This window comes from Festucalex cinctus, chromosome 18 (assembly GCF_051991245.1).
Source record: "Festucalex cinctus isolate MCC-2025b chromosome 18, RoL_Fcin_1.0, whole genome shotgun sequence".
In the NCBI taxonomy this organism is placed as follows: domain Eukaryota; kingdom Metazoa; phylum Chordata; class Actinopteri; order Syngnathiformes; family Syngnathidae; genus Festucalex; species Festucalex cinctus.
Window position 1 is genome coordinate 775041 of NC_135428.1, and position 68637 is coordinate 843677.

General features: G+C 39.7%; 7 protein-coding genes and 1 long non-coding RNA gene across 14 annotated transcripts in view; 2 read left to right on the forward strand and 6 right to left on the reverse strand.

Moving 5' to 3' along the window:
- Positions 1–448: 448 nt before the first annotated feature.
- On the reverse strand, positions 449–2322 carry LOC144006541 (uncharacterized). The gene is made up of 3 exons (XR_013279871.1): positions 2216–2322; positions 1781–1845; positions 449–1634 (listed from the first exon to the last, which is right to left on the reverse strand). It is a non-coding gene; the product is annotated as an uncharacterized LOC144006541 (long non-coding RNA).
- A 3203-nt stretch (positions 2323–5525) lies between these two features.
- On the reverse strand, positions 5526–9689 carry grxcr2 (glutaredoxin and cysteine rich domain containing 2). The gene is made up of 5 exons (XM_077505528.1): positions 9633–9689; positions 8618–8807; positions 7745–7878; positions 6834–7028; positions 5526–6227 (listed from the first exon to the last, which is right to left on the reverse strand). The coding sequence occupies exons 1-5, from the start codon at positions 9687–9689 to the stop codon at positions 6087–6089; spliced, it is 717 nt and encodes a 238-aa protein (XP_077361654.1). The 3' UTR covers positions 5526–6086.
- A 5337-nt stretch (positions 9690–15026) lies between these two features.
- Positions 15027–19585, reverse strand: plac8l1 (PLAC8 like 1). 2 transcript variants are annotated; one of them, XR_013279765.1, is made up of 5 exons: positions 18713–19585; positions 17369–17571; positions 17156–17292; positions 16276–16473; positions 15027–15260 (listed from the first exon to the last, which is right to left on the reverse strand). XR_013279765.1 is itself a non-coding variant. In XM_077504967.1 (4 exons), exons 1-4 carry the CDS (start codon positions 18736–18738, stop codon positions 16336–16338), a joined length of 504 nt encoding a protein of 167 aa, XP_077361093.1. In that variant the 5' UTR covers positions 18739–19584; the 3' UTR covers positions 15741–16335. The 2 variants fall into 2 exon arrangements, 1 of the variants encoding a protein (XP_077361093.1); XM_077504967.1 differs by lacking the exon at positions 15027–15260 and having other exon boundaries at positions 15741–16473; positions 18713–19584.
- A 784-nt stretch (positions 19586–20369) lies between these two features.
- lars1b (leucyl-tRNA synthetase 1b) lies at positions 20370–38676 on the reverse strand. The gene is made up of 32 exons (XM_077504732.1): positions 38508–38676; positions 37336–37457; positions 37140–37227; positions 36976–37056; positions 36748–36888; positions 36102–36263; positions 35919–36031; positions 35773–35836; positions 35396–35484; positions 35091–35316; positions 34116–34203; positions 32806–32882; positions 32670–32723; positions 32069–32209; positions 31209–31286; positions 31015–31100; positions 30868–30933; positions 30705–30787; positions 29653–29791; positions 28377–28589; positions 28155–28212; positions 27949–28012; positions 25822–26005; positions 25105–25195; positions 24839–24979; positions 23877–24017; positions 22821–22931; positions 22607–22717; positions 21819–21923; positions 21630–21725; positions 21408–21540; positions 20370–20809 (listed from the first exon to the last, which is right to left on the reverse strand). The coding sequence occupies exons 1-32, from the start codon at positions 38511–38513 to the stop codon at positions 20604–20606; spliced, it is 3558 nt and encodes a 1185-aa protein (XP_077360858.1). The 5' UTR covers positions 38514–38676; the 3' UTR covers positions 20370–20603.
- A 189-nt stretch (positions 38677–38865) lies between these two features.
- On the forward strand, positions 38866–52668 carry rbm27 (RNA binding motif protein 27). 2 transcript variants are annotated; one of them, XM_077504733.1, is made up of 21 exons: positions 38866–39083; positions 39949–40067; positions 40204–40331; positions 40420–40499; positions 41369–41553; positions 41740–42054; positions 43105–43341; positions 44578–44763; positions 45398–45544; positions 45605–45743; positions 46623–46776; positions 46854–47039; positions 47295–47411; positions 47811–47945; positions 48019–48093; positions 48840–49010; positions 49094–49198; positions 50168–50365; positions 50445–50528; positions 50607–50741; positions 52152–52668. In XM_077504733.1, the coding sequence occupies exons 1-21, from the start codon at positions 39025–39027 to the stop codon at positions 52248–52250; spliced, it is 3054 nt and encodes a 1017-aa protein (XP_077360859.1). In that variant the 5' UTR covers positions 38866–39024; the 3' UTR covers positions 52251–52668. The 2 variants fall into 2 exon arrangements, with proteins under 2 accessions (XP_077360859.1, XP_077360860.1); XM_077504734.1 differs by lacking the exon at positions 44578–44763.
- Positions 52669–55255: 2587 nt separating this feature from the next.
- On the forward strand, positions 55256–57725 carry pou4f3 (POU class 4 homeobox 3). Its single transcript, XM_077505832.1, has one exon. It carries the CDS (start codon positions 55256–55258, stop codon positions 56042–56044), a length of 789 nt encoding a protein of 262 aa, XP_077361958.1. The 3' UTR covers positions 56045–57725.
- Positions 57726–62867: 5142 nt separating this feature from the next.
- Positions 62868–65612, reverse strand: LOC144006683 (uncharacterized). 2 transcript variants are annotated; one of them, XM_077505669.1, is made up of 4 exons: positions 64941–65612; positions 64800–64850; positions 64037–64132; positions 62868–63539 (listed from the first exon to the last, which is right to left on the reverse strand). In XM_077505669.1, the coding sequence occupies exons 1-4, from the start codon at positions 65088–65090 to the stop codon at positions 63360–63362; spliced, it is 477 nt and encodes a 158-aa protein (XP_077361795.1). In that variant the 5' UTR covers positions 65091–65612; the 3' UTR covers positions 62868–63359. The 2 variants fall into 2 exon arrangements, with proteins under 2 accessions (XP_077361795.1, XP_077361794.1); XM_077505668.1 differs by having other exon boundaries at positions 64800–65612.
- Positions 65613–66108: 496 nt separating this feature from the next.
- Positions 66109–68637, reverse strand: part of rad50 (RAD50 homolog, double strand break repair protein) — a 13955-nt gene continuing 11426 nt past the window's right edge. For all 4 annotated transcript variants that reach the window (XM_077504786.1, XM_077504788.1, XM_077504790.1 and 1 more), the window contains exons 25-28: positions 68035–68120; positions 67565–67707; positions 67349–67482; positions 66109–66412 (exon numbers count right to left, since the gene is read on the reverse strand). In XM_077504786.1, coding sequence (XP_077360912.1) covers positions 66226–66412; positions 67349–67482; positions 67565–67707; positions 68035–68120 — 550 coding nt within the window. In that variant the 3' untranslated portion in view covers positions 66109–66225. The remainder of the gene's footprint in view (positions 66413–67348; positions 67483–67564; positions 67708–68034; positions 68121–68637) is intronic.

Genomic DNA, 68637 nt, shown 5'->3' on the forward strand with positions numbered 1-68637 from the left:
TATGAAATTATACTATTTAATTGTATGGAATGCTCATGAAATTATACTATTTAATTAGATGAAATAATTATGAAATTATACTATTTAATTGTATGGAATGCTCATGAATTGATAATATTTAATTGTATGGAATGCTCATGAAATTATACTATTAAATTGTATGAAATACTTATGAAATTATACTATTTAATTGTATGGAATGCTCATGAAATTATACTATTTAATTATATGAAATAATTATGAAATTATACTATTTAATTGTATGGAATGCTCATGAAATTATACTATTTAATTAGATTAAATAATTATGAAATTATACTATTTAATAATATGGAATGCTCATGAAATTATACCATTTAATTATATGAAATAATTATGAAATTATACTCTTTAATTGTATGAAATGCTTATGAAATTATACTATTTAATTGTATGGAATGCTCATGAAATTATACTATTTAATTATATGAAATAATTATGAAATTATACTATTTAATAATATGGAATGCTCATGAAATTATACAATAATTGTATGGAATGCTCATGAAATACGATAAAAACAATAAATGAAGCAAAATTGCTGGAGCTCAAAATGAGTTTTGAGGACCAAAATAAAAATCAATTTATCATTATCCGCCACTTTGGTTGTTTACTTTCACCTCAAACGCTTTCAGGTCAGAACTGGGGGAAAAAACAACTCGGATATGTCCGACTTCTGACCATCCTCCAATGCAGCAGAAGACAATGATGAATTTTCAAAAATATATAAACTCGCAAAAATCGCTCTAAAACTGAATTAAAACTAACATAATTGATTAATTCGTAAAGTGAAAAATGAAATAAAAACAAACTATATTGAGAAATCCCAAAACGATTGCAACCCCGCAATGAACTTTGAACGAGTGAAAGAAAGCAGGCAGAAGAAGCGCCACCTGCTGGACAAGACAGAAGTGGCAAGTGGCCGGAGCGAGCTGATTGGTTGACAGGAGGAACAGGGCAAACGAGAACGAAAACAAAACCAAAGATGGAAACAAGACAAATGATGACGTTCACATTCCAAAACAAAATTGCCACCTAAAACTGACAAAAAATGACATCATGATGACCTCATCTCAACCTAATTATTGTGTGAAATGTGCGCCTGTTTAGTCATACACAAACTTATTATTCTGCTGTCACGCAGGTTAATTGCACCTTCTGGCATCCGCTGGAAAATCATTTCAACTACATTTCACTGCGCACACAAAAAATTGGATGCTAACGCTAACGCAGGTGTAGCCAGCCTTGTGACTAATGAGATTACAATTGTGCTCCATCTCTCAACATTTACAAAAAGAAATGATGCAGCCCTGCACATCGGATGCTGTACCCGAGGAAAACAAAAAAAGACAAAAAAAAAAACAGTGCACCAAATGAGTTTTGCTCAACAAGCTCCCTAATTAGGCTAATTGATTTCACACACCTGGCTGAGCCTCCGTGATGGATGGACTCGGCATCGTAATTCCTAACTTGGACTCAGAAAATAAACGATCGTGATCACGGCCACGCGCACCCAAACATGGCGACTTGCTCCATTTCTTACCGAGAAAAAAAACAAAACACTTTTCTTGAGAGGATCTCCCTGATGTCTCATGCTGGAAAAAAAAAAAAAAAACAGCCTTGTTGCTAGGCTAATGCTAATGCTAATGCTAAAATGGTCATCATTTTGACTTATTCCATATGAACACAATATAGTCTATCACAACAAAATAGAACCACAGAACTGAAATTTCATACGTACTTGTGGCTCGGACGCAAAGCTTGTCGATTCCGTCACGTGAATCGAGTTGTCATCGAGTTGAAAACCTTCAATGAAAAGAATATCGCCATTGGTCAAACACAAACAAGCACATGGCAGAAGCAGATGCTAAGCTAAGCTAGGCTAAGCATGGCTTCAAGTCATCACATTTGCAGACATGTGGTAGTTAGCATTGATAGCATTTAGCATGACAAGCTAATTGCTGCTATAATTTCTAATAGCTCAAGTTGAATTCAACTCAAATGTGACAAATTGGGTGTTTAGTTTGTTAGCATCAGAAAGATGGTTAAGCTAACAGCTCAGGTACCATTTGGCTAAACATTTCTAAGTATTAAACATTGCACATCACTATCAGCATTACTATGCTATGCTAAGGTTACATTAGCATGTTGACAATGAAGCTCAAGTGACTCGCACCAGTGGAAGCCGTTCAAAGAGGCCCATCTTGGGGAATCATTCCGGTTGTGGGGTTTATTTCGACCTGTGTCAGCAATTTGGATTTGATTTCATTTCCTGGTTTGCCACTTCCTCTTCCTTTTGTCTCCTTCCTGCCATTTTCAAAGTAAGAGCGCAGACCTGTCACGGCAGCGACCACTTGACAAATTGACAACAGTCTGTCGCCAAAAGTCTGTCAATCATCGGCTCGAAAAATATCCACGCTCATCTGTTACTGTGTCTTGAAGGCTTATGCATTCAATTCATGACAAAGACGAAAATAAATGCGATCATTTTGCTATAATTCAAGTTCATTTTAATTGTAGTTTCAGTTAGTTTTTGTTTTTTAAAAAGCTGTTTTGTTTTTATATTATTCCATTCACAAAATTGTTTTTTGAATTTTAGTTTTAGTTAGTTTCGTGAACATCAAATGTAGTTTCAGTTTTCATTTTTTTTAAAAAGCATTTTCTATTTTGTTAACGAATTTTTGTGAATTTTTGTTTTAGTTTTGTAAACATCAAATGTAGTTTCAGTTAGTTTCCATTTGAAAACTATTTTATAACTTCATTATTTTTCCATGTACAATCAATACCTTTCAAAAGTCATTTTTCGACTCGCTGTCGACTGATGATGACATCATCACCTGTGCTGAGGAAGTAGGTAAACGACCAATCACGGCTCACCTGTTTTCTGGATTTGGTCAGTAAACGGAGACATGATTGGTTGTTGGCACATGTGATGTCATCATCAATCGACAGCAAGTCGAAAAATGACTTTTGAAAGGTATTAAGCACAAATTTTCCAAACAGGAAGTGCAGTTGCCGGTGGGGCGTTTATCAATAATGGAACGTGATGACTCGGCAAAGTTGCGGCGAGGTCAACAAATGAGGACGTGAAGCTGCTTAATTAAGGAAGACCTGAATTGAAAATCTCCGATTGCCTGAGCGGCCTCAGCGAGAGCTCGTTTGTGCACCGTGTCGACAAGCCAGCGAATTGTTGTTTGCTTTCGCTTCTCTTTCGCCCGCCAGCCAGCCGGCCGCCGGCGGGGCGTCGTCGCTGATGATTAGGAGGGGGGCGGGGCCTCGGCAAACAGAGAGACGGAAAAGGATTGCCAGCAAGGTGGCGCGATCGTCATTGTCGACACTAATGAGAAATTAATTGCGCCACAGCTGGCTGGGATGATTGTAGTACCGGAGGGCCATCACAGGGGGCGACGTGTGTTGTTGGCCTGCCGGGGGTTGGAATGACACCTTCAATTGCAAAAACTTAAAAAAAAAAAAAAAGGGCTGCACAATATGCATATCGCATTCAATAAGTTTCATATGGAACTTTATGCTTTGATCTGAATCTGACCAATCGGCTGCTAGCTAAAATGTGCATCGCCATCCAATAGTTGAACATTATCGATATGTAATTACAATTAATTAACTAAGAATATAGTGAGTTTGCGTATTTTGCTGCATGAAAAATGTAATTCTTGTAATTCTTAGTTGCTAGAATATAACGATGTCGGTATTTTTGTGACATTTTTACCATCTAATGAAAGAAATTACATTTTTCATGCAGCAAAATAAGCAAACTCACTATATTGAATTCATATAGGCTGATTAGATACACAAAATAAGAAATTAAACATTTTAAACAAAGTAAAACAAACGTAATTAAATCAATGTAGTATTATAATTTGAATAAAAAAAAATAAAAAAAACAAGGAGCATTTTTCATTGCTCACAAAATAATGGCCAAGATTCAAGTGAGGCTCCCTGCTTTCAATTTGTCATTTTTATTCTGTCCAGCAGATGGCGATATATTTTCCCATTCAAAGAATGCAGCAAAATTATGTGCACATTTTTATTTTATTTTTTTATGTTTTCTATGATTGTTAAAGTGTGTGTTTATGTTTTAATATCGAGATCCCTCTCGCGGCACACAAGAATTGCTGAGTTGGATTTCAATTTTTAAAACAATATATTTGCATTTAATCTTCAAAAACTGTTGAGAAACTTTTTTTTAGGTACATTTTATTTAATATTCATGTACAATGCATCTTAATTGAATTATTATTTCTATAATTTTCTTAATAACACAGCGTTAACAGTATTAAATACACTTTTTAGGAATAAAACTTTTTGATGAACAGTTTTGGTACAAATCGCTGACCCAAGACAGACTCTTTCAAATATGAAAAAGTATAAATCCATATTTGACAGTATTTTTTTTTTGTGATGGAAAAATGAACTTTTGTGTCAACTGAAATGACTTTTAACGTATGTGGAAGACGACGGGGCGCTCTCTTCCCCATCCCAGCTGGGCGCAAAGGGCAGCCGAGCGTGGCCATGAAATATGGATGGCATACATGATATTCCGCATATCTTCTGGAGATTTTCTGCATGCCCCCTGGTGACCTCCAGCAAGTGAACCGTCAAGTGACGAGACGCCAACGCCGCTTTCCTGTTTTCCTTCCGTCTGATGAAGACGAAAGAAGCAACAAAAAACATCCGACCATCATTTTCCAGCTTTCGTCGTCGTCTAACTTGGTCTTCGTTTTATTGGCATTTCATCAGCGCCATTTTTGATGCAGCCTCTTTTGGCGTCCTACTCGGCGGCGGCCATGTTGTGTGTGAAGCCCACCGGGCCGAGCGGTATGGACGACTAAAACGGACAAAATTCTAAATACACAAATGACTAAATAAATAAATAAATGACTAAATACATTAATAAATAAATGACTAAATAAATAAATGACAAAAAGTGAAAATAAAAAAGGATGTATTTCCATTTATATTTAAATTTTTGGATATAATTTTCGAATTCTATTTTATATATTGATTTTTATCTTCATTTATTGTGAATTTTGGCAGTCGAATCGCCACCCACCTCCCAAATTGCGGGTCGCCGCGTGAGCGCGTGGGGTCAACTTGAGGATGTTCAATTTTTTTTATTTATTTTTTGCTCGATGAGGGTGTGAGAAGTGTTGCGGCCTCTGAAGGCGCGTGTCATCCTTCATTTGTGTTTCACGGGAAGATGGCCGCAGGGGGCGGGACGGTGTGTGCGTGTGTGTGTGTTTATTGTCGCCAGCGCATTTGTGAAGAGCAGAAGCGAGGTGACAAAAATTTCAGGAATTTTCAAAGCTGGCAAGTGTTGACGGGAACGAATGAGATTTGTTTTGCGCCAATAAACCAAAATTTGACATCACTTTAATAAAGAATCGATTGCACGTACAGCATTTCGCTTTATTTTTGTTTTCTTTCATAGATTTGGCCGGACTTTGGGAGGAAATATACAAAAGAATAATCAACTCATTGAAGCCATTTTTATGCATTTTGGATGAGCATGCTGTATCACCAGTGAGGGAAAGAATCCCCTTTGCAACAATCTTTGTTCATATTTAATGCAGCAATCTCAAAAAAATAAAATAAATATGTTCGTTAGGAACAGTTGACAATAACCTGAGAATGTCAAAAAGTTCATGAAGATGTCACTCCAGTCCAGAACAAACAAACATCTAACGTTATAATTATATCCATTTTTTTAGAGTTATTTTGAAAAATGATTTGACATCTCTGTAATTCGTCATAAACATGTCAATAAACAACATTTGATTCTGATGCAGTGTTGGGATAAAAACATTCCTAGCAGGTCAAATGCAAGCGTTAACGTTTTCCTCAAAATCATGTGACCAGCAAAAAAAAAAAAAAAAGTGGGGGCGGGGCGGATTATGTTGACAGCAAAGAGTCAAATGTATTTTGCCGTAACTCATCCGCGGCTTACGTTTGAAAAGCCGGCGTGAACATTTTTGGGATGAAGCAACGGTGTCGCTTGAGCGTCAGTCCAACGCAAAACTTGCCGCAAGTCACTGGCACGTCTGACGGCCGCGCGGGTCGCCGACGGACTCGTTGAAGCGGTTGGCCGGCGTGGGCAGCTTGCTGCCGTGACACAGCGAGCACGGCGCCCGGCCCGAGCCGCCGCAGAGCTGGCAGTCGCCGGTCGGCTCCTGCGGGGGGCACAAGCGGCAGGTTGGGTGGCAAAAAGACAAGTTCGAGCAAGAAGCTAACTGATTTGGGAGGAAATTGGAGAGCAGACGGAACACGACGATGGCCGACCGCTCGGAACGTTGGGGCTCAAATCTCAGCCAATGCTGTAAACTACAGGAGCTAGCTTAGCTAGCTAGCTACATACTTATACAGTATATCTAACTACATAGCTGGCTAGCTAGCTACATACTATAATGCATTTTGGGGATGATTTTAAATGTGATTTTTAAGTATATTTATTGTGATATTAACCGGAATAAGGACGTTTGAAAGTGTGTCACACGGAAATGACATCATCGAGCAGCAGCCAATAGAAATGGACCTTCAGATGATGTCACTCATCATTGAACTCCGCCCAAACGTAACGCTACATTATTTATTAAATACCGTATTGCTCACAAGTTGTACACAATTAAAAAAATAAAAATAAATAAAAAAAGAAAGAAAATTAACGCTGAAACTAAACTACATTTAAAAAAAATCTAATAAAAAAAATAAATAATAATAATAATAATTTTGAGAGTGCACAAAGAAACCAAAATAAGAAATACAAACTGATGATTTACCCGCTCGCCATCGTGCGTCGCGAAAGCCTCGGCTCGCCTCCGGCCGCCGCGCTCGCGGACCTGCGGGTAGTCCTCCGGGGAGACAGGGGGCGCCCCGACGCGGCGCGAGGCGTCGGCCTTCCTCGCCGGCGATCGGACGATGCGCAGGTTGCTGGTGTAGATGATGATCTTGCCAAAGTCCAACGTCGACGACGACTGCAAAAACATGCAGTATTTGCAATCAATCAATCAAGCATGACTGATCGCTTTCACTTCCTTTTTTTCTATGTTAGTGTGCATCCATTTGCATTTTCAAACCCGATGAAATGACAATCAGCCCAGACTGTCTTTTGAGAAACGAGGGAGCTTCGCAGTCAAGTCTGTGAACCCTCAATGCCCCCCCGACTGTTGCGCTGATAACGGTGAGTGATAAGATTGCAGATCAGACGGCGTGTGGCGGATGACGCTAATAAGCTAACAGGCTAACATGTCGTCTTCCACTCTTTTAATTCATTCATTATTTTTTTAAATCTATTTTTATCTTTTTCTATTCAAGGTCTTTTTTTTAATTTTTATTATCTAAGCGTCTTTCTGAAAGATGGCAACTGTTTATTGTTGCTGCGGTGTGCGATACTGCAAATTTTGGTATCAATCCGACACCAAGTAAATAAAGGGCCAGTATTGTCGATACCGATAGATACCTTTTGAAAATTATAGTATATAATTAAAAAAAATACTAATAAGGCAGCTGTATCATTGAATTGCTTATTCACAATGAAATTTCAACCTTTAAGTGCGTTCTTGCTAACCCAAACAGCAGCACAAATTCAGGCGCGGTTGTATCGAAGTTCCCCGTTTCATCGAGGAGCAACTTGATGCCGATCGCTCCACAAAGTTGCAGAGTAGTGAAAACGTTTTCGCAGTGCTCTTACTTTGGCGTCTCCCGCATGGTTTTGTTTGGCGTGGGCACCCGCAGCAGCAGCAGCAGCAGCAGCAGCAGCAGCAGCAGCCGCCTTGTAGCTCGTCATTCCTCGGTACACGTTGATTCTCTGGGCAATCAGATCGCCTGGACAACAACAACAACAACAACAACAACAACATGATGTTACATGTGGATTAGCCTAATAGCCCAGTCAATAAACATACAAATAAATAAATAAATAAATCTCACATCACTATTTCCTGATTTTTATTTATTTTATTTTTATTTTTTTGGTTGGGGTGATTAAAAAAAAAACTCCTAAATTCCTTTTAATTGATGTCAGCTACATGTGGATTTTGGCTATTAGCCTGCTAGCCCAGTCCCTGAACATAAAAATAAATACATAAATAAATAAATATACATACATAAAATAAAAAAGCTAATTTGACTATTTTCCGAGTTATTTTATTTTATTTTTTGGAGGGGTGTATTAAAAGCATTTTTTTTTTTAATGCCTTTTAATTGATGTCAGCTACATGTGGATTTTGGCTATTAGCCTGCTAGCCCAGTCCCTAAACATAAGTAAATAAATTGAAAAAAAAGCTCACTTCACTAATTTTATTTTTTTTTTTGCCTTGACTCTCCTTGAATCCTGAAGCTAATAGTTAGCTAGTGAAGCTAGTAGCTAGCTAATAGCTAGTATATGCCCATTTGCATGACTATTGCCTGGTTTGATTCATGCCAACCTCCAACAGATGAGGACAAAAAGTGCACTTTTTGTCATCTTCCTTTGCGGAGGCCCTCCCAAGTCAAGCCAAGCCGAGCCAAGCCGAGCCAAGCCGAGCCGAGCCGAGCCGAGCGGACGAGCCATCGTGGAACCCACCGTGCGGCTGCGCCGACGGAGGCTCCCGGAAGCCGCTCAGCTGCTCCACCTGCAGGTGACTGGGCGAAACGGCGCCGTGCGGGAGGAAGCTGCGCGGGTACGTCTCCTCGGGGCTGTCCAGCTGCTGGCCGTCCTCGTAGACGTGCTTCAGGACTCGGCCGCTGTACGACGACGCCAGTTTGAAGCGCACCTGGCGGAATGGAACGCAAGTTTTGCCGCTTTGATGGGGATGCGCCGTTTCGGGGTTCGCGCACTTTTTCTGGACCCCGAGCGCAAAATATTTCTCGATTCAAGTTAACACCAGCCTGAACACTTGTACAGTCAATTCAGAGCATGAAATAAAATGTCATTTGATGATACTAAGCAATGTATAACAAAGGAACTTCATGAGATAAAACTTTATTTAAGTGCGACGTTAATTGACAGATGCAAAGCTAACGCTAATGCTAACTGTTTTTGACAGGTTTAGAAAGTGCTCTGAGGTCAACGTCAATAAATGTAAACATCCCCTCACAGAATGCAATCAATAATTATATTGAAGGTGAGTTTTTTTCCCTCGAAAAATAATGAACTAAAACTGAAATTGGAAAAACATTTTTATGAACAAAATAGAATTTTAAAAAAGAGATGGCATAATTGCATTTTTCTTTTTCTTTTTTTTATCTCAATGTTAATATGAAGTAACTGATGAAATTCTGCTATTTTTTAAAAAATTTTTTTTCAAATTGTACAATACAACTTGTCTCCACAAATATGCATTATTTATTATTGCAAATTTTTTTGACATGGATGTATCTGCTGCATTGCGATTGGAATTTCCCCAGTACCGACTTTCCAAGTAAGGGGGCGCTCATTAATCGCACGTTAAAAAAATAAATAAAGTGTCATAGAAAAGTATTCTAACTGTGAACTCTGAACTCTTCTCATCGCTTTAGCGTTAGCGAATCCAAGCCAGTGTTTTGTTTTAGGGTTTGTTTGTTTGTTTTCCTCTCTCACCTGCGCAAGTTGAACTCACCTTCCGAGGTTTGGTGCCTTCATGCCGCTGAGCGCTTTTTCTCGCCGCTTCCTCCATGACGGCTGGCGAGACGCGGAAAAGTTGACGACTGAATCCAATCAAGTAATGAATTCAAATTTCAATGAAATATAACCGCTCGTATTTTTCACGCTTATTAAAACAACGAGCCACCGTCGGCTCAGCTTTTATTGCGACGCATGTTGAATTATTCACACCTGGATCGTGTGGACCAAAACAAGAAACCAGAAGCTCCGTCATCAAATAATTATGACTGCGTGGTGCAAATATGTCAGCGGGCGCAACCGTGCTATAATGAGATTTTTTTTTAAATGGAAAATAGCATTGTACTAATATTATACATGATAATATGCAGCAATAGAATTTAAAAAAATTAAATAATTCTGGTCACGATGCATCATTTGAATGGGCTCCTTCTGTTGTGCCTGCCAAGGCCACTGGGGGCAGCATAAGACAAACAAATCTGCTGTTGTCGACATCGCTACTCCTCTATCAAGTCATCAGTGCGGCACTAATATTAGTTGTTCTATGCAGAGGATAAAAACTACACGACTGAAGCCTCTTATATTCAATAATTAGCTAAAGCAGGGGCCTCAAAATTGGGGCCCAGGGGCCATTTGTGGCATCAGTACAGCACTAATATTAGTTGCTCTATGCAGAGGATAAAGACTATGTGACTGAAGCCCTTGTATACCATCCGTTGCTAAAGCAGGGGTCTCAAAATTAGGGTCATTTGTGGGCCCCCCCCAATGAAAGTGGCCTTTGTGCACGCAAACATTTCACACATCCATGTCGCTTCCGTCATCAACATTCATTCATTCATCCAACTGTCATGTTACGTTCAGTGTGCCTGGCATCGTGTTGTTTACGCCTCCATACAAAAAGTCGCCGGCGTTATTTTCTCTTCTCTGAGGCGTTTTGAGATGTCAAACGTGCGTCCGGACAGTTGTCACAAGTCAAACGTGACGAGAATCGGTGAAAACGTCACAAATTAAGGTGGAAACGTTCAAGAAGTTAACATCAAAACTGGAATCGAACGTCCCCTTCTGGTGTCAAATCCCTTCAACTGGTTTTGGTTGCCATGACAACTTCTTTCTCCTTTTTCAGCTTCTTGGCGACTCCTTGAGCAGATTTTTTGTCTGTAGAACACTTTTCATTGTGGAAAGGAAAAAAAAAAAAAAAAAAAAGGAACCCGCTCGCTCTGCTATTTTTGGGCGCGTTCTCAAGAGGAACGCGAGAGCAACCAAACAAACTGACTTGTCAAATGAATATTCAGCATTCTTGTCTTGAGGAAAGAAGAAATGTTCCGTACCTGCCCGCCTATCACCTGTGAACGGAAACAATCTATTCATTCTTTTAGGATTTGCTACACGACACTTACAAATCTTCTCAATTTTGACAAAAAAATAAATAAATTGACCCAAGTGGTTGTTTGGTAAAAAATACAATTAATACATTTAAAATGACTAAATAAATAAATAAATAGTAAATTTGTATAAAACAACCCAGAAAGCTGGCTCAAATTAACCCAAGTGGTTGTTTTGCAAAAAAATATAAAAATTAAATAAAAATACATAAAAATACTTGGGCCAATTTGACCCAACTATGGGAACAAAAAAAAAAAATTGTTTCACTTTATATAAAACTTTCTGGGTTGTTTTATACAAAGTGAAAGCATTTTTTTTTTTGTACCCAAATTGGGTCAAATTGACCCAAGTGGTTGTTGTGCTAATTTTGCTTATAAATAAATAAATAAATATTAAAAAAATGTAATTTTGCAAAAACCAACCCATAAAGTTGTGTCAGATCTTCGATTCTTGGGTCAATTTGACCCAACATTCGACTTTTCTTGCTGGCTGTCGTCATGCGCGTGTTGTGAGTCACTCGTTTGCTTGACTGGTGTCAGCCAATCAGCTTTGTGCCAATTAGCAGACGAAAGCAAGGACGGCCTCAACGGGGGGGACGCAAGAAAATAAATAAATACATAAAAATCAGGACTTTCATCATCACTTCTTGCACTCACTTGCCATCACACTCCTACACACATTTATTTTATTTTTTTGACATGCACTGCAAGTCAAAACGCACGCGCGGGTCCAAATGAGACGCGTCCGTGGAATGAAAGTCGAACCTTCATCACCCGACCGGACGAGCGGAGGACATGAAAACATTACGCAACACTTGCCAACATTTGATTGAGCGGCAAACGTATACACGCGGGTCAAAAGGTCGTTTATTTTGCTTTTTGCTTTTCTTCACACTAAACGATGACGACAAAATGAAAACGATTCCATTTATAGTTTGTTTTTTTTATGCTAGAGCATACAGAAAAGTTTTTGATGAAGCCTCAACTGCAAAGAACGGTTGAAGAACTGGTAGTTATTACACAAACGGCCAGCAGGTGGCAGCAGAGTATAAGAGATCAGCCAGGGACATGTTGGGGAAAAAAAAGCTCAATTACAATTCAAAATAGATTTGTGAATCATGATGAAACTTTGCTATGTTCTAATGCTAATAGCTGGTAAAAATGGTAGTAATTCCAAACGTGGCCAGCAGGCGGCAGCAGAGTATAAAAGATCAACCAGATTTGTGAATAATGATGAAACTTAGCTATATCTAATTGCTGCAAAACAAAAACAGATAGAAATATACTTTTTTTTTCTGATGAAAGAAGAGACTTGAATCTTTCTTTTGATAGCAATATGAGACAAAATTGTGTGGGCCTTGCAAAATCAGTCAAAATCAATCCAAACAGCAAACGGGGTTGCTTCAATGAAAATGGCTGCCAGTCAACGAGTTAAACAAGAAAGAAAATGTGAGAAAAGTCTCCATGAGAAAAGTGCAAAGTGCCGGTGAGCGGTTTTACAGCCATAAAACATTTAGAATAAATATAAAGCATAAAGCTCACTACTTTGCGGATTTCATTTCTTACGGGTATTTTTTGGAACCGAGTCCCAGCGGAAAAACGGAATTCTCACATCTCGACATAACGGACCTCAATAAATGAATATTTGACTCATTTTGAAACATTTGAGAACGACATTTGTATTTGAATGATCAAATTGAAGCAAAAAGTTCCGCCAGCAAATTGATTTGCGTGGCAGAAATGAGCCACCAAAAGTGTTTGTTTTTTTTGCCTTGACAAAACATTGCCTTCAAGTGTATCTTTTTTGCAACGTGACAGCCGAGAAAAGGAAATGAAGAAAAAAGAAAGCGCTTGTGTTTGCTTTTGCCTGCAGGGCCTTCTGTCACTGACTCAACAACACATTTTACATTTAAGCTGCTGGGATCGTTTGCTTTTTCGCAGTTTCGGTCCTGCAGGCTCGCTGGTGGAAAGAAAGAAAAAAAAAAAACGAACTTTGCAACATTAAAAAAAAGAACAAACTTTCCATTTGAATTTGGACCTGCAACCGTCATCGGGGACACACCGCTCGAATTGCCCGCAATTTATTGTTAGCCGATCGCAGCTTTTGGTACCACGTAAAAAAACACATTTCATCATCATGATGATGTCATTATATTAACATCAGGTGATTTTTTTTATTTTTTTTATCACTATTAATTGCATGACTTCAATAGTTATAACTCATTTCCTCCCAATAACTTATACTTTTTTTTTCATGTTTTAAGTGTCCCAAAGACGTATTTATACATTTTTAAAAAAATGTTTTAAGTGTCTTTGATGCAGCCTCTCAACTGCACTTACATGGCAACAAAAGGCGCTAGCGAGCTGCGCCGCAAGCTAACACACTCGCAGGGCTCAGTTGGTCCGCAGCATCACTTCCTTGATTGGAAATTGAAATCAAAACGCCAAAATCTTCAGAAAATTCTGCCATCTAGTGAAGTTGCATTCTGGTTAGCGAAAATGCGAAGCCATTTTTGGCAGTCAAACATGAATTTTTTGCCTATAATACATTTGATATTTCCATTATTTTTCATGTACAATTAGTACCTTCAAAAACACAATTTGCAACTTGCCGGCGACTGAAAATGACATCACAATGTGCTCAGGTAACCAATCACAGCTCAGCTTATAAATGTCACATGACCAAACCTAGAAAACAGGTGAGCTGTGATTGGTTACCTGAGCACATTGTGATGTCATTTTTAGTCGACAGCAAGTTGCTTTTTAAAGGTACTAAATTTGTACATGAAAAATAATTAATTACAGACAAAATAGAAACTTTTTATTGCTATAATGGGCGAAATAAGTGAAGTGAGAAGCGTGTGTGTATTTTGAAAAGCGCTATGCAAAAGAAATGTATTATTATCATTATTATTATTATTATTATTACAAGACAAAAGTGCTGAAGAAAATGGAGGGATGATGGATTGATGACAAATTGTGGGTGGGTGTACATAAGGCTTGTTTGTGGCGTCATCATGTTTTCCTTAAAAGTGCAAGTGGAGACTCTTGATGTGCTCCCCCTTGAGGCGCGTTTTCATTTCATTTTGTTTGCAAGATTGCGCGACGGAGCCTATAAATGACTCGCGTCCATTTCCCCAGAGGCCACTTTGCTACAAGATGCATTTGCGCCTTTTTGATGCTGAAAGTGCAGAAAGTCATAATATGAGCGCGTGCGTTTTTTTTTCTTTTTTATGGGCCGCCTGCTGACTTGAGATGCGCCTTCAAATGTTGACCTGTTTTCCCGCTGGGGGAAGATCCGAATCGGACCTGAGATCAGCACACTGGACTGACTTACTTCTCCCTGCGGGCAGCTTCACTCACACTCTCATTATTATTATTATTATTATTATTATTATTATTATTGGAAAACAGCAAAGTCAACTGGCATCTGCGGCAAGACTGCCCCCTGGTGACCGAGGAGGGATGAGCGAAGGCATTTTTTTTTTCTTCTTCTTTTCCCAGCCGCAAGGCTTTTTTTGTCAGTCAGAGAGCTGGGAAAAAAATAAAAAAATCCCAAAGCACAGTTGGCAGCTGGCAGGAAGCAGAAGTGGGAGAAAAACGACAACAAAAACAAGCACACTGTAATAAATCCGCGAACGACGAACCCGCGCTAAACGAGGGAACTCTTCCAACATTTCCTCTTTCACGTGATGCAGAATGTAACTTTTCCCCAAATGGCTGCCAGGTCGTCCACGAGATGCTAATTAATGGCAGGTTTGCCTTTTGAGCAGCCATCTGCTTTTTTGCCTAACGATGTTTTCGCACGCTTGCTGGCTGGCATTTCAAAAAGGACGGAAAAGAAGCGCGCCAATCAGGATTTCACGACATGATTGAACATCAACGCGGGCAGGGATGCGTTAACTGCAAATATGGAAATGCAATTTATGAGCAGCACGCTTGCGGCATCTCTCGTCAGGGGTCCCACAGGGCACTTTATTAGGTACCTAATAAAGCATAGATGGATGAAATTTTGCGCACCACCATTACCATTCATGCAAATATTACGTTGCACAAGCTGTGGGTCCATCATGGTGGAAATTTTTTTTGTCTTGGTCTCGTTTTTCATATTTCATGCATTTGAACAGGGGTGTGAAGACTTTTTCTATCCACTGCATTGGCTCCGCAGATCTTTGCTCACTTCCACGCTTATATCTGGCCGACGTGTAGCAGAGAGGGGATTTCCATTTAATGTGTCAGCTGACCTTTGGCGTGCGAGACAAAAATCAAAAAAGCTCAGACGTGCAAAAATCCATAAAGCATCGCAACGCGGCGGCTGCAAAGATTATGAGGCTCATATCTCTGGACGTGCAGTCAAATAATATAGATCACTTTTTTTTTTCCTTCTTCTCTACAAGGCTTTTTGATGATAAGCTGATTATGGTAGTAAAAGGTTTCACATTAATCGCACAAAAATACATTTGTTGAACAATATTCCGGCCACCTTGTGCTCTTAAAAAAAAAAATTAGCCAAAAATTGTCCACCACATATTTTGCTATTCGTGAAAGTAGGACACAATTTTCATCTAATTAAAAACTCATTTGCTCCCAAAAACGTATAAATATGTTCTATTGTAAATGTTTTAAGTTTTATGCTCGATCATACAGAAGGCTTTGATGCAGCCTATCAATTGCACAGGAAAAAAGGTAGTAATTCCCAAAACAGCCAGCAGGTGGTAGCAGAGTTTAAGAGATCAACCAGGGTTCATGTTGAAAATCAGCTAATTGCTACAAAACAGAAACAGATTCAAATGTACTTTTTTTTTTCCTGATGAAAGAAGAAACTCTAATCTTTCTTTTAGCAGCTTTCATGTTTTTATAGAAATAAAACAGAATATTTTGTGGGCCTTGCAAAAATCTGTCAAAATCCAGTCAAAGAGCCAAGAGTGAAGGGGGATTGTTTCAGTCAAAATGGCTGCCAGTCAATGAGTTCAATGAATAAAACAAAATATGAAAGACTCAAAGGCACCTTATGGTCATAATTGATGCATCTTATAAACAATAATCATTGACATTGAACCGCATCCAACTAAAAGGCTGTTCCTAATATTTTGTCCCTGGCATGTTGACAAGAAGGTAACGAAAATGAGAATAAATCAACAATTGTCATCACGTTGCTTATTTATGATGCCAGAGTTCATGAAGTGTGCGTTAAGTTTCTTTTCATGACCACACAATTGCTGCAATAGATTTGCATCCCATTTGATTGCGCAAGTGTACCTAATCAAGTGGCCAGGAAAGGAATCGCCATTTGGAGATGACTTGTGAGACGTTGGCAGTTTACGTTGAAGAGCAGTGCAGCGCGGTGGCCACGTGGTACGTGCGGGTCAGCGTGCGCCGCTTCATCTCGCGCGCCATCTGACACACCGACAGCGGGTAACAGCAGCACGCCGCGCTCCAGTCCTCGCACATGTTGCCCTGCGGGACACCACCCGCAACGTTATTCATCGCTTCCGAGTTCCATTGCGACCAATCATCAATCGTTACTGTGGGAATGCTGGACAGACATTCAACTTTTTTTTCCTAAGTGTCACTTTCCACGCCCACTTCCATACATCATTACCGGATGTCTTCCACTGCTCGGTGGCACAGTTGGGAAACTGCATTGTCCCGTAACCAGGAGGTTATCATTTCACAATTTATCTCTCCATTCACTTCATAAGCATTCCACATTCATTCAAATCTTAGCATTCAGCATTCCCACGCAATTTCTACACAAATTGCACTTAGTCTAGTTTATGCAGCAGTTTTTCATACAAAAAAAATGCAACTAAAACGGCTTTACATAGTTTCATCATAAATAAATAAATACAAATAAAAAAAAAAAAAAGCAGACCGAACCCCAGCTTCTGTCGCAGAAACTGGGGATCATTTTTTAAGAACATAAGACCGAGCCAAAACTATAGAATGAAAATACTAAAAGAATAAAGAGAGGAATAATAATAATATAAAAGGCTGAATGTTCATAGTTGTATTTCGTGAAGCGCATTGTCGTCTCGTCTTCATTAGTCGACGAAAATGCAGAATGATTTCGTCCCACTTATTTATTAATGCGGGTTTTGTTGTGGTGAAAAATGCGCGTTGTCGAAATTGGACTCACTCGGATCTTGTATCGCTCCCTGAGCGCGACCCTCATGGCGAAGGTGGATCCCGGCAGGAGAGGCAAACACCAACACTCGCCGTACTGGTTGGCCAGACTCAGGTCCAAGCAGCACGGCGCCGCCGCGCCCACCGCACCTGCGCGGGGGAGGACGCCATCTCATGCATGTGGGACGTAAACGAGGACAAGAAGACTTTGCCCGAATACGCTTACACGTCCACTTGTCCCGGCAGACGTCAAACAGGCCGCTGGTCCAGTCGCCGCCCGTCTGCGTGATGGTGGTGACGGTGGTGGTGGTGACGCCCAGGCCGGGCTGGGTCGGCGCCGCCTCGCAAAAGGCGTGGTTTGGCCTCAACTTCAAATTGGGATCCGCCTCCTCCTCCTCCTCCTCCTCCCGAAACCCTGATCGAGACGGTCTACATGCAGCGCTTTGTCAGCACTTGGATTGTTCTTATATCAAGGCAAACACATAAATACGTTCATTGTGGGAATGCTGAAAGCATTGTTATGTTATTCTCCTCACTTTTTGCCATGTAACAACTCCCAGATGATACTTCCGATTTACACCGTTCAAATTTCAACATTCACTGCCTTTGACGGCTATACACGTCAATTATCCATTCTAAAATAAAAATTTTATTCCATCACTTGCCAATGGGGAAATTAGTCACAATTAGTGTTCCTTTCATCAATGAAAACTAGACAAAAATTATTTTGTCAATGCACATTTCATTTTTCACTGGACTAAAACTAGACCAGACTAAAAGCCTCATTAATAAACAATAACTAGGACCAAATCAGAATGCATTTTCGTCGACTAAAATGTACTTCACTTCATAAAAAATGGACTAAAATCTGTAGACATTTTAGTTCATGAACAAAAACGAGATGAAAATTGTATGATTTTGTAAAAAAGCAAAAAAAAAGAAAAGAAAAAAAAAAAGAAAAAAAAAAAAGCTTACAAGAGTGTTTATCCAACCGCTAACTGGTGCTTGCTATCTTCCTAGCTTGTAGCATGGCGCCTTAGTGGACACTTGATATATACTGTAATTGTGTGTCAAGTTGCTTTTCATTCAAAAAAAAAAAAAAAAAAAAAAAAAGCTAAACTTTGATGTCAAATTGTTGTAGATCCGAAATGTTCAACAAATGACAATTTTTTATTTATTTATTTTTTTTACAGGGGTAAAATGATTGTCTTGACTATAACTACACTACAGCGAGTTTTCGTTGCCCAAAACTTGGATTAAAATAAAGTCTAAAATTCTCGCTTTAAAGCCGACTTAAAAATAAAAACGGGATCTGGTGGACGAACTGTGATAAAAACTAACAAGCGTGATTGAAACCCGACTAAAGCTGAGATGAAATTTCAAAATGAACACGAGCCACAATAGCATGAAGTCAAGTCGAGTCTGTAAGATTAAAAAGCAATAAATCAATGTGTACATTATCGGATCTCATGCGATGACGGGAATGTAGACGAATGAACGTTGTGGCCTGCCAACGTTGGCGCCAAGAAAGACGCCGAGCGGCCGACAAGCCCAACAAACAAACACTTACTGGCGTGTGACGACGGTCTGCGCCATCGCGCCTCCGACTTGCTGGCGTCCACGAGAGAAGAGACGTGACACTCACCGAGTGCGAGGAAGCATGTCCGGGCCAGATAATAACACACAAGTTATGAGAAAAAAAAAAAAAAAAAAAAATGCTGTTCAGGAGAGATAAAAGTCTTTTAGCCGTCCTTTGCACTAAACGCTGCAAAAGACGCAAGGTAATGTATGGTTGATCATACATGCTACAACAAAAAATAAATACTATTTCTTAGTTAATTATTTAAGATTTTGCATTCTATAAATTAGGTTTGAATGATTGCTAACATTTCGAAGTAAAATGATAAGTCATGCGTCGTTCCTTTTCACAGGCAAAACAAATTGTTTATAAAGAAAGCACTTTGAAGTCTATCATCCAGAAATATGACAACATGACTCCCTCCCGCCCTTAAAGTCAAGTTAACCAATCATTTAGTGACACACAAATATTGGTTGTGACCAACATCAGTCACATGTACTTATTTTCCCCGTAAATTCAGCTTCATTCATTCATTCAGCTTTCAGCATTCCCACGCAATTTCTCCGCAAATTGCACTTAATTTCGTTTTAACAGCTTTGCAACAATTGCTATTTTTCCAAAAGGCTTCAAGCAAATGATTACGATATGATAAAAGCATTCCTCCATCGTTTCAAGTCAGACGGCCACATTTGTGATGTTCCCTTTTCTAAAAACACAAACAAACGCAAGTAAATGTTACGCTCACCCTTGGGCGGGCAAACAAAAAGTGACTCCATGGGAAAAAAAAAAAAAAAGATTCAGGGAGAAAATACCTTCAGTTGATTTATTTGTTTATGTTGACTGTGACACTTTTTTTTGTTAGTCACTCCCACACACCCCCGGAAAAAAAATAAAATACTCAAGTACAAAAATAGAGCAAGATTAAGAGATTATAGACAAGAGGTTTGGTTTTTTTCATCATAGGAAATCTAAAAATGAATATTATTTGTTTCAAACAGAAGGTTGTGTATTTCGTTTTGCGGGGTGAAATTATGGAGAACTTAAAACAATGTACAAATATGAATCAAACATAAAAGTGACGTATTTGCGGGATGCAAAGAAAATGGGAGGGGCTTAGACGACCAATAGGTGATGAGGAGTGCAGCTGCTTTATTGATGACATATTTCAGCTTACTATGGTTTGCATCTTGGGATTTGATATTGTTGTTTTTTTGGAGTATTGATTTAATATTATTATTATATAGCTGTTCATCATCACTGTTATGTTTGTTACCTTTTTTTTCCACTGATGAAGAATAAATATGTAAACTACGAAAAGATGAAGAAAATCGATGTGAGGTGCGCTTGGTTGAATTTTGATTGTTTTGTAGTTATTTATTTATTTTAGTTGTATATGTTTCCTACTGTTATCGTTTTATTTTTATTAATTTTCACGTTCAAATAAACTCAACGGCACTTTTAAATGGTTCTCATGGGGTCCTAGCGCTGTCGCTAATCGCCATGGCAACAAAATACATAACTTACCATGGGCCCAGCGGTATATAGGGGACACTTTGAGGAAAGTGTGTCATTTTTAAACTGCATAAAAATGTGTCCTGGAAAGAAATAAGAGTTATGACTGCGGGTGGGGAAAAACAACGACAGATCCTAAACATTTCATTTCACCGGTTTTATTATTTCTCTGGAAAAATAATAATAAGCACATGAGACAAACAGGAGGGACCGTGACGACGCTTCATATATATTTTTCTATGATCAAAGTCGCTCCAAAGTTTGCTATATTATTAAAAAAACGTTTCCAGATATGAAAATCATGATTGGCTGTTTTGTCGCAACATTTCACGATGAGTGCGTGCGTGTTTGTGTTTGTGTGCGTGTGAAATTAAACCAAGTAGGCGAGCGTGTCGCCGATGTCGACGTCGGCGAGCCCGCCGTCGGCCACGCTGACTTTCTTGTCGTCGAGGTTGATGCTGAACACGGACTGAGGCGAGAGCAGCACTTTGCCCAGCGCCTCCTGGCCCAGCACGGGCACCCGGCGGGGGCCCAGCAGGGGGTCCTCGTAGCGCATCAGCTTCACTCTCGACAGATCTGGGCATCGGGGAGGTCACATTGTTATTACGGAAGGGCCAAAACATGCCTGGAGAAAATTCAACGGCAAGAAACTAACCAACCACCAGAGGGTGCTGCAATCGCACAAGTGGAAATCAACTTGACATTTTTTAAACAGATGTGCTGCTTTTAATATCTGTCGACGACGACGACATTGTGGTAGTCTTAATATCACGATATCGGCAATATCGTGACATCCCTTAATTATTATTGGACGCCACTTTCAAATATGATCCAAAAGGGTTTTTAGACTTCAAAATGTCAACATGGATGGGCTGTGTTTAAAAAATCAAAAATAATCGATCGAATCAATTTTCCTTTTTGAGCATGATGATTCATAAAACCCTTTTCCCTTTTATGAAGTATGAAAACAGGTACTGCCTCTGCAAAATTTGGCTCGTGGAGTTTTTTTTTTTTTTAAATCATGTGTTTAAGAGGAACTGATGTTCCACAATTACTCAAAATTAGATTAAACTGAAATGAATCGGAAAACAATCGAAATGGAGTCCAAGTGAACTCTTGTGAATGGAAACGGAATCGACTGAGGAAATGAGAACGGGTACCCGGCCCAACCGACCTTTGATGAGCCTGTTGACCTTGGCCAGCCTGTGAACGACGACGTCGCCGCTGTCGCCCTGCCGGATGTCCAGCTTGGTGGCGAAGAGGCCGTTGCACGGCTGCGGGTTGACCAAGGTCACGCGGACCGACGGCTGTCCGTCCGCACACAAAAAAATTGGACGTTTCAACATTCATGCGCAAAATTTGGCGTCCGTTCGTTCCTTGCGGCGCGAGCGGTCACCTCGGATCTGAACACGCAGTACGGTTGCCCCGGGCAACAGTCCTCCTTCACTTTGTCGTCGGCCTCCGACGCAAACAAGATGTCGATCCGCTCAAGCTGCATGGGGGGAAAAAAAACAAAAAAACACCTTGACGATTGCGCATGGTGCCGTTTGTTGTTTTTTTTGTCAGGTGTGTGGCGGTTTCGTACCTCGAGGGAATTGGTCAAGTAGACCAGATTCTCCGTCAGGACCGCCCGCTCGTCAAACTCCAGCTCGAGGTCCAAAACCCGGGGACCGCTTTTTTCAAGGTTCTCCTACGCAAAGGAAAGAAAAACACGCATGACGCTTTAACTCCCGTTTCTCACTCACGTTTATGAGAAACTACCCAACAGGATTAGGCTCAGTGAAGAGAGGGCGAAAAGAAAAAAAAAAAAAAAAGTTTGGCAGGATTTTGACTTTATTCTCACTTTAATGTTTAAAGACTTTAAAGTCAGAATTCTCAGAATAAGTCATAATTTTGAGAATAAAGTCATAATTATCCATTTAAAGATTAAAGTTTGTTTTTTTTAAATGCTAGATTCAAGATTAAAGTGCAAAAAAAAAAAAAAGTGAGTCGAGTGTCGGCTGTGTTTACGTCACTCCAGCGGAAACTTGACAGCACGCACAGATTTATTTTATTTTTTTTAAAGATTTACTTTTACTTTTCTTTTTTCTTTTTTTATTGACCAAACCCTGAAAACAGCTGAGCCATGATTGGCCGTTAGCACAGGTGATGATGTCATTAGTCGACAGCAAGTAGAAAAATGACTTCTTTTTTTTTTTAAAAAGGTATTAATTGTACATGAAAAAAATTGACATTTTTTTGCTGCTGAAAATGGCTCAAGTATCAACTTGAGATAAATCAAGCTAAATGAAACGCAAATTGTCGTTGTAACGTAAATTCTCATTGGGCTTTATTCAGGCACGGAGCGGCCATTTTGCCGGGTCGATGATGTACCTTAATCATGGCCACAAAGGGCATGACCCTCTTCATGTACTTCTTCAGCTCGGGCAGCGCTCCCAGATCGCTCGCTATCACCTTGTTGTCGGGAAGGACGCCGTTGTTGCTCTGCACAGATGGGGGGAAAAAAACAAAACAAAAAAAAAAACACAAAACAATTGTTGCCATCCTGTCATGTATGGCAATATGTATTCTCGAATGTGTGGCTGACCTTGTAGTGCTTTCCCAGCAGGGACAAGGCGCTGTGTTGCCACGCCGGGTAGCTCTTGGCCACGTAGATGGTGCAGTGGGAAGGTTTGCTGGGGGGCTTCGCCTCACCTTTCTGCTCAAGGAAAAACACAAAAACACAATAGTGATCATTACAAAAACAACAACAACAAAAAAAACAATCTACACATTGATTTGAAAATTCCCCAAGTCCATATTTTGGAATAATAAAACATAGCCGACGTGAAACCAAAAATGGGGCTTAGCAAGGTTATTTTTACTCAACTCAACTTTATTTATAAAGAACCTTTTAAAACAAGCAATTGCTGTGTATGAAACAGAAATTGGTCATGCAGTAAAGAGTAAGTCAAATAAGAACAAAACAAAACGTATGTATAAAAGTGAATAAAATGTACATCAATAAACTAATAAGTATGTAAGTGGATAAATAAAAAAATAAAAAAATAAAAAAATAAAGATTAAATTCATAATTTTAGTGAACTAAAACTAGCGGAAAAACTAAAACTAAAATTCAAAAAACAATTCCTTTAATGAAATAAAAATAAAAACGGAATATGCTTTTTAAAAAACAAAACCTAACTGAAATCACATTTTATGTTTACAAAACTATAATTATAGTGAAAAATGTCCTTCATTTTAGTCTTTGGTAATTAATTTATAATGCATTAGACTTTGGGGATGACTTCAAGTCGATTTATTTTGATATGAACTGAAATAAGGATGTTTGAAAGTGTGTCACGCAGGAAGTGACGTTATCTCGCAGCAGCCAATAGAAAAGCACCAAAAGATGACGTCGCTACCATGCTGTTTTTTTAAATAATGCGCGCAAGTAATACACTTTAAAAAAAAACTAAAACTAATACTGAAAGTAAAACTAAACATTTATCAAATAAACTAATAACCAGCCTGATAATTAAAAAAAATACATTTAAAAAACAAAACTCAAATGAAAAATTCCAAAAGTATTCTAAGAAATTCCACATTTGCAAATATTTTGCGTTCCCAGCAGAGCACGTCGACTCGTGTCGCACGGCGGTACCTTATTTTTGGGGGGAAGCATGTATGCTTTGAGTCGGAGTCGCAGGTCGTGCGCCGTCTCCGTCAGGTACTGCGACGAGCGCATGAGGATCTCGTCCACGGGCCCGGCGCTGGGCCACGTCGCCTTGGTCACCGAAGAGGGCTGTCGGGATAGAAAGAGGACAGCTTTCAGTGGACTTTACAAAACCGTCGTCGTTAGAAGAGGTGCATGTTCCACTTTTTTTTAGCGGGAAATCCAATTTGTCAGCTTTGGGTTTGTTGCTAAGTGACGAGTCCAATTTTTATTATTTGATGATCTCTTCTCTTCTTTTTTTGTGCTCGTGCATGAGAGTGTTGAAAATATTCTTGGCCCTCTGCGTCGTTTGGAACGAGTGAGTATGTGAAGACAAGATCCTGGTGGTCACAGCGAGCCTCGGATGGATGAAATAAACCGGGTTGATGGTGGGTGTACTCATGAATATATATTCGCGCTGCGCTTTTCAAAACGTCCCTTTCAAGTGGACAAAAAAAAAAAAAAAGGATGAAAATCAGTCAGGTGCGAACTCGCGGTCAGTGTTGCAAATCAGAATTAACGGGTGGTTACCTCACGATATGCAATACAAGGCTCACGATAACGATTATCTCACAATTGTGTGCTTCAAAAAGTGAAAAAAAAAATGTTTTAAAATGTTAAAATTGAAGTTTTACTGAGTACTGTTCTGTCATAAAAAAAAATACTTTTTACTTCCTGTTTTTCCTGAATATTTTTTTCCCCTGTTTTTTTTGGGAAAAAAATATATCAGTAAAACAGAAAAAAAAAAAAGATTAAAAAAACTGAAAAAAAAAAGGTACTCAAAAAAACAAAAACAAAAAAAAAACAAAGCTCACCTGCAAAAAAACAAAAAAAAAAAATGCGTGGGAATGCTGAAAGTTGCATGCTATTAGTGAATGCTTACGAAGGAAATTGAAGGATAAATGACAAACCTTGCCCAGCAGTGCCCAGGTGTACTCGCACAGGTGAGGACAGATGGGGGCCAGCAGCAGCGTTTGTCTCTCGATGAACTGGAAGACGAGTTGTCGGTGCATGCCTTCGATGGCCAACTCCCTGTACTTATCTTTGGCAGCCTGTAGGAAACATTCTTCATATTATTATTATTTTCTTGTTTGTTTGTTTGTTTTCGGAATGAACAATTGTGAATTGCTTGTGCGAGGATGGCAGCCTTTTTTTATTTTGTATTTTATTTATTTACCTGGAACTCAAAGAATCCACACTTCAAAGCCTCTTTGAACATCATCCTGTCGTAGTGTTGCTCCGTCTTCAAAATTCCAGAATTCATCTCGCTGGCCAACACACACAAAAAAAAAATCCTTTCAAGTTTCGACTTGGGGCTTCTTTTAAAAAAAGATTTTTTTTTTATTATTATTTTTTTTAATGCAGCCTCTGAAATGCTTCCAGACTGGCTCGCAAACCAAATTTATTTGACGGCAGCTTTCATATGATATTTCAAATGAATATTTTGCATGCGTGCCCACTCGTATGGTCAGTGAGGTGAGCGTTGACTAGTTTAAGGAACTAAAAAAAAAAAAAAAAAAAAGTTACTGCACTACAGAGATAAAAGCATTGGGGAAAACTTGACCTTGATGTACATCCAGTGCTTGCTTTGCTTAAAAAATTAAAAATAAAAATAAATCTTACATAGCAGGTGCTGAATGCATATGTGCAACGTTTTTTTGTTTTGTTTTTGTTTTTTGTTTTTTTAAATATATTTGGGACAGTCAACAGTCAACACCCCCATTAAAAAAAAAAAAAAATGCTCTGAGAGAGGCCAAGCTAATTGTCACAGTGAGTTGAAATAACCCAGACACAAGAAAATGTAACTTTTGCCATAAGCATGACACCTTCTTGTGACTGCCCATGTCCGATCATTCAGAGTAGGGATAAACCGATGATTGCATTGTCCCAATACCTGGCGAAAACGCGGTCGTTGAAGGTGTCGGCAGGTCCAGTCCTCAGGTTGTTCTGGTTGGCTATCATCTCCTTGACCCACTCCAGCCAGGTGTAAAGGCGCAGGATGCCGGCGTCCGCCATGGTCTCCACAAAGTTGGCGTCCTCCACCGTGTCGCCCGCGTCGGCCAGGGCCAGACGCATGCCTGAACCAGAGCCAAAAAATAAATAAAAAATCAATGAAATGAGAAACAATGCACAGGAATCCAATTTTGCAGCAATTAGCATGAGAATATAGTTAAGTTTCATCATTCTTCACAAATCTATTTAGAATTGTGAGTTGTCGAGCTTTTTTTTCCAACATGGCCCTGGTTGATCTCTTATACTCTGCTGCCACCTGCTGGCCCTTTTCAGTGGAGCTCTAGCATTGTTTTTTTTTTTTTTTATGTTAGCGTATACAGAATGCATTTGATGCAGCCTCAACTGCAAAGACGGTTGAAGAAATACTAGTTATTACACAAACAGCCAGCAGGTGGCAGCAGAGTAAAGGAAATCAACCAGGGCCGTGTTGAAAAAAAGCTCAATTACTCACAATTCTCAAAAGATTTGTGAATAATGATGAAACGGATCTATATTCTAATGCTAATTGCTACAAAACGGAAACAGATAGAAATCTACTTTTTTTTTCCTGATGAAAGAAGAGACTCTAATCTTTCTTTTTGGTAGGTTCCATGTTTTGATAGCAATAGAACACAATATTGTGTGGGCCTTGCAAAATTTGTCCAAATCCAGTTAAACAGCCGGGAGTGAACTCGATTGCGAAATGTGAAAACGTCTGCTGGGATCGGCTGATCACCGATTTCCCAAAATTAAGGAAATCGGGGCCGATGAATTGGCCGGCCGATCGATGGGCGCACCCCTAGTTTCCACCACTTTGAGGCGAAGCGTCTCAATTGTTGAACGACGAGATGCGGCGTCCATCCGAGCGTTTGAGGAAAGTGGCTAATTCATGCGTGAGCAAACACGACGACAAGCGACCGTCTTCATCTCTTCATCAGCAAAATGACTGTCAACTTGAGACTCGTGCAAATGAATACCCAGCAGGCACCAGCTCCGAGACGTCTTCATCAAGAGATTGCTTTAATTGGACGTCATTGCAATTGAAGTGATGCCATTTTTTTTTTTTTTTTTTTTTTTGCTGTTGATCCCACAGCTGTGGAACCGGCAACGCAACAATGAACAGGAAAAAAAGCCGTCTTTGCCCCTCCGTCTCCATCTGCAGGCGGAAGCCGTCAAGCCAACGCGCGACAGGCGCCTTTTGAGAGGCGCGAGACGGGTCGCGAACCCAAAAACGTCTCGTCTGCCGTCAAGAACGCGGAGCTTCTTTTTACGCCCACGCGGGCTCGCAACGCAAACACGTCGCTCATCTATTATTCAACCGGCTCAAAACGGGAAAAAGGAAGTTGCGGGGAAAACAAGGTGTCAGAGGTGAGATCGAAATCAAGGCAATGCGAGCTTCGTGGGAAAATTCAGAGCAACAAAGAATGGACGTGATGGAAACGTTAAACGAGGCAATGAACTCACTTCTATCAGATTTTTTTTTTAAGTACTTTCCATATGGAATCAGTCATTTTGTGATTACTATAAATGAAATGATCATACGGGAAGTCACTTCTAATCAAGCTGTAAATTATATCTGCATCTCATTAGGAATATAAATGAGCTTGTTTATTTTCGAGCAAAATATTTATTGTGCAATAATGTGTAATGACTCATGCGCTCGGCAGATGTTTCACTTAAAAATAAGAATGGCAGAAACTTAGAGATACTTGATTCATTGAGCCATTTTCAGCAGCAAAAAGTTCATATTTTGTCAAGAATTAATTTGATAATTGTTTTTATGTACATTTAATACATTTAAATACAAATTTTTCCACTTGCAGTCGACTGATGATGACATCACCTGTGCTCACGACCAATCATGGCTCAGTTTACTGATCAAACCCAGAAAACAGGCGAGCCGTGATTGGCCGTGACCTACTTCCTGGGAATGTCTCGATACTATTTTTCATCAGTCCCAAATTCAATTTGTCAAGTGTCTATTCATTTAGGAGGATGAGAAATGTTGCAAGAAGGAAAACGATCGTACCGTCTGCTGAGAACTTTTTGATGGCTTGGCTGAGCGTGAGGAAGTTTCCGGTTGATTTGGACATCTGCTTGGACGAGAAAAGCAGATGTTAACGCGCCATCCCGCAGAGAGTTTTTCCATCAAAAAGCAGCGCACAAGATCGTGTGACAACGTTTGATTCAATATGACAAATCTGCCCATTAATTAAATAAAAAAATCAGACGTACCTTCTCAGAGTTGAGGAGCAGATGTCCGTTGGCTCGCACAGCCTTTGGCCACTTCTCGCTATGGACAACAGAGGGCGACGTCGGCGGTGTCATAAAAGAGGGTTGACAACATTTTATCAGATCGACACTTCTGGAAGCATTTACGGGACAGTCACTGTCGAGACCAATCCGCCGACGCAAAGACCCCCCGAAAAAAAAAAAAAAAAAAAAAAAAAAACTCACCTGTCATAGGGCCACATGGCCACGTGGTTGTAGAGGTAGTAGGACAAGTGGTTGGGCACCAGGTCTTTGCCCGACACGCGCACGTCCACCGGGTACCAATACTCAAACTCCCGCCTCAGCCTCTGGAGATGCTCCTTGGGGATGTCCGTCTTCGGGAACGGCGACGTCTTGAAAAAGATGAAGTCCCACACCTCCTTGGTCATCTGATGCGCTCTGACACAAACAATAAGACAGAAATGGGGAAACGATGAGTTCCATGTCATTTATAGTTTTGCAATTTTTCATTTGAGTTACTTTTTATTTCGTTTTGTTTTGTTTTTTAAATTTAGTTAGTTTCAATAATAGTTTTTTTTTTGTGTGTGTGTATTTACTTGTGCACAATATTTAAAAAAACAACCATGAGTTTGATGTCATCTTTTGGTGCTTTTCTATTGGCTGCTGCTAGATGATGTCACTTCTGTGTGACACATTTTCAAACGTCTTTATTCCGGTTCATTTCAAAATAAATCGACTTAAAAATCACATTTAAAATCATCCCTAAAGGCTCGTGCATTCAATTCATTACCAATGAACGAAAACGAAGGACATTTTTGCTATCATTATAGTTAGTTTTAGTTTTGTAAACATAAAATAGTCTCATTTAGTTTTCTTTTTTTTTTTTTAAAAGCATTCTCGTTTCTATTTTATTTCGTTAACAAAATTGTTTCTTGAATTTTAGTTTTTTTCATATTAATTTTAGTTAACTAAAATGATGAATTTGATGTTTAGTTATTCATTCATTCATTCATTCACGTACCTACTTACTGATGAAAATTTTTAGTTTCAGTTTTTTGGTTGGTTTTAGTTTACTACCATAACCTTGACTAAAACTAAGGAAAAACACAAACTAAAATTCAAAAAACGAAATAAAATAAAAACGAAAATGCTTTTTAAAAAAACGAAAACTGAAACATTTTATGTTTACATAACTAACTAAAACTAACTTTAATGATTGCAAAAATGTCCTTGGTTTTAGTCTTTGGTAATTAAATGAATGCATGAGCCTTTGGGGATGATTTGAAATGTGATTTGAAGTCAATTGATTTTAATATGAACCGGAATAAGGACATTTGAAAGTGTGTCACGCAGAAGCGACATCATACAATTAAAAAAAGAAAAACCACATGAAATCAAAACTAACTAAAATGAAACAAACAAAACAAAAAAAAATCCAAAACGATGATATTCGGGCACGCGCACGACGACGAGCCAGGTTTTTTTTCTCTTGCCGACATACTGGATGGCCAGCGGCGAGGCGCCCTGCCCGTTGAGCGCGCCTCCCTGGAGGAGGTGAGCCACCGTGTAGTAGGCCATGTAGATGGTGGAGTCCGACAGGGACTCGATCAGCCACTGCTCGTCCCAAGGCAGCCGCGTTCCTATGGCAACCAGGCGACAAACATGACACAATAACACTTTGACAGCAGGCTTAAGGAAAAGCGGGGTGGGGGTGGACAAGCTTAAGAAAAACATAAAAAGGGAAAAAAGAAAAATAGAAATGTGCAAATTGTTTTTTAAGACTATTTCTGTCGAAGGATGATAAGCTGCTGCCGGTTTGTGTTGTGTCAACGTACAAAAAAAACAAAAAAAACATTCAGTCCTTTTCAGGTGTCTCAAAACATGTCAAGCTGCAGTGTCTGGCCTGTCAACAGTCACTTTCAGTCTGCACTGGCTCTGCTTGGTGGAGTCAGTCACTCAAAAAAATGGGGGGGAGAAAAAAAACAAAAAACAAAGTTTGTGTCTCCCTCCCCATTACAGTGATGCCATTATGCAGGATATTTTTTTTTTTTTTTTTTATCTCCGGAATGCAATGTTGTGGCGTGACAGGACAGACACCATTGGAAAGGTCTCATGGAGACCAATCGGCGGGTGCCCGTATGTCACCCGGTCGGACGTAGAGTTGGAGAGATACAGCCGCGCAAAGACAAAAAAATAAACAAACCAAAACGCAAGCCGTTTTAAAAAAAACAAAAAACAAAAAAAACAAAAACTGAGTCAGTTGCTGGACAGATAAGCTGATGAGTCTTGTTCGTCTGAAGACTTGCGTCCATTTCTACACCACACTTATGAGGCACTCCCCCTAGTGGCCTACCAAGTAATTGCTCAATAAGTAATAAACAATGGAGCCGTTCTAGTGGCTGTATATCAACTACAAATATCGCAATACTTGTGTAGGCGTATGGATAATCAATCAGGAGACAAAGTACCACGATTTATCGCGATATCGATATATCGTCACACGCCTAGCAGAGGTACTGAACTAAATTTTGCACAGTGGAGGTGAGCACTTACCGAGGCCGTACGTGCGTGAGCAGGCATGCTCCTGGAGCCATGCCAACGTGGCCTCAAAGTTTCTCCTGGTCTCGTCACAAAATCTGCGCACAAGCAAATCGATAAGCAAAACAAAAAAAAACAAAAAAATGGCCTGCTATCAAAAGAATGTCACTCTTCTTACGTCTCCAAAGACTTGAGGACTTGGTTGGCCTGCCGCTTCCACTCAGCGTCGCCGTAGTCCAAATACCTGAGACGCAAACCAGCTCAATTGGAATAGCTGGCACGTGATTGGCTCAAGTCGGCGTCCGCGCCGCTTCACTTGACTCACCACTGATCGCAGAGCGCCACCACGCACTCGTCAGCCGAACGCGACATCACCTGTTTTTCGGGCTCCATGTAGATGCAGGCGTCGCCCTGGCAAAGAGACAAAAAGGTGCAGCGAGGCGTCGACATTCTTGGGGGGGGGTGCCAATTCATCCATGACTCCACCCACATTGTATACATTTACAAAAGTGTGGTTACCTTTTCCACCATCATCTTCTGGATGGGCTTCTTCACATCCTGGACCTTTTGACCTTTGTAGCCATCAACCAACATGATCTGACGGGATTCATTCATCATCAGTATAATAAACATTCAAAGTTTAACATGTGATCCTGGATCATTGACAATAAAAGTGATCGACTGATGATGACATCACTTGTGCTGAGGAAGTAGTTAACGGCCAATCATGGTTCACCTGTTTTCTGGATTTGGTCAAGTGAACTGATCCATGATTGGTCGTCAGCACAGGTGATGTCGTCATCAGTCGACAGCAAGTAGAAAAATTACTTTTTAAAGTTCATAACTGTACATGAAAAATAATGAAATTACCACAATTATAGACAGAATATTAATTGCTTACTATTGAAAATGGCTCAATGAGTCAAGTATCCCTTTAAGAAAAATCGATTCAGCAATATATTGCGATATTACAGTGTGCAATTCCTGTATCGATTCGATTTGCGGCCAAATCGATATTTTTGATGGAAATATGCAACAAAAAGTGTTGGTTTGGGTTAGTTTTCACAATTGAAGCATGGAAAAATGTCACATTAGTGGAACATGAAGCCTTAATATTTGATTTGAATGTTGTTCAAATACAGTGTTGACGTTTCACTTCAATACATTATCATACAAATATTACAGTGTACATGTACAAGTTTGCTGATTCGTATTTTCAAAATTTTAGTTAAAAGAAAAAATTCATCGTATCAAATCAAATCGCCAGGTAAAAAGAAGAAAAAAAGAAAAAGAATATGAAAAAAGAAAAAGCAAAAAAGCAAAAGAAAAAGCAATAATCGCTGGAGCAGAGTCGGTCAAGGTGCACTTAACTAACTAACCCCTTCGTAGAATCCCTTCAGGTAGACTTTCTCCTTGGCCTCGGCCAGCTTCTCGCGGTCATTCTGGCTTTGGATCTTCAGCTCGTCGCACACCAGCGGCGCCGAAAGGTTCCCGTAACCTGGAATGTCGATGATGGGAATCTGAAAATACAAGACAGGACACCAACTCGGGCTGGGAAACTTTGCGTACATCACAATACGATACTAGGGCTCACGATAACGATTATCTCACCATATGACGATACCGCCATTATCCATAAATTGGTCAGGTCATAAAGACACGATAAAAACTACTCAAGACATAAACTGATGTTTTTCCAATGAGAAAATCGTTTCTTTTCGTACACAATATTCAAACTGTTTTTTTTTTTTTTTTACAATTAAACAGGTACAAATGTCTTCATTGTAAATCAACAATGGAGCCGTTACGGTGGCTGTATATTCACTACAAATATTGCGATACTTGGCGTATCGATAATCTATCGGGAGACAAAGTACCGCGATTTATATCGATATATCGTCACACTCCTAACAGACAACATAGCAGCTTGAAAACTACAATTGACGGCTTCAAGATGGCGTCTTGAAGCGATGAACTTACCGGCTCAAAAGGCAGCACCATCTTGTCCTCGATCCCGTATTTCTCCCTCAGGGCCTATTCCAACAGACATCGAGTATTGACGTGATTCCGCAAAAAAAAAAAAAAAAAAAAAAAAAAAAAAAGATCAGCTACTCACTTGCTTTTTCTTGAGGTCCCTGAGAGCGGTGATGTCATCAGGGGCGTCGGAAGGCACGCTGGTCACGACCCCCGTGCCTGATCGTGGAAGAAGCCCACAAAACAAGTGCTGATTTTTATTTCCCCGACTTTACTTTCCCCGACATGAGCTGTCGTCTAATTGCGTGATGAGTAGAGTTGTTGGTTATACTTTTGGAATTTTTCATTTGAGTTATAGTTTGTTTTTGTAAATTGATTTAGTTTTAATTCATTATCAGGGTGGTTCTATTCTAGTTATTTAATAAATGCTTAGTTTTAGTTAGTTTCAGTATTAGTTTAAAAAAATGTGTATTACTTTTTTCATTTTAGTTTTGTTTTGACTTTTTTTTGGAGTTTTGTTTTTTTAAATGTAGTTAGTTTTCGTGGTGGTTCGGTTAATTGTTATTAGTTTTAGTTATTTTATAAATTTTTACTTTAGTTTTAGTTTCAGTATTAGTTTTAGTTTTTGTTGTCGTTTTTTTAAAGTGTATTACTTGTAAATTCTTTGTGACACACTTTCAAATGTCCTTATTCCAACGGTTAATATCAAAAGTAAATCGACTTCAAATGACATTTCAAATCATCCCCAAAGGATCATGCATTAAAATAATTACCAAAGACTAAAACAAACAAAATTTTTGCTATAACTATAGTTTTAGTTAGATTGTGCAAGAGTTTTTTTTTTTTTTTTTTTAATGTGTATTACTTGTGCACAATATTTAAAAAACAGCATGGGTGTGATGTCATCTGAAGGTGCTTTTCTATTGGCTGCTGCCAGATGATGTCACTTTTGTGTGACATACTTTCAAACGTCCTTATTCCAGCGGTTAATATGAAAAGAAATCGACTTCAAATAGACAAAAATGAAGGACATTTTTGCCATAATTACAGTTAGTTTTAATTATTTTTGTGAACATCAAATGTAGTTTCAGTTAGTTTTCGTTTTCTAAAAAAACATCTTCCTTTTTATTTTATTTTGTTAAGGAAATTGTTTTGTGACTTTTAGTTTTAAGCTTTATTGTTAGTTTCAGTGAACTAAAATAACCTTGATGATGAGCGCCGGACATTTTTGCAAAGGAGGAAAAGGTAAATAAAGGCGCTGAAAATGTCAGCGCACGAAAGCCGCACACCTCATTGCCTTCCCTAACCTTTAAAAAGCAGGTGGACCCGAGGGTAATTACGACTTGGATTCTGACATTTCACTTTTATGCCAAAATGAAAAAAAAAAAAAAAAAAGAAAGCCGAGTGTGAACGTGACGGCTTAATTGCTGCGGACGAACTTTCCGGCGGTACCTTTGTCCTCCTTGATGGTAAGCATGGGCAGAGCGTAGATGATCTTGTAGGACGTCAGGGGAGCGCTCAGGGCGCAGCCCAGGATGTCCTGCCCGGGAAGAAAAAAAAAAGATTGCGTTGGATCAATTGCAAGTAAAAGGCGACGGTTTGAAAGTTTCCTCAATAGATTTGATTTCAATATTTTCCAGATTCAATTCAATTCACTTCACTCTGATATTGATCAATTCTTCTTAAATATCAATGACGTGATTTAAAAAAAAATAAAAAAATCCACGAACATTCAATTCCAAATTAAATTTTGTTGAGGCGGTAACTGGTGAAAATGATTTATTTATTCATGAAAATAACACGTGTTATAATCAGTTCAAGTGTTCAAGGCAAACATTGACATCAGCGTGGATGAGATGAAAATGTTTTTCATAATTCAAATTCAACAATTGTAAATGCAAATTAAAATTATTAGGAATTGTCATAAAGTGCAATAAATCAGGTCTTTCATAAATGCAAGAAAGTACTTTGACTCGTGATAGAAAGATACAAAAAAAATGGCCTTTAAAATTCTAATTTCTTGTGAATTTATGTGATAGAGATATTAAAATAAACAATTAATGGTTTTATGAATCCACGTCACGCTCTAAATCGAATCGATTATTCAATTTAAAAATAATAAAATAAAGTGCAATAAGTCAGGTCTTTCATAAATGGAAGAAAATACTTTTAGATTCATGTGAACCTTAAATAAAAAAGTAAGATACAAAAAAAAACTTAAAAATCTGATTTTTAAAATTGTACTTTGCTAATATATGTGGGGGAAAAAAAAAGATTAAAAGGAAAATGGATTCGATATCGATGATTCGATTGTTCTTAAACCCATCCCTCTTTGAAAGTATCGCCTGCAATCATTTGCACTCGTTCTCCATCCACCCAACGAACGCGTTAACCGGAAGTCCTCTCCGGTGACGTATATCTGCGCACCTGTCCCAGCAACTCCATGACCACGGGGACCCGGCCGTTGTCCTTGGTGAATCCCTGGTAGGACATGTTCCTGGCAGACCTCTTGCTGCAGATGAAGACGTCCCCGGCGGCGCTGTCAAAGGCCACGTAGTTCATGTCGGGCCTCACCCAGCAGTTGGTCTGACCGAACATGGTCTCGGGTCGCAGGGTCGCCGCCACCAGGTAGATGTTCTTGCCTTTCATGGCGCTGCAGGGAAGAAAGGACGTGACGGACGGCAATGGAATACTTTTTGCTCACGTTCACACCAGACGCAAAAGTTTGTGACCTGCTGAAAAAAACTTTGGACTTGAATTTGGCCGTGTACGGCTCAACGATCTTCATCTTGATCAACGTGTACTCTTGAGGTCCCACGCCCTACAAGTCAAGACAAAAGGCAGTTTTTAATAAAATGGTAGCATACAACAAATTAATGTCATTCAATTGATATCATTATTAATCATAATAATATTTTTTATTATTCATATCATTATTTCCAAATGTTATTGTATTTTATTCTGATTTTTTTTGCCTCACTGCTTTTATATTTATGCTGTGTATATATATATATATATATAATAAGAATAATCTAGAATAGATCACGTTTTTATTTATTATATTATTTTTATTTTATTTTTATTTTTTTAAAGCACCACATAAGCATACCTCTCCTGTCTGCCTGTCATGGTCCATACATGGTTGTCCATCCTTGGGGGAGTAGATGGTATACCTGCAAAAAAAAAAAAAAAAAAAAAAAAAGTCATCAAAAACATAAATGAACATCCAATAAACATTCAGCGTTTTCATCTTACCGTTTCCCAAAATTAATCTTTTTTCTCTCCTTGAGGGTGACAAACTGCCAGCGGACAAAGGAATCGTAGAAAGGGTTGACGTCTGTGGTGATGAACGAGCGGCGCCAGTCCACCTGGGAGAATTCAAATCACACTTTCATTTGTGTTTTTAAAAAAAAAATGGCATAAAAGATGATTTTGTACCTTGACGCCCATCATTTTGAGATCTTTAACCGCCAGAGGAGGGAAATATTCCAGCCAGTGTTCGGCATCGGCAAACCGGGCGATGTCGCCGTCCGTCAGGCCAAGGGACCTCATGATGTTCCACTGGAAGGTGGCCGAACCCGATTTGGCCACTGCTTTACTCTAACGGGTAAAAGACAATTACAAAAATGGCAGACATTTATATAATCATCGGAATTTCTTTGGTGCCATCTGGTGACATCTTGATGTCAATGAAGTATGGTTAGCATTGGCATGCTAACTTACCATTAGTAATAGCATGCTATGCTAACTTAACATTAGCATGCTAACTTAACATTAGCAATAGCATGCTAACTTAACATTAGCAATAGCATGATAACTTAACATTAGCATGCTAACTTGCCATTAACATTAGCATGCTAACTTGCCATTCGCATGCTAACTTAACATTAGCATCTTAACTTAGCATTTGCATGTGTTAATTAGCATGTTAACTTAGCATTAGCATGTTAACATTAGCATGGAAAATATTCCACAAATATTCCCCTTTCCATGGAAAGGGAATGCCTCTATTGGAAGTAGGTGTTTTTTGATGCCTCCACCCAAGACTAATTGGAACAACATATTTTTGAAGTCAAATTCAGACCTTCTTTCCCTTGGCTTTGTCCTTGATGATGATTTCGTCACATGTCGTCGGCTTCTCCTTCTTCTCCTCTTCCTCCTCGTCCGGAAACTGCGGTGGATTTCCATACAGTTCCATTTCCCGCTTGAGCTTGTCTGCACAGGCCTTTGCAAAGAAGATTGATTTTTGTTTTTGCAATGCTACACACCGCATGTATCAGGCAATCTTCAAGAAATATACAAACATCCTCACTTTGATTGGCATGCCTGTACAGTGGAGACCAAACGGGAAAAGGCATTTCTTCCCTTTCAAGGACTGGTAGCCAACCGCAAACTGAGACAGCAAAAAAAAAAAAAAAAGACATGAGATGCATTTCCATGTTCTTTTCCTGACTACATTTTCAATTTCAAACTTACCTCACACTTTGACAAGCTGAATGTGTGACCAAGATGCAACCGCCCATTCATATAAGGATAGGGGAAGGTGACAAAATACTTGTTTTTGCTGTGAAACGGTAGGAAAAGTATAAGCCATCACATTACATCATCATGAAACACTTCCAAACCCAAATGCAAAGCGCATTATGACATTTAACATCAAGGACTGACTTACTGGGCACTTTCCCCAATTGTTGTCGCCGCATCATTCTCAAACGTTTTGTCGTTCTCCCACTTGGCCTGGATTTCGAGCTCGATCTTTCTCAAAAAGTCCAACTTTGCTGTTCCCTTGCGCTCCTGGGAAGACACGGGAAGGTAAGCAAGATGTACATCAAAGTAGGTGTGTAAAAAAAAGAAGAAGAAAAAAATCGATTCAGAATCATCTCGTGACATTACAGCAGGATATTACCTTAGGATGCTAATGTTGAATCAATTCTCGAACATTAACATGCAATCTTAGCATTAGCATGCTAAATTAACGTTAGTATGCTAACTTAACATTAGCATTAGCATGCTAATTTAACATTGGTATTAGCATGCTAAGCTAGCACTGGCATTTGCATGCTAAGCTAGCATTGGCATTTGCATGCTAAGCTAGCATTAACATTGACATGCTAACTCAGCATTAACATTAGCATGTTAACTTAGCATTGACATTAACATGCTAACTTAACATTAGCATGCTAACTTAACATTAGCAATAGCATGCTAACTTAACATTAGCATGCTAATTAAAGCATTAACATGTTAAGTTTGCATTAGCATGGAAATAAATTCCACAGAACGACTTTCTTAGAGTTAGGGTTCACAACTTAAGCATGGAAGAATTTTATATTAATGCAACATTAAGCCTTAATATTTTTATTTCAATGCTGTTCTTCAAACATGAAACAGATTACAACCTGTTTGTTAAAAACCGTGGCTCACAGTTATGACATAATTATAAATAATAAATTTTCATACAAATCTTACAGTGCACATGTACAAGTTTACTGATTAGTATTTTCTAAATTTGAGTTTAAAAAAAAATCACAGTAATCGACTTTAAATTCGTATCGGGATTAATCGGCATCGAATCGTCAGGTACGAGGCAATTCACGCCCCTTCATCAAAGAAGTGGCAACTTCAAATTCAACAACCAATGCGGCTCTAAACGTAAACGGTGGGAATCTGGTGAGAAAAAAATAGTGCCGTACTTTACTGAATGTTTGTGTAGTTCGAGTACTTCTACTGACAAGCTGTTTGCTAGCTGACTTGCTAACAGCCACTGCAAGTCAATGGAGTGTAACGCTCGCTATTTACAACAATATTTTTGGGGAAAGACTGCTCAGCAAGGAATTAACTTACCGTCATTTCGGTACAACCGACACGTTATCCCGTTGCTTCGTCAAAAATAAAAAATAAAAAATACACTCAAGCAAGCGCTCGACAAGAAGCAAAGGCGAAGGAAAACCCACGCCACCGCTGCACCGGCTGATGACACCACTCGCAATGAATTCTGGGAAGTGAAGTCCATTGCCCCTGTCACATGCGTAACACCTACTCTCCGGCAAAGTTCATACCTTGCTTCAATTTATCTACAAAATGTGGGCAACATGTTGTGTTTTAATAAGCAAATAATATCCTTGTGAGAATATTTTAGCGACTTAAGGTTGGCTAAAGACACGATTAATTGGATACAAGTGACGCTAGTCATGCTTTTTACGACACCCGAAAGCGAAGTGGGACATGCCGTAAAGTGCGTCGGCGCGACCTGCCAGTGGAGAGAGCGAAGGCCCCGAAAGCTTCTAGTTTTATCGACGATGAAAGCAGGCGCGCCGGGGCTCCGATTCGTGTTTTAGGCCGCTCTATCGTCTTCCTCACGATGATTATAGAGAATGTGGACGCTCTCAAGTCGTGGCTGGCAAAACTTCTGGAACCGATGTGAGTGTTTGAGCGGAAATGGCATTTAGCTGGCACGCTACGTAGCGAGATAGCGTGCTAGCATCAATGAGGAGGAGGGCGGCCAGTGGGGGATTTGCTAGAAAACTGACCACCGTGGCCGATCTCTTGCTAGTAAAGAAACTGTTTGACTTCCTGCCGACTGGTGGAATAACATATTCACTGTGTTCCTCGCAATGTTTGGACGTTCCAATGTGGATAACTTCATTGGCAAGTTTACTCTGGGAGCACGCACGCCTCCAAAGTGCAACACAGGCATGCAGCAATGCCTGTTTGCTATTCTCCAAACTTTCTTGGGATCTTCTAAAAGCAAACGTGTGGACGCCATGGTTACCATGTCTCTGGTGAAATGGGTGATTTGGAATGAGATGGCCCCGTTTATTTCTAGCCAGATGACATGCACAGAAGTTGCCATCAAGCTTCTTTTGTTTTCAGACAGGCTTGTGTTGGGATTTGCGCTCGGTTGCACACACACCACCAAAATCACCAGCAAACAGGTTTTTAACGAACATACTAAGCCCATCTTTAGTATCCCAACTTGTATTGAGCCAGAGGAGATATCCAGACATCCAGTGATTAATTAAAAAAAAACAAAAAAAAACTGTATTTGAAGAGACAGCCATCGTACATAATTATGCATCCACATTTTGTGTTTTGATGTCCAATTCTTACCTTACATCTTTTGGGGGGTATTTGGCACATTCATTTACGGGGGAAAAAAAAAGCCATATTAAAAGTATTGATTGATGGTTTTATGAATCGATATTGGGCTATGAAAAGGAATATCGATATCGGTATTTTAGACCCGGCCCTAGTTTGAGCATGGTCGTATTGTGCTTGTCGGCAGATGTGACGCCGACCCCGCCGCGTTAGCCAATTATGTTGTGGCTCTGGTGAAGAAGGACAAACCGGAGAAGGAGCTGAAAGCGTTGTGCGCCGATCAGCTGGACGTCTTCCTGCAAAAAGGTAATCGTCGGGACGCTTCATGTTTTTTATCAGCAAAAACTATCGCAAGCAAAATCACAAAAAAAAAACCCAAACTTGCCATTACCATAGTCATGATTGGTGAACGGCAATTTGTTAATTGTCTGTGCGATTCCAGAGACCGTGGGCTTTGTGGATAAACTGTTTGACTGTCTGACGAGCAAGAACTATCAGGGGAACCCGGTTGCAAAGGAGGCTCCAAAAGAAGCGCTTCACCTTCCTCCAGCCAAATCGGATGCCGTGGAAGTAAGAAGCCATCGAGTTTCTCCGTTTCTCCTTTTCCGAACATACGAGACAAGAGAAATCATTTTTGTTTTGTTTTGTTTTGGCAAAGATTGACGCTCCGGAGGAGGAGCGAGAAAACCGGCGCAGGAGAAGTCCTCTGAGGAACCGCTCCGACTTCAACGAGTCCAGGTTGGATTTTGACTCCAAATGCTGATAATAACTGCCATTATGTTGTTGTTGTTGTTTTGTGGTCGTATGATTGCGTGAGGGCTTCACTTTGATACACTCCTATGGGCTCTTTTGCTTCTATGGAAAATATCCTTTTTTCCGCCTGCTGCAACACAACCTGCTTCCGTGTCTCAAACGCTCCAACGGAATTGCTTGTGATTGACGTAAACGGCTTTCTACGAATTTCTCCGCTGAATAGAACTTAAGACAAGTCAAGGTTGGCATTTGTATTTTCAAATATTTTGACGCCGATATCCCCTTTTTATTATTATTATTATTTTTTATGAATATCGTCTTCAAATATTGGTTATCAGCCTCCTTGACTACTAATAATCGTATTGGGATCAGCCCTGGAAAAACTTTATCGGTCTATCTCTAAAACACACTATTTCTTATACTACGATAGCATTCTGGAAAAAAAAAAATGATTTGTAGTCTTCATTGGACAGCTACGAATAACAATGTGTGTAGGGCTGAACGATTATGGAAAATAATCTAATTGCAATTTTTTTTTTTTTTTTTTTAAATCCAATTGTGATATCGTGTGCATTTTTTTTTTCAAGGTCCTTTTCAATAAATTTTTTGACCCAACAAAAAGCTCATTATAATAAACAATATCAGATCTTTTATAGATTGCAAGATCTTAAGATAAATGCAAATGAAGCCTTAATATCATTATGTTCTACGACAGTTCCAAATTTTCATGTTGCATGAAACGCTGCCCTTTTAAAACAGCATTTATCAATGCATTCAACAGACATTTCAAAAAACCCAAAATGAAACTCACACATGCTGCCTGAATTGAACGTTGCTCGCCTCCACGCACGCAGGAGTCGCGACGACAGGAGGCGGGACGAGCGCAAGAGGCGGGACTTTGATCGTCACGGCAAGGGCGGCGGCGGCGATTCGCACCGCGAGCGGGAGCGTCACGAGCGGCGCCGGGGGAGCTCCCGCGGGAGGAGCAACAGCCGGAGCAGGAGCAGGAGCGGCAGCCGGGGGAAGAGCCGGGGACGGGGTGAGAAACAACAAACGCGGCCGGACGATATCGTCGTCGTCGTCGTCGTCATCGTCATCGTCGGGTTACGATGTGGACCGCGTTGCACGGACCTCATTTGGGCTGGAATGTGCCTTCCTATCGTCAAGGTGGGTTGGCTTGATGTTGTCGATGTTGTGATCCCTTTTTTCCGCTCTCTCCCGCCAGATTTCAAGTCCAAGTTTGAGGCGGAGAGGAAGGACGCGGACGCCGGCTACAACTCGTCGGCCCCGCCGGGCAGGCCCCAGCCGCCTCCCCAGCTCGCGTCGCCACTCCTGCCCACACCCCCGCACCCGTTCTCCTCCTCCGCCGGCGGGCCGGGACCCGGCGGCGTCCCCTTGGCCACGCACGCGCGCATGCCCGACGGCACCGCCGACGGCTGGTCCGGCTACTACGGCAAAGGCCGGCAAGATGGCGGCGGCATCGGCAAGCCCTTCGGCAATAGCAACCCGTCGCGCAAGCAACGCTGCAGAGATTACGACGGTGAGGAAACGCGCGCTCGTGCATGATTGCGTGCGTTGGAAATGAAAGCGAACACGCGTTAGCCGATTATCGACACCGATATTGAGCATTTTGACAAATATCGGCATCAGCCATTTTGAATCATCATATGGCCGATAATGGATCAATTAAAAAACAAGTCTAGTCTAGTTTTAGTCACGACAGTCATTTTATCCCTGGACATCTTTTTGTTTTTGTTTTTTGCCAGCAGATTATTTGGATCTAAAATATTTCATATCCAATTTTCTGTCATCTTTTTTGATGCGTCCCCTGGCCAATCGTTTCAATGCATTGACATGTTTTTGTTTCTTTTTCTAACGACACGATTGTAGTTTGCCCATAGGGCCGATTGCTGCTGGTGTTTTCATGACTAATGACCGCTCATGTTGATCGAGGTTGAAAAACACGTCTCCGGAGGGAAGCGCTTCAAATACGGCGTCGGCGTCAACAGTCAGGAGTCACGAGGGAACGTTTCCCTTGATGAGCTTTATACTGTCTGGTTAGCTTTAGCATCTCCCAATTGGAAGCAACCACCGGCAGGGCAAATCTTGTTTTGGAATGAGCACAAGAACATTCACATTTAACAGGAGATCAGCAACGAAATAACCAAAAGGACAAAAAGTTTTCTTCCGTTTTTTTTGTTTGTTTTGTTTTTTTTGTTTTGTTTTTGTTTTTTTTGTTTTTGTTTTTTTTGTTTTGTTTTTTTTGTTTTTATTTTTTTTATTTATTTTTTGCTTTTTATTTTTGTTTTCTTTTTTTGCTTTGTTTTTTGTTTATTTTTGTGTTTTTTTGGGAGGGTTGTATTTTTTTGTTGGATTTTTGTTTTGCTTTTATTGTTGTTGTTGTTTTGTTTATTTTTTTTGTCCAAGTGGAACTGCTAGTTCCTGTCAAAGTTGGTGGCCAAGCACAAATTTTTCGTCTATTGAAACTCGTCAACTTCCGCCAACGTCTTTCCTAAACCCCACGATGTCATTCACACAATTTTCTAGATGACGTCAAGTGACACGATCTGTTTTGTTTGCGTCACCGCAGAAAAAGGATTTTGCGTGCGCGGCGACCTGTGCCCGTTCGACCACGGCAACGACCCGCTCATCGTGGACGACGTCAACCTTCCCAACATCATCCCCTTCCCGCCGCCGCCCGTCATCCCGCCGGGCGGCCTGCCCATGCCGCCGCCGCCGCCCATCACCGAGCCGCCCCCCTCGCTCAGGATACCGCCGCCGCCGCCCTACGGCCAGCCGCCGCCGCCCGGCGTCTTCTCCTTGGCTGGTCAGTGTCCGTCCGTCCGTCCGTTCACTCTCACGTGATGTTGTTTTGGATTTTGCTCAATTTTTCCACCAGGGCTTATGTTCTGAAAAATATTTCCTTTTGGGACTAAATGGGTTTGTTGTGCACACAATAGTCAGATTTTTATTTAGTTTTTTTCCTGTATTTCCGCATGCGTGTGAATTGGAGCTGTCAAAATGAATCAAGTAAAATGTTCCCTTGCTATAACACGCTTCACTTTTCAGGATTTTTCTGTGTGCAATTTTGCATGCTTTGTTTTTACAGTCATGTATCAAATTTAGGAAGGTTTGAACTATCGGCCGCTGATTATTAGCCTTCAAACATCGGCCAAAGCAATCGGCCAATTGGGCCAAATGGCTGATTATTTCCCCCTTAAAGGCATGCTGGACTCATTGAGCCATTTTCAGCAGTAAAAAGTTCATATTTTGTCTCTAATTAATGTGGTAACGTCATAATTTTTCTTGTACAATTACTACCTTTTAAAAAGTGATTTTTCGACTTGCCGTCGACTGCTGATGATGACATCACCCGTGCTGAGGAAGTCGGTAACGACCAATCATGGCTTACTTTACTGACCAAACCTAGAAAACAGGTGAGCCGTGATTGGCTGTTGCTGACCTCAGCACAGATGATGTCATCATCAGTCGACAGCAAGTGGAAAAATAACTTTTTAAAGGTATTAATTGGACATGAACAATAATGAAGTTATCACATTCATTCTGGACAAAAATATTCACTTTTCACTGCTGAAAATGTCAAAGTATCCCCTTAAAACGTTGTCGAAGAAAACCAAAGTTTCCGACGCTGAATGCACCATTTTTGCTCGTGTAGCATTAGCAACTAGCAAGTGTGTAGCGTATGTTTTTCTGTTATCCCTAATAAGCCTCATTTAAGCTGACAATGCAGTTGGAGTTAACTGCATTAAGAATGACATTCACTGTATATTTCAATACAAAACATGCTTTGTTTTTAAAACATCGCTAGCCTAGCGCTAACAGGAAGTTAGCGAATGCTAACAGTAAATTAGCATCGACTTTGGGAGTGTTTTTCCTTCAAACAACGAATGGAAATAAACCTCAATTTAATCAATAGCAATCGGAGGAAAAATGTTTTTGTAATTGGCTTGAACACAAAATTGAATATCTCCCCCCCATGGCAACCGATTGTCGGCCTGGCCGGCCGTTGTGAGGCATCAGCTTGGGCTTGTGTCTCCATCAGGACCGCCTCCACTGATCGCAAGCGGTGGGATGGAAACCCCCAACCAGCAGTCGGCGAACACGTCGTCGTCGCCCGGCGTCAGGCTGCCGCCGCCGCCTCTTCCTCTTCCTCTGCCTCCTCCTCCTCCTCCGCCGCCGCCCTCCTCCTCGTCGGTGTCGCTCCGCCCCCGATACGTGCCGTCTGAATGTAAGCAGATCGGCGGCTCGTCACGGGATGTCACCTTTCATTTTTGCCCGCCCCATTTTCAAATCTTCATTCGTTCTTGTATTTGTCTTTTCTTTTTCTTTTTTTCCCCCCATAATGTTTGTTTTGGTTATTTTGTTGTCAGCAGGCTGCAGTGTCATTTGTTGACCTGAAAGTGGCAGCGCTACTTTCTTTTTCCGTCATCATTTGAACTTGTCTTGCTTCCGATATGAATTCAGATCATTTTCAAGCTTCATACAAGTTGACTTCAAGTTGAAATCATTTTGTTGAAGCCTTTTATTTTTCATCATTTTGTGACTGTCCAATGAAAGGCATCTGTAAGAGTTTTTTCTTATGTGTGACAATTGTATTTTGTATTTTGTATTTTTTTATGGCCGATTGCTGTTAACCGATCTTTTAAAAAGTCGGACCTGCCGATCCCGTTTTTTTTTTTTTTCGAATTGGGCCCGATAAATCGATGCAGCCCGTGTTGGTGATGTGGAGTTTGATTGAAATGCTGATAATCGGAAGGTTCCCGGTTCGAATCTCTGCTGCGTGGCGTTCTTGGTAAATGTGGGGAATCTTTTTTCCTTTTTGTATTATTTCAAAGCATCTTTTTTTGTGTGTGTGTGGTCAGATAACTACGATGCGGAGGCGTACAACCCGGAATCGCCCGGGCTGACGGCGGCGGGTCGGAGCCCGTATCGGCAGTTCATCCCGCGGGTGCAGACGCAGCGCTCCAACCTCATCGGCCTGACGTCCAACGAGGGACAAGTATCCAGAGGTGCGCTCGCCGCGCGCGCCGCCTTCGGAAGGCGCTGGAGATTGACGTTTGTTCCCTCAGCCGCCAACATCGTGATCCAAACGGAGCCCGCCGCCAGCGTCCTGTCGGCGTTCAACTCGGAGCAGCACAACAGGAAGAGACCCATGATGGGCTGCATGATGGCGGAGGGATCCTTGGCCAAAAAAGCCTGGATGATCAAGTAGGACATTTCGGCTGTCACGCTTGCGCGGCTCGCGTGCTGTTCATTTGAGCCGCCATTTTTCAATTCCGTCTCCGTTTGAGTCCACTTTCAAATCACGCTTGTTAGTTTTTAATCAGTTAGTCAACATCAAACCCTTTTTATTTAGTCAACTATAAATCGAGCATTTTAGTCCAAGAAAACATTTTATTCGTCTAAAACTGTCAACGTTTTAGTCTAGTTTTAGTCACGACTTTCTTTTTTTGTCAGCAGATAATGTTGAACATTTTGGATCTAAAAATATTTCACATCAAATTTTCTTTCATCGTTTTGATGAAAAACAACTTGATACACACAATTACAGTATATCGACTAATGGCTACTATGGCTTAGGGGTGTAATAATATTCAATATGCAGATCACAATATGATAATTATCACGATATTGTGAGGAGGTTGGCAATCATGAGTTGTGAATTCCCTCCGACTTCATTTGCTGCTTACTTGTGGGCCTTCATAACTGTTGCATCATTGTGGACCTCGAGTGCTGTCAACATCCAATATTTTTTATAGAATCAACTAATCGGATTCATTTCCATTTTGCGTTCAAGTGTATTAGAATTCCCCCCCCCCCCCCCCCCCCCCCCAGATTACTGTTTATTACTCAGTGATTGATGTTTATTAAAATTAAAACGGATGTTTTCAAATGTCATATTTTTATTGTTTTATAATTTATTAATTTATCAATTTATTATATATATCCATAATTATTATTATTATTAATTTATTTTATATATTATATTATATTTTTAAATAAAAAAAAACGATGACTCGATGATTTGAAAATAGTTGTGGGTGAATGTGATAATGTATAACTGTTTTTTTTTTGTTTTCCCCTCAGCTCTCGCCCCATGTTCAACAACAAGGGCGTGTTCCCGAAGCGGAACTTCCACGTGAACACCAAGCTGGAGGTGCGCAACATCCCGCCCGAGCTCAACACCATCACCAAGCTCAACGAGCACTTCAGCAAGTTCGGGACCATCGTCAACATCCAGGTAACCAGATTTTTGACATGGAAAAAAAAAAGATGCAATTGCCGGCGTACCTCCTCAAACGGATCGGATCGGTCCAGGTGGTGTTTGGCGGCGACCCCGAGGTGGCCCTGATCCAGTTCACGTCCAACGAAGAGGCCCGGCGGGCCATGTACTGCGTCGAGGCGGTCCTCAACAACCGCTTCATCAACATGCGCTGGCATCGCAAGGCCAACGTTCACCAGCTGGAGCTGAGCGCCGCCGGCCAGGTGCCCGGCGCCGCTCAGGTAACGTAACGGCCGTGGGATTCCGTCAATTTGAGGTTTCCTTCAAAAGCGGTCAAAGCCATGACAGGGAATTTGCTAAAGTCTTCAGCATTCAATTACATTGAAATATAATAGTTGTTCATGCTTAAAGTTGAGTTAAGAGGTTACGCTAAAATAGAAGCAAATATTGAATATGACGCTCGTAGATCTGCGGACTTGAGAGTCGTTAACTTGTTTTGACTTTCATTCTTTGGTTTGTTTGTTTTTTTTTTCCAGGGCATCAAGCAGCACAATCCGGCCGCTTACGTGCTGAACAAGCATCGGTCGCCGGCGCCGGTCATCACCACAAACGTTCCTGACAACCTCAACGCCAACGCAGAAGCTGTCGTCAATGTGCGTCCTTCATTTACGTTAGCGCAGCAAATCAACACTTTCTGATTCAGTCATTTAGTTGTTGTTTTTTTTTAAGCTCCGTTTAGTGGAATGTTTTTTGTTTGTTTTTTTCAAGGCATATTTCTTCGAGCTTCATTTAGTTATTATTATTTTAAAGGCAAGGACTGAAAACTGAAATATCTCTGGATAGAAAAAACGGTTCTCCAAGCCCTGCTTGCCGTTCTCAGTGAAGTTGACGTACTTGCAGTTTCAAATCCAAAAGCTGAAAGCCAAAAGAATCATTTTCGTTCTGAAAAGTTTTCCGCGTTTCATAAAAGCGGAATGTGGTTTGCAACGCACGCCGTCTCCCGCCTGCCTCCACGCGCTTGACCTAAACGTGTTGCTGTGCGCGGCACTTAGGTGGCGCCGGCGCTGACGCTGGCGAACCCCCAGAAGGGCCCGTACGCGGCTTCCGTCGCGCTCAAGTCGTCCTCCAAGTGCCTCGGGAAAACGGCCAAAGCGTTGGAAGCGCAGCAGGCCCTCAAGAAGAAACAGGCACATTATTGATTTTTTCACACTGGTGTGTCGTAGGTCGCTGCCCCACCTGAATAATTTGTTTTACTTTCAGGAGGCTTTGAAACTACAGCACGACTTGCGCAAGAAGAAGCAAGAAATGTTAACGACGCAGATTGACTGTCAGAAGGTGAGAAGTGCAAGCGAAAAGCACATTATATTGCAAAACAATTCTTGATTTCTATTGTTTTATTTTGATTTTTTTTTTATTAGTCAGACATGGTGCAAAGTGAGGCATGCCAATAAAACGGTGTATTAGGGCCACGTATAATTTAAAAATAAAGGACAGGGGTATCGCAAATTTGCAAGAAAATGTTTTCTTCTTGCAATTTTGCCACTTCAGAAAGTTACAAATTTGAGACTTCCTAAACTCGGAAATTTACAAGGTTTTTTTTCCTCAAACATTTGCCACTATAGAAAGTCGCAAATTTGCCTCTTTCTAAACTCCCAATTTTTTTTCTCTCTCAAATGTGCCTCTTTCTAAACTCCCAATTTTTTTTCTCTCTCAAATTTGCCGATTTCTAAACTACCAATTTTTTTTCTCTCTCAAATTTGCCGATTTCTAAACTTGCAAATTTCGAAGTTTTTTTCTCGCAAATTTGCCAATTTCTGAACTCCCAAATGTTTTTTTTTTGCCACTTTAGAAAACACGCCAAAATTTGCCAATTTCTAAACTCACAAATTTACAAGTTTTTTTCTCACAAATTTGCCACTGCAGGTATATTTCCCCCACCCTCTAAATATATATATATATATATATATATATATATATATATATATATATTTATATGTGGCCCTAATATGCTGTAATGTATCAAAAATAGCTTTTGAAAAACGGGTTGGCAATCATTGCTTGACTTTTGCGTTTGCGTTCAGGCGCTGATCAACCGCCTGGAGAAGAACCGCGGGATGAAATCGGAAGAACGAGCCAACGTGATGAAGACGCTGAAGGAGCTGAGCGAAAAGATCGCCCAGCTCCAGAACGAAATGAATCCCGCCTCCCAGGTGGGCAAAGCCAATCACAACCAGCCCAAGACCAAGAGCGACGTGAGTGGTCCCATGGAAATCGCCTCCCAAATAGCAAAAACGGCAACGTTTGATTTTTTTTTTTTATTTCTGGTGTTGCGCAGGCGCAGAAGGAGCTGCTGGATGCCGAGTTGGACTTCCACAAGAAGATGAGCTCCGGGGAGGACACCACGGATCTCAAGAGGAGACTGGGACAGCTCCAGAAGGAGGTACGAGTGCACCGCGCTCGCCGTCTTGTCTGCGCTCATTCTGATCGATCAAATTCATTGGCAACTATTTGAATCATCAAGTCATCGTTTAGAGACATTTTTAAAAAACAAAAAAAAACGTTTGCTCTTAAGGAAACACGTGAACATGCGCTCAAACACAACGCAGACGAGAGGCGGGGCTTGTTTGTGTCACAACGCGACTTTTGATAGTAACACCCTTGCCAACAAAACGAGTGGCTTCCAAATTCGCGAGCGCTTCAAAAATGCAGAACGAACCCGAGCGAGCGAGCAAGCGAGCGCATTAAAAGCGACGCGGCCGTTTTGGCAAGCCCAGAGGAGGAGCTAAATTGCTCACCAAGCCCCAATCGGACACTCAAGGCTCTTCTCTCGCACCGACGGGTAGAGGACATCTCATTAAAGTTGAAAGAAATCAGTTGCAGCGAAGCAAATGCAAGCAAAAGGTTTCCGAGGGGTGAGCAAGTCAACTCGACGCGGATCAGGCATGACGACAGTTTCGTCAAGTGGGATCCTCCGAAGGGATACAAAATATTCGGGAGCTTCCATTGGACATATCTGAAAAGATGCCGTTTTTTGTTTTGAAGCGGCCATTTTTACCCATTTGTCGCGCTTCAATGAAAGACACAGGATGTCCACCATTTTGTTTTGCAAGCAGCCATTTTGTAAACTTGCAGGCGTCCTTCAAAACGAAACGATTTTGTTGTATTGACAAATTTGTAACGCATGAACACAGTGGGCGGGGCATGAAGTGGAATGCCCAACCACACCTTCTTCGACTTTCTACAAACTTAACTTCCTCAACTTAGCCAATCAAGTATGTTATGCTTGTCAGACACTAATTAGTCCACAAAAAGCCAAGGCAGCTCTGCTTACCTATCGGGACGTCACACGTTGATTGCTTGCGCTTGAAAGTGGCCCTGAGCTGTTTTTTTGTTTTGTTTCCTTTTGCAGGCAACGCAGCTGGGCATCCTGCGCTCGCCGACGTGTCGTGGCCGCGGGCGGGGGAAGGCGGCGGCGGAGGCGGGTCCCGTCCGGGCCCGGGTCCGCAGCGGTTCCGTCAACCGCATGGTGGTGGACCACCGGCCCCGCTCGCTCTCCATCGTGGGCGTCGGCCAGGAGGAGAAGGAGGAGCTCACCTCGCACTTTGTGGTGAGGATGCAACGAAACGAAACGAAACGAAGAAATGTCGTTAAATATGGAGAGTTGCACATTCCAAATTGTTTTCCAGAAATTTGGCGACGTGGAGGATGTGCGTGAGCAGGACGCCACCAGCGTGGTCATGACCTTCAAGACTCGAAGTGAAGCCGAGAATGTGAGCGCTTGCTTGCTTAGGAAACATTTTCTAGGCTTGTGCTAACATCTCCTCTCAAACTTTTTTTTTTTGGTCCAGGCAGCCAATCAGGGAGCCAAGTTCAAAGGTCGCGCGTTGCAGATTTCCTGGTACAAGCCCAAGACGCCCTCCGCCACCACCGAGCCCGACGAGGACGAGGCCAAAGACGACGACAACAACAACAACAACAACGCGGTACCACGTTAACGCTTGAGTTTTGCAAAAACGATACTTTTTGTCCAAATGACGATTCACTTCGAACACGAAGATGACGTCAGCAATACTTTTATTATATACGTCCAGCTCGTGCTGAATGGAGGACCAAAACTACCAAAATTAAAAATGAATAATTAAATACAAAAAAATACATAGAAATAGAAATAAAAATAACAAAATGTGTGTATGTATATATATATATAAATTAATCATAATAATAATAAATGCAAGTAATAGTAAAAAACGGATATAAAAATATAATTCCAAAATTAAATATAAATAATAAATTACATAGAAAAAAAATAGAAATATAAGTAAAATGTAAATACATAAAAATATGTAATATATAAAAATACTCAAATAAAAAGCGAGATTCAAAAAATAGATATAAAAATAAATGTGGAAATAAATAAAAAAGTACTTTTATTTATGTATGGATACAAATGTATTCATTCATTCATTTTTAATTGTTGTCAGTTTTGGTGTGAAGTGGAGTGCAACTTTGGTCCGTTTTGAGTCGTTAGCGGGGCGCTGTTGAATTTTTCAAGCTCTGAGTGGAAATGGAGTGCGAGCGAGCTGGCAGCTAAAAGAGCGTCTTTGCCCTGCTGAGGGAAGCGACGCGGCTGTCGGGACGGGTGGAATCCTCTCCCGGACGCTTTTCAGCTCACGTCACGTCACGTCGACCTTCCAGGAAAGCAAAGTTTGTGCTGCTGCCTGCTTTCAAGATAGGGTTCGTTTGCCATTTGGCCAATCTCGGACTTTCTTTTTTGAAAAACCTGCCAGCTGATATTGAAAACTTCGGGAGCGCTCGATTGACATTTTCACTTGATAAGGAAGAAAGTTGAATTTGGAATGCCTACTGCCACATGTGGCCAAAAATGAAACCGCACGCTCCCTTCTTCGCATACGCAATGCGTGCGTGACGTCACATCCGCAGATTGAAGCCGAATCTGAAAAGTTTTGGCCAGACAAGTACGCATTTGTCAACAGCTAAGATGTTCAAAATCTGCAAATGTTTGACTTGTAAACACTTCAACCAAAAGGCTAATTGTCAAGATAGTTGGGGGCAAATTGCTACATAGGGCAGCTTTAAAACTGACACGAGTGAACATTTCCCACATTTTGGAAAAAGATTATTTGGGAGCGCCATTTTTCATTTTTTTTCAATTTAATGTAATGACTTTTTTCCCCTCCTGGTGTTTTTGTCAGAGTAAAAATAAAGATATTTACGTCTGCTAGCTAAATGCTAACGCACAACATCAATCAAACGCACGTTTTTACAGTCAAGTCTTTATTTCTGTTTTTTTTTTTTTTTGCTATTCGGGATAAGCCGTCCAATTTGGAAGAAAGTCCGAACTAACGTGATGCTTTTTGTTTTTTCGTCATCAGAAGGGGGAGGGTCGCTCCTTTCTGCCCGGCGAGGAGGAAGAAGAGGAAGAGGACGACGACGAAGACGACAAGTACGAAAGCCGATCTTGGAGACGATGAACCCAAATGGACCCCCCCCACAAAAGTCATTCTAAGACGAGCGTCGACAAAACAATGTGACTCGACTTGAGGAAGAGTTGAAGTTTTGCTTACGTTTGCGTCTACTGTGAAAAGATATTTTTATATCCGTTCTTGTATTTGGTTTGTTTTTAGGGGACAATGTGGTCTTGTGTTTCAAACGTCCACATTTAATTTATTCCTCCAACTTCTTACCTGCTTTTTGTTTTCATTGGGATGGCTCACTCATTGGAGTCAACAGTTGCAGCGCCCCCTGCCGCCCTCCAAGGTGTACTGCACCAGTAGCGCGCCAACTATTTGATTTGGAAATTCTTTCAGAAAAAAGAAAAACACAATTCAACCCACAAACACTTTGCAAATATATTTTGTGTATTTTATAAAACGTATGAAGACCCTTGGAGGACTTTCACCATGTAATCATTTACTGTAAATATGACATTGTTCATTTCTAACCTGTTTCTCGTAGAAAGATGACACAATAATTCATAAATATCCATAGACAAATGTTTGAATGTAAAAAAAACAAAATCAAATATAAATATATATATGTAGAAAGGGAGAATAATAGAATTTCTTTGCCTTACATCCGTTAGCACCTCGACGGATTTTTTTTTTTTTACAAGATTTTTTTGTGTGTAAATTTTGTACATTTGCTTTAAGAAAAAAAAAAAAAAAAAGTATTTTTTTTTTTATTTAGTTTTTCTGTTATTTTAATGAGGAAAAAACAAACACCGATATTGTCCCGTTTAATTACATGTGCCCCCTAGAGGTTTTTTTTTTTTTTTTTTTTTTTTTTTTTTCTTTACTGTATGAAAATTGATTTCTCGTTTTACTGTTGACACTGATTTGGAGTCACTTGATTGCGTTTTTTTTTTTTTTCCAGTAGTGATAAACTAAAACCAAAAGAATATTTATTGATCTTTTCCATGCATGTAAATAATACACTGACTGTCATTTTTGGAGTCATCATCATCGCACCTTGATTATTTTCCTCGTTTTGCTTTTGAAACAACAATCTGGCTTCTTCTTGTATATTCTGAAAAAGAAGAAAAAAAAGTTGATCTCGATCCCACTTTTGTTTTGTACTCGTGTGCGCTAATACGCAGTAGTGTAAAAAAAAAAAAAAAAGGTTTATGGGATATTAGTTTTGGATTTGTTACTGTTTATATTTACAGGATGTGAATGATGATGTATTTTCTTCATGTTATTTTGTTTGTAAAAAAGATGGTTTTCTAATTGACAAGCATGTTTGCTTTTGCCAATAAAGAAAGGAATGGGCCGCTTGCAAGGGGGAAAAAATGAAAAAAAAATATAATTTGATCTTGGGGTTAAAAAAAAAAAAATACATAAAAAAAAAAAGAAAGAAAGAAAGGGAAAAAAAACTTGGCAAATTTAAGGGGGGGAAAAAAAGCAAAAGCATTCCAGGAAATCTCATCTTAAACTGTTGTGCTGTCTTCTTATTTTGCACCTAACTTAGTGGCTTGTACTTCATTACATACTACAAAAAGCAAGTTGTACTTCAAGTATTTACTATAAGCACAACTGCAACAACTCTTAAAATTCAGCGATGCTTTCACTTACCACTTGAGGGCGCCTGCGCCATCCAACTTTCTGTGGCGCATGCGCAGACTGTCCACCTGTTGTAACCGTAGCCGAGTGGCGTGCAAGCGGAGGGAAGTTGAAATTGAGAGACTCGCTCGCTCAACCCAGAGCGGAGAGAGTGATGAGGAAGATGTTGAAACGATGATGATGATGATGATGAGCGTAGACGGCAAGCAGTACTTTTCACGAGTGTGCGCGTAATCATCTCAGGTAGGTCGTCAGGGGTCATCACCAGGGTTACAAAAGTTCACTTTAGGTAGTTGTCATTTCATTTTAGTATTTATTTTTAATGTAGTTAGTTTTAATTAGTTCTATAGTTATTTAATAAATGCTTCGTTTTTGTTTCAGTTTTAGTAAAAAAAAAAAAAACTATTACTTGTGCGCAATATTTAAAAAAAAAAAAAAAACAGTATGGGACCGACGTCATCTGAAGGTGCTTTTTTTATTGGCTGCTGCGAGATAACGTCACTTCCGCGTGACACACTTTCAAACGTCCTTCTTCCGGTTCATGTCGAAATAAATCGACTTCAAATCATCCCCAATTGATTACCAAAGACGAAAATCGAGGACATTTTTGATATAATTATAGCTAGTTTGTATTAGTTAGTTTTGTAAACGTAAAGTGTCTTTTCAGTTTGTTTTTGTTTTTTTAAAAAGAATTTTCCTTTTTTTATTTCGTGAAAAAATTTGTTTTTTTGAAGTTTAGTTTGAGTTAGTTTTCAAGATGAGTCTGTTCGTTTTTATTAGTTTTAGTTATTTAATAAATGCTTAGTTTTTTTTAAAGGGTATTACTTATGCACATTATTAAAAAAAAACAAAAAAAAAACATTTGAGTTAGTTTTTATTTCGTTTTGAGTTTTGTTTTTTAAATTTAGTTCATTAGTTGTCATGGTTCTTCTGTTAGTTTTTATTAGTTTTAGTTATTTAATTAATGCTTAGTTTTAGTTAGTTTCAGTAGTTTTAGTTCACTAAAATAACCTTGACATTTTTGCTAGAATTAGTTAGTTTTAGTTTGTTTTGTAAACAAAGTGTAGTTAGTTTCAGTTAGTTTTGTGTTTTGAAAAGTATTTTTGTTTTTATTTTATTCTGTGAACAAAATTGTTTTTTAAATTTTATTGTTTTTTCATTAGTTTTAGTTCACTAAAATAATCTTTCGTTTTTTTTAGTTAGTTTTGTAAACGTAAAATGTAGTTTCAGTTTTCTTTCTTTTTTTTTTCTTTTTTAAAAAAAAAAGCATTTTTGTTTTTATTTTGTGAATGAAATTGTATTTTGAATGTTATTTTTTTCGTTTGTTTTAGTCGACTAAAATAAACTTTGTCGTCACAGAGGTTCAAAATGTGTCAACGTGATTTGACATGACTTAGCTCCTCCTCCTGTGAATTTTAATGCGCCACAATTCCCCACTGACTCGACTGCAGGCGGATATATTGCGAGGGGGCGTCGCCGAGGAGAGCCCGCCGCTGGCTGTGCAGGCGCGGACGGACGCCAGCTCGCGTACCATGAGCGGCGCGCCGCCACCCTGCGCCGCCGCCGCCAGCGTCTCGCAACATCATCAGCGCAACTTCCAGCATCTGGAGGGCGGGGGGGACCTCCTGGAGCACCTGTCCGGCAACCTGGGGATGGTGACGCAGCTTCATCACCTTCATCATCATCATCACCTCCTCCACGGCGAGCCGGCGTCGGACCCGCGCGAGCTGGAAGCCTTCGCCGAGCGCTTCCGGCAGCGTCGCGTCAAGCTGGGCGTGACCCAGGCGGACGTGGGCGCGGCCCTGGCCTCGCTCAACATCGCCGGCGTGGGCGCGCTCAGCCAGAGCACCATCTGCCGCTTCGAGTCGCTCACGCTGTCGCGCAACAACATGACGGCGCTCAAGCCCGTGCTGCACGCCTGGCTGGAGGAGGCGGAGGCGGCGCGGCGGGAGCCGGCGGGGGCGGAGTCCGCGGCCGGGTCGCCGGACGACGACGACGACGCCCGTCGGCGGCGGCGGCGGCGCACGTCCATCGCCGCTCCGGAGAAGCGCTCGCTGGAGGCCTACTTCGCCATCCAGCCGCGGCCGTCGTCGGAGAAGATGGCCGCCATCGCCCAGAAGCTGGAGCTGAAGAAGAACGTGGTGCGCGTCTGGTTCTGCAACCAGCGGCAGAAGCAGAAGCGCATGAAGTACTCGGCCGCACGCTGACTCCAGGGGCCAAAACCACGAGGCACTTTTTGGTGGGGATTATCTCCTCCATTTTGTTTTGGGGGTTTTTTTCCTTCATTTGATTGCACTTTTTTTATGGGGGTTTGCAAACTTTTACGGTCCGAGGGAAAATCTTGACGATACATCGCAATAATCACAATATATCAAAAAATAAATATCGGTATCGCGATATTGGCTCATGCAATATGCATATCGCAAAGACATGCAATAAATTTCATATGGAATTTGATGATGCTTTGAGCTGAATTTGACCAGTCAGACGCTAACTAAACTATCATGAACATTATCGAGATGTCATTACAATTAATTAACTAACATTATATTGAGTTGAGAAAAAAATGTCATGTCTTTTAATACACATTAAATATCGCAATATCGATCACTATATTCATCAACTATGTCGCATGATTTTCCAATATTGTGCAGCCCAAATAGGCACAACAATTACGACTAATGACTATAATCATTTGTCAAAGTCATCGACCACTACTTTGATCATCGATTAATCGTCCTTCTTAAGCTTCAAATTTTAACAGTGTTTAAGTCTCCGATTTGTGTCATTTTCCAAAAAAGAAGATGGATCATCTCTCTCTATTCAATCAAAATAAGACATCTGAAATATCTGCTTTTACTTTGGAAAACAAAAATTTATTTTTATGACATGCCAAAGAACCATAATCGATATTTGTGAATTTTCTGCACATCTTTCAATTTAATTTAATATAAATGGAAAAAAAACTTTAATCCAATTTGTCGATTAATCGCTAAAAATAATTGACAAATTAATCAGTTATTAATCTTTATTTAATATAATCTTTCAAAATAAATCATTTGATTTGAAATGTAATGTTTTGCTAAAATATATAATGAAATTCAGAGGCAATTGTTAATCATAAATAGATAGCTAGCTAGCATTAAGCATAATAATAATAAAAATAATAATAATAAAAATAATAATAATAAACCTGCCCCTAAAATATATTTAGCATTTTTTGGCTCATGGTTTGCGAATCCCCCGTTTTGAAAGCATAAAAAATAAATAAATTAAAAAAAAGAAAAAAGAAAAAAAAAAGGAAAAAGTGTTTTTGCTTGAAGACACGATTGCGCCGTTTGAATATTTTCATAAGACACCAGCAGACACTTTCGGTCACGTTCAGGGATATGATGATGTCACTTGAAGAAATGATGTCGTGTTGACGTCACTTCATCACGTCAAATGTTACAGATTACGATTATTTATCATTTACGCGCGATTTGATGTCATTTTTTTTTGGGAAGACTGTAAGAAGATTTGACGCGTTTTGTAAAAACCAGCAGATGTATAAACAACACTCGTCAGTCACTTCATCAAGTGCACCCGTGCAATGCAAAAGATAATAAAAAAAGTGGTGATTTTTTTTTTCCATCTGATTGTATGATTATTTCAGTGTAACGTTGCTGCTGCCTAATTTTGTGGCTTGCAATCAATCACACACAAGAAAATTGTTGCACTTTTCAAACTTCACTTTTTCAAATGGAATAAAATATACTGCTTTATTTTCTAACTATTTGTCTGACTTATTGGAATTTTTGGGGGGGAAATTATCCAACTTTTCTGCGCTTCACTTCTGCTCAAACAACCGTAATTTTTTTTTTTTTCCCCACATAGACATTTGTTTTAACCCGGTACGTGTTTTTCATTTATCATCATCAATTATCATCATCTGAAAGATCCTTATGTTCCTCACATTATAAACAAAAAAAAAAAAAAGGACTTGCCTAATAATGTTCAAAAGCTAATTACATGCAGTTAGGCTAACATGACAAAATTGACTCATTGAACAATTTCCAGCAGTGAAAAGTACAGATTTTTTTGTTCAGAATTCATTTGATAACTTCATTTTTTTTCATGTACAATTAATAACTTTAAAAACTACGAGACCTGTTAAAAAATTAAAATAAATAAAGTTTTGACGTCTAACACCGTCAATGGCAGTGAATGTTATTCTCAGAAAAGTTTCATTCAAGTGATACTTGACTCAATGAACAATTTCCAGCAGTGAAAAGTTCACATTTTGTCCAGAATGAATTTGATAACTTCCTTATTATTTTTTCATGTACAACGAATCCCTTTAAAAAGTCATTTTTCTTCTTGCTGTCGACTGATGATGACATCACCTGCACTGAGGGAGTAACGGCCAATCACGGCTCACCTGTTTTCTGGGTTTGATCAGTAAACTGAGCCATGATTGGTCGTCAGCTTCAGGTGATGTCATCATCAGTCGGCAGCAAGTAGAAAAATGACTTTCTAAATGTAATTAATTGTACATGAAAAATAATGAAGTTATCATATTCTTTGTAGACAAAATATGTATTTTTTTTTTTCTGCTGAAAATGTCTCAATGAATCAAAGTTGTCTGATGACATTCACTGCCATTGACGGCATTAGACGTCAAAACTTGATTTTTTTTTTTTTTTTTTTCCCCCAATATGGGGTGTGTGCCACGTGAATATGAATAATGGATGACGTGCTTGACGTGAGAAACACGTGCTGGTAAGAGGATCTGAAGGCGTGCGCGTTGTGGCAAATTAATGGAGGCGCATTTGAATCATTTAAAGGGAATCTTGTTGTCATGCAACAAGATTCAATTCAAATGTTTTTGTTGTTTGTTTGTTTTTTGGAGTAAAATCAATATAATGCATGACATTTTTTTCCATTTGGCTTTTGTAGTGTATACTACAATTGCACTGGCACACAAAATGGCTGCCATTTTAGGGGTGGGGCGGGATGGGGGGAATGCAAGAGGGGAGATGAATCCCCCCCCCAAATAAAATCAATAATTCATAATAGCCGGTAGCAAGAAATGAGAACGAGGACGACGAGCTACCTCGCTATCCTCCATGAGTCAGCTTGCATCATCGTCATAACAACACGCACACACACACCAGTGTAACCTGAGGATTGGATGACGGATGTCTTGTGAATGGAGGAGATGTCCGTCCGTCCGACCGTCCGACCGACCGTCCGACCGTCCGTCCGCCCGTCCGTCCGAGCCTGGTTTATTACAGAATTTTACAATTGAGTTAGTTTTTGTGTCGTTTTGAGTTTTGTTTTTTCAATTGAGTTTTAATTCGTTTTCAGGCGCTCATTTTTATTAGTTTTAGTCCTTTAATAAATGCTTAGCTTTTTTAGTTTTTTTTGTTTGTTTGTTTTTTAAAGTGTATTACTTGTGCGCAATATTTAAAAAAAAAACAGCATGGAAGCGACGTCATCTTTTGGTGCTTTTCGATTGGCTGCTGCTCGATGACGTCACTTCCATGTGACACACTTTCAAAACGTCCTTTCATCGGTTAATAATCAAAATAAATGTACTTCAAATCACGTTTCAAATCATCCGCAAAGGCTCATGCGGGAAATTAATTCATTTACTGGCAGCCCAGTAAAAATTGAGTTTTGACGTTAATAGTCGTCAATGGCAGTGAATGAATTAATCACAAAAGATGAAAACGAAGGAATTTTTTTTTGCCATAATTAGATTTAGTTTTGTAAACATAAAATGTCATTTCAGTTCGTTTTTAAAAAGCATTTTATTTTATTTTATTTTGTTAACGAAACTTCTTTTTTTATGTTTTTATTTTTTGAGTGGAGTGGTTCCTAATATTTTGCTTGGATTTTATTCCTCGAGTTGATGTTGATGGCCAGTAAGAAAATAAAATGGCTTCTTATTGCACGTTGATTTATTGATTTATTTATTTATTTATTACCAGAGACATAAAATTGTGATTAATAATAAATAAATTAGTTGAATAATTCAAAAGTTTAAAAAAAACTGCAGGGTGAAATAATAAATAATTCAGTTATGAATTGCAATTCCAAGCGCTAATATGGCGGTAAATCTTCACACAAGAATACATGATGATTATTATTTGTATTATTATTATTACAGTATTATTATTATGTTATTTTTTTATTTTATTTATTGTTTTTTCTATTTTGATCATGGACAGATATCACTTCTTTCTGTCCTCTTTTCATTTTTTAAAGAATGAAGTAAAACATTTGAACGGAATCGAGAATGCGGAACGGCGCCGATGAAATGACGAGGGGGAAGGAAAGACGATAATCGAGGCACTCTGGCGCTTAATGAATTCAGGCAGGCTAGCAGATTACGATCCGCGCCATTCATAATTGAACGTGCTCTCCATTATCAAAAGTGCCTTGAGGAATACGATTAGCCAGCCGGAAATAATTCACAGTGGTGTGATTGTTTTTTGTTTTTGTTTTTGTTTTTTTTTAAGATCAGGTGATAATCGGAAGAGGAAGTTCTTGATCCTCTCCAAGAAAATGCACAGAGAGGACAAAAATGCCACGTGGGAAGTCAAGAGGAAAAAGGAATAAATAAATAAATAAGCAATAAATAATATAAAGAGATAAATAATAAATGGATAATATTAGAAATAAATAATATAATAAATGGTTAATATAATGAATAATAATAATAATCAGTACAAATGAAATGCTCGAATTAAAAGAAAAACAATGCAACTTTTTTGCCCGATGCCAAAATGTACCAAAATGCTGTCCTGACAACTTACAGCGACATCGTTGATAAATGGCGCCGATCGTGCTTCTTGAAGGATATTGGCGACGACTTAAGACACGGCTGCGTCTTAATGAGCAACGCGTGGACGCCAGGAATTAAGATGGCGAGCGGAGAGCGCAACGACGGCAGCGACCGCCTCCATCCTCCCTTTTCTTTGAAGACTCACAGAGCTGCAGGCCTCTGAACCGGCTGATCCCAGACGCCTTTGAAAAGAAATAAACATAAAAAAAATCATGATTGCTTTCTAAGTGCCATTAGATCACGTCTATCGGTCTCTTTTGGACATTTCGAGATTCTTTCAACATTTGTGCATATTTAAAAAAAGACATGAGAAGTTTGTTTTGCCCTATGAATGAGTATTGAGTATCTGAATTATGCAGATGTGAGCATGCAGCAAGCGGAAGCGTCGTCCTCGCCTTTCCAGCGCTCACATTGCATCACGTCAGCGAGCGAACGACGAGACGTGACGTGACGTGACGTGACGGCTGCAAGAGTGGCCAAACGTGTTCATCCCGGAGATACGTCGGCGCATCCGCACACAACACTTCCTCCAAGACGGAATACTTCAAATGGATCGCATTCATATTTGATGAGCGCTTCTGAGCATAAGCAGCTAATAAACAGATGAGATGCTCTATATATATTTAAAAAAAAAAAAAGGAATATTTGCGTGGCTACGAACGCACATTTAAAGGGATACTCGACTCATTGGAACAATTTTCAGCAGTGAAAAGTTCAGATTTTTGTCCAGAATTGATTTGATAACTATTATTTTTCACGTACAATTAATACCTTTCATTTTTCTACTTGCTGTCGACTGATGATGACATCACCTCTGCTGAGGAAGTAGGTAACGACCAATAGTCCAAACCTTTAAAAACTACGAGACCAGTTTAAAAAAAAAAAAAAAAAAAAAAAAAAAAAAAGTTTTGACGTCTAACTCCGTCAATGGCAGTGAATGTCGTTCTCAGACAAGTTTAAAGTGATACTTGACTCATTGAGCCATTTTCAGCAGTTGAAAAGTTCATATTTTTGTCCAGAATGAATTTAATAACTTCATTATTTTTCATGTACAATTAATACTTTTAAAATGTAATTTTTCTACTTGCTGTCGACTGATGATGACATCACCTGTGCAGAGGAAGTAGGTCACGACCAATCGTGGCTCACCTGTTTTCTGGGTTTGGTCAGTGAACTGAGCCATGATTGGTGATTTCATCAGCAGCTGACAGCAAGTAGAAAAATAACTTTTTAAAGATATTCATTGTACGTGAAAAATAATATTACCACATTAATTCTAGACAAAATAGGAACTTTTTATTGCTGAAAATGGCTCAATGAGTCAAGTATCTCTTTAAATATTGCGCGCAAGTAATACACATAAAAAAAGTAGAAAAATGACTTTTTAAAGGTATTAATTGTACGTGAAAAATAATGAAATTACCACATTAATTATAGACAAAATATTAACTTTTTTACTGCTGAAAATAGCTCAATGAGTCAAGTATCCCATTAAATATGTTTTGTGTTTTGTGGTTGGTGCTGGATTTCACTTTGCTTCATGTTTCTTTCCTTTGATCTTTCCTCTGGTTCTCCCGACCTTCTGAACTTGACGACTCTGGCAAGACTATGAAATATCTGCTCAAGGTGAAGGGTCATGGGATTTTTATTAGGTTTCAGGTGAACTAATCAGCACAAATTCGCACTTGTGCACACAAAAAAAGGAGAGCAATGATGATATGTAGAATCGGTAGGACCTCCGAATGAACAATTCTGAGCTAAAATAAATAAATAAATAAAATAAAATAAAAATAAATAAATATGTTTTGTGTCGTAAGCTTAAACAAATCTTTGAAGGTTTCACAGAACAGCTGGAAAGGCTGTCATTAGAAGAGTGCTTATCAATTATTTTCTGTTATGCCCCTCCCCCCCAGGAGGAATAAAATATTTCATGCCCCCCATAACTCCCGCGTCGACTACGTATAAAGAGTATCATTTGTCTATAAAATTGTAAGTGCCCCTTTGCAGAGGAGCTAAAACTGCTTGCACACAAACAATGAGCGCCACTGCCACCTGCTGTAGTGGATGTGCTATTACACTTGATTCCATTTTTTGTTTTGTTCCCTAATCCATGTACATTATAGTGTACAGCACTGAGCATGCATGCTTTAAAGTAAAGTTGAGTTGAGTAAAATATCAAGAAGGCACATTAGGCTTAATGATTTTTGAAAGCCCCATTTTTCCACATTTTTATTTTGTAAAAGAAAACCACGTGTAATTTTGAACCTCCTTACAAAAAATACATATATTAAACATGCTTTTGTAAGCCACTGTCTATGGTCGGATCACTGACCCAAAAATCCTTTGCATGATTTACAATAAATGGGGACGGAAAAAAAAAAAAAATGTTTGTCAACTTCGAGGGAAAAAAAAAAAAAAAGAAAAAAAAGAAAAAAGGTCCAAGCACATTTCATGAGTGGTCAATACAATTTATTCTCTCTGTTATTTGGTGTTAATACATTAAATATGCCACTTAAATACACAGTATATAATAAATAGACAAATTCCAATGAAGCGGCTTCAAGCCTCGATGAATTACAGTAGTTGATTTATAAACCAGGAAGATGTCGCGTGAACACGTTTATTACAGCGGGAAAACATCCGTCGTCGTCAACAACAATTTTTTTTGGGACGCGAGCGACCTGTTGCGTCTAGACGGACGGCTGGGTCGCGTTTGCGGAAGGCGTGCCGCCGCTGCTGCTGCTGCTGCTGCTCACCCGGATGCGTATGATTTTGTATTGGATGCATTCGATGACGTGCTTTTTCAGAGCTTCCATTTTGTATTGGTAGCCCGTCGGGTGCACGTCCTTCAACACGTCTTTGCATTTAAACTGCAACGGGAGAGTAGGGTCAGTACAAAAAAAACAAAAAAAACAAAACAAAAAACAGACAAGTAAGACATAAAGCCAACCCCCTTTTACTGGATTTGGATTGATTTTGCAAGGTCCACAGAATATTGTTTTCTATTAATATCAAAACATGGACCTACCAAAAGAAAGATCAGAGTCTCTTCTTTCATCAGGAAAAAAAAGTATGTTTGTATCTGTTTCTGTTTTGCAGCAATTAGCATGAGAATATAGCAAAGTTTCATCCTTATTCCCATTGCTGGTGAAAACACATGACAAAAGAGCTTGTTGCAACAACATGGCCCTGATTGATCTCTTATACTCTGCTGCCACTTGCTGGCCGTTTTTTTTGTAACAACTACCATTGCTTTAAGCGACCTCTTCAAAAAAAAAAAAAAAAAAAAAAAAAAAAAAAAAGTATAAATACAATTTTGAGTATTAAAAACATTTTTTGGGTTTGAATGAGTGAAAGGTTTCCTTACTTCTTTCAGTTGGTTGTATATGTTGATATACGTGGCAATCTCCTTTGTCGTGTTGTGCTGGTCCAGGAGCTGGTGAGCTTTGCAGAAGAACTTGGCCTGTTGGGGGCAGAGCAAAATTACAAACATGCTTTTGAAAAATAAATTGGTGTAAATGGACGGACTGCTTCTCATTAAAAAAAAAAAAAAGGCTGCACAATATCTCGAAAAAATATCGATATCGTGATATTGGCCCATGCAATATGCATATCGCAAAGACATGCAATAAGTTTCGAATGGAATTTGATGCTTTTATCTGAATTTGACGAGTCAGCCGCTAAAAAAAAATATGCACCGCCATCCAATAGTTGAACATTATCGACAGGTCATTACAATTAATTAATTACAAATATATTTAGTTTGCTTATTTTGCTGCATGGAAAAAAAATAATTCTTTCATTCGATAATAAAAATGTTATTTCTTGTAGTACATGTTAAATATCGCAAAAATATCAATATCGCTATACTCAGCAACGATATCACATGATTTTCCAATATTGTACAGCCCTAATATATAAAAAAAGCTACATGACATAACATGACTTTTTTTTTTTGAACATATGTGCTGCTTTTAATATCGTGACATGGTCACAAAGGCTTAAGAATGGAACCCGCGAAACTCCAGCTTGGGATACGACCGCTCTACCACTGAGCCATGCCGCATCATAGGCGTTGCCATGTAACCGTAACGTCAAAGAGTATTCACGACAATTTATCTCATCCTCACCCCGCATCTTCCGTCGCCTTCTGCCAGATGTTTCAAATTATCAAAGTCCCCCTGTGGAGAGGAAAAAATATTTTTTTTTAAATCACCATCAATATCGTGTTTTTGAAGAATTATGTTTTGCTGAAAGTGTGATTGGCTTACCTTGGGTAACGATATGTTGCCATCAAAAAGGTCGATGACATTTGTGAGTTCAAGCTCGGGTTTTTGTTCAGCGGGCCTGCATGCAGCAGGACGGCCCAGCGAGGACATCATCAAGAGCGCCGTTGTCATCATCATCGTCGTCGCCATCATTTTCGTTTATTTGCTCAAAATCACTTTCAATTGAGAAATGGATTCCAATTGTCGGCTTCTTGTGACACCTCAATGGCGAGCATGGGCACTTATACTCTTCTTACCACACCCCTTCAACGCTGTTTTTTTTATTTTTTTTTTCCGCCTGCCTTCAAAAAGTGACGCCGCTACACGGCAGTACACAGGAAATAAGATTTGTTTGATTACGCTTCCAACAAAATGAGATATGTTTCTTTGAATTTGTGTGTCATGTCAAAATTTTTCAAAATGACCATCAGAGCGTAATTTTTTTCACTATTAGAATTGCAGTCAAGTTGAAGTTGAAGCGGGATAACATCTTGGCGTCGCATTAATTGAATAAAATTATAGCATTTTGGGAAAATCAAAACGCATACCATATTTCTTTTGAGGACCTGCAGTCACCTTCTAAAAGGGATACTGGACTCATTGAGACATTTGCAGCAGTAAAAAGTTCAGATTTTGAGTATTTATGTAGGAATTTCATTATTTTTCATGTACCTTTAAAAAGTATTTTTTTTTTACTTGCTGTCGACTGATGTTGACATCACCTGCGCGACCAATCATGGCTCAGTTTACTGACCAAACCCAGAAAACAGGTGAGCCATGATTGGCCTTCCTCAGCACAAGTATGCCTTTAATTAAACTTATCTGAGAATGACATTCATTGCCATTGACGGTGTTAGACGTCAAAATTTTATTTTTTTCTTTTTATTTTTATTTTTTACAACGAATAAGTAATAAATAACTTGGCAGCTATAGGTCGACAGCAAGTAGAAAAAATACTTTTTTTTAAATGTATTAATTGTAGATGAAAAATAATGTAGTTATCAAATTCATCCTGGACAAAATATGAACTTTTCACTGCTGAAAATTGTTGAGTGAGTCAAGTATCGCTTTAAAGGATGGGGCTTGAGGTGCAAAACTTGCAAAGGTGTGTCTTATGTGTCTCTGTTTTTGGTTTAAAAAACAAACAAAAAAACAAACAAACAAACAAACAAACAGTGAGTTTTTATTTATTGAACGATCTTTTGTATAATCGTGTGTTTTCTTCTCTAATAAACAAACAAACATTAAACGGGTAAGGATGAAACGGAATGGGTTATTACTGTCCTGCTCAGTGCAGATAGGAGGAGAGTGAGCTGATGCTGCACTTGGTGATCTCCGAGTTCTGGTCCTGGTTCTTGCGGATGCGGTAGAAGTGTTCGATGTAACTGGAGCGGCCCAGCAGCTCCACAAAGTCCTCGTCGTGCGTGATGATCAGCAGCTGGAAGTTGCGCTGGCGCGAGCGACTCTTGATGATTCTGTTGCCGGCAGAAACGGAGTGATGCAAGTTATGTTGTAGTCTGGAAACTCGCGGCATGCTAATTACAATCGAGGGAGGGCGATACGATGAATCGGTAAGAATATTCTTGTTGTATCCAACTTTTGCTATTGCTGCTGTGTTCCCTTGTTTATTGCGATAATGGAAATCTGCGTTTATTTATTTAATTAATTCACCTTTTTTCGATATTATATATGTTTTTTCATTTTTGTATGATTTTTACTTTATTATAAATGCTTTTGCATTCATCATATATGTACGTTTTTCATTTATATTCATTTTTTTCCCATTTTTTTTTATTTACTTATCACAGTATACAGCACAGAATATTTTATTTATTTTTTGCCATTTACTATGTTTTGGTATGATTTTTAGTTTATTATGAAAGCTTTTTTATTCATCATTTTATGTTTTTTTTCCCATTTACAGTCATTTTTCCAGTAAGAGTATTTTTTTTTTTTAATTACTTATTACAGTATATATTTTTTCATTTGGCTGGCAACCAGTCCAGGGTGTCCCCTGCCTACTGCCCAGAGCCGGCTGAGATGGGCTCCAGCACCCCCCGCGACATGTGTTGCCGGCCAATCACAGGGCACACAGAGACGAACAACCATCCACACTCATAAGCACACCTAGGGACAATTTGGAGCGCCCAACCTTCCATGCATGTGTTTGGAATATGGGAGGAGACCGGAGTACCCGGAGAAGACCCACGCGGGCACGGGGAGAACATGCAAACTCCACCCAGGAAGGCTGGAGCCTGGACTCGAACCCGAGTCCTCAGTACTGGGAGGCGGACGTGCTAACCATTCAACCACCGTGTCGCCCGAATTAAAACTAACTCAATTTCAAAAACAAAACTCCAAACTAACTCAAGTGAAAAATTCCCAAACTCTCATAACTGGTGTGTACTGACTCGACAAGGGCGTGTGCCAGGGACTCGATGTTTTCTCTGTCCAGGTTGGTGGTGGGCTCATCCAGCGCCAGGATTCCGCAATTCAGGCAGAATGTCTCCGCCAAGGCAAGACGGATAATGAGAGAGGCCAGAACCTGCGTGCGCACACGCAATCAAACTTATCACACCATTGCACAAAGCTTAAAAAAAAAAAAAAAGGTCAATTTTTGTCGGTACCTTCTGTCCAGCACTGCAGCGTCCCCTCATATCCAACGCGGTGTCTCCTTTTACCATGACGACTCGATAGTTGTAAACCCTTCGTCTGACTCCGGCAGACGAGTTCTCGTCCACGTCCGAGCGGATTTCCACGTACTCGATGTCTGCAAAGACGACCCGAGATGTGGAAGGATCAGAATGTAATGTAACCTTTGACCTTGCCTAAATTAACAGCTACTTGAAAAAAAAATAAAAGAATGTTTTTTGTTTTTTTTTAATTTGTTGAAACCAATCCACTGCTGTACTTTTTTTTTTTTTTTTTGCAATGCCATGGTATGAGTTCAATACCCAACACTTGTCTTGAATGCAACAAAAGTACGACAACAATATCCCACATTGTTCTGTTCGACATGAAAGGCAAAGGCAGACAAATATGTTGCATCTTCGGATGTGGAAATGTTGTGGGATCTTTGTTGTTGCTAACAACGTACCTTGTCCTCGGTAGGTGCTGCGCCAAAGGTCTCTGATGATTTTGTTGATTTCGTCCATCTTCATACTGTGGAACTTCATGATGGTTCTGAAAGGATCGTCAGCAAACGGAAAAAGTGCTTATTCTTGAAAAGAAAAAAAAAAATTCTCAAATCAATCTTCATTTTTATTTCATGACTATCTAGGGGAAAAAAAATAAAGATTTATATGTATTGAATGTACGTGCAACTTCTTTTGTGCAGCCAGTGGTCATTTCGTCAAAGAAAAACGTTCATCATAATTTTCATCACAAACATTCTTTTTTTCTCCCGACAGAAATGAAACAAAAACTAAAATAGAAGCCATTCACTGAGACGAAAACGATAACTAAAGTTGGTTGAAACTAAATGAAAATTTCTTGTCAAAATTAACAGTGTGCAGCACATGCACACAAAATGAGTTGTAAAATCTGCAAAATATTTTACTCTAAAAAGACAGCATAGTGGTTAACACCAATGTTAAAGCCTCATAGTGTTCAAAATATTATCATCAGTACAAAAAAAATACAGTTGAGCCTTAATTTGATACCCTGGCCAAACTTTTGAGTTTTATTTGTTAAATGCTTA

What these genes read in the sequence shown, in the direction of transcription:
- plac8l1 (XM_077504967.1), bottom strand. Translation starts at nt 18,738, where the DNA reads ATGGCGCAGACCGTCGTCACACGCCA. An exon ending in CTGCCGGGACAAGTGGACGT is followed by an intron (nt 17,293 to 17,368) that starts GTAAGCGTATTC and finishes TCCCCCGCGCAG; the next exon opens with GTGCGGTGGGCGCGGCGGCG. An exon ending in GGGAGCGATACAAGATCCGA is followed by an intron (nt 16,474 to 17,155) that starts GTGAGTCCAATT and finishes GGTGTCCCGCAG; the next exon opens with GGCAACATGTGCGAGGACTG.
- LOC144006683 (XM_077505668.1), bottom strand. Translation starts at nt 65,090, where the DNA reads ATGATGGCGACGACGATGATGATGACAACGGCGCTCTTGATGATGTCC. An exon ending in AAGGCGACGGAAGATGCGGG is followed by an intron (nt 64,133 to 64,799) that starts GTGAGGATGAGA and finishes TGCCCCCAACAG; the next exon opens with GCCAAGTTCTTCTGCAAAGC. An exon ending in TATACAACCAACTGAAAGAA is followed by an intron (nt 63,540 to 64,036) that starts GTAAGGAAACCT and finishes CTCCCGTTGCAG; the next exon opens with TTTAAATGCAAAGACGTGTT.
- lars1b (XM_077504732.1), bottom strand. An exon ending in ATGACAGGCAGACAGGAGAG is followed by an intron (nt 35,485 to 35,772) that starts GTATGCTTATGT and finishes CTTGACTTGTAG; the next exon opens with GGCGTGGGACCTCAAGAGTA. An exon ending in TGAAGGGATTCTACGAAGGG is followed by an intron (nt 31,287 to 32,068) that starts GTTAGTTAGTTA and finishes GAATCCCGTCAG; the next exon opens with ATCATGTTGGTTGATGGCTA.
- pou4f3 (XM_077505832.1), top strand. Translation starts at nt 55,256, where the DNA reads ATGCGCCACAATTCCCCACTGACTCGACTGCAGGCGGATATATTGCGA.
- rbm27 (XM_077504733.1), top strand. Translation starts at nt 39,025, where the DNA reads ATGATTATAGAGAATGTGGACGCTCTCAAGTCGTGGCTGGCAAAACTT. An exon ending in AGGCCCTCAAGAAGAAACAG is followed by an intron (nt 47,946 to 48,018) that starts GCACATTATTGA and finishes TTTTACTTTCAG; the next exon opens with GAGGCTTTGAAACTACAGCA. An exon ending in ACAACAACAACAACAACGCG is followed by an intron (nt 50,742 to 52,151) that starts GTACCACGTTAA and finishes TTTCGTCATCAG; the next exon opens with AAGGGGGAGGGTCGCTCCTT.
- grxcr2 (XM_077505528.1), bottom strand. Translation starts at nt 9,689, where the DNA reads ATGGAGGAAGCGGCGAGAAAAAGCGCTCAGCGGCATGAAGGCACCAAA. An exon ending in AAGGCACCAAACCTCGGAAG is followed by an intron (nt 8,808 to 9,632) that starts GTGAGTTCAACT and finishes CCATTCCGCCAG; the next exon opens with GTGCGCTTCAAACTGGCGTC. An exon ending in ACCATGCGGGAGACGCCAAA is followed by an intron (nt 7,029 to 7,744) that starts GTAAGAGCACTG and finishes ATGTTTTTGCAG; the next exon opens with TCGTCGTCGACGTTGGACTT.